Here is a 67,239-nt window from a genome sequence, read left to right as displayed (position 1 = left end):
CCTGCTAGTAGGCTGGCTGAAGGAATTAAAGAGGTATTGTTATCACCAGGAACAGGGAAGTTGGAATTAGTTATGAGTTTTGTTACTCACTTTCTCCAAATACCAATTTTTCCTTTCTCTATTTACACTTCTGAGCTAAGCTAGACTACTGCTCTTTAAAAACAACTGCAGCTTAGCTTTTAAGAAACCTCATATTTTGGGGGCGCCTGGGTGGCTCAGTTGGTTGGGCGACTGCCTTCAGCTCAGGTCATGATCCTGGAGTCGTGGGACTCGGGCTCCCTGCTCAGCAGGGAGTCTGCTTCTCCCTCTGACCCTCCTCCCTCTCATGCCTTCTGTCTCTCGTTCTCTCTCTCTCTCTCAGATAAATAAAAATCTTAAAAAAAAAAAAAAAGAAACATCATATTTTTTAGGATTGTTAAGCTGTCAATTTGTGTAAAATTCCTTTGAGACTCTTAATCCTCTTGGGAGAGGTAAAAATAACAACTTATATGTCAAGTCAACTTATTTTACCTTTTTAAAAATTTTTTTGTAATCTCTACACCCAACACAGGGCTCGAACTAATGACCCAGAGATCAAGAGTCACTGAGCCAGCCAGATGCCCCTTATTTTACTTATTTTTTTAAAGCTTGGATTGTCTGGAATGAAGACAGGAATGATGAAACAACACACATAGGTAAATTCTCTAAAAGTATTTGCTTAACTGAGTTAATGTGCCATCATCCTGATTTTGCAGGCAAGGAAACTATAGGTATAACCATCCTACCTATGCTTGCAGAGTTAATAAGCAAAGATGCTGTGAGACCTGTCAAAGACAATCTCCCTTCACTGTTCAGCCTGCCATTCTGCGGTATAGACCCAACTGAGCTCAGCTGACACATTCCCGAGAGGTGAGGCATAATGCCTGTTGTCAGATTTACCACATCAGCTTTTTTTTTTTAAAGATTTCATTTATTTATTTGACAGATAGAGACACAGTGAGAGAGGGAACACAAGCAGGGGAGTGGGAGGGGGAAGCAGGCTTCCCGCTGAGCAGGGAGCCCGATGAGGGGCTGGATCCCAGGACCCTGGGATCATGACCTGAGCTGAAGGCAGATGCTTAACGACTGAGCCACCCAGGCGCCCCTACCATATCAACTTTTTAAAGACCATGTTTCCTTTAACAAATGTCCTCAGAATCTTTGATAAGAGGTCCTTTGATAAAAGAGGAAATCTAATATGCAAATATGCAAATCTAAGTAACAGGAATCTTCATTTTAGAAACTCCATTAAGCATCAGGTGTTGTAATGTACTAAGTAAGCATCCTTCCAGAAAATAGATCACAATATAATAGATGGCTAAGAAGGTCTGAATGCAAAGCATATGGCCTGCCACCTCCCTTCCAATGCTACCAGATGCCATGTCTTTGTTTCATCACCCAGACTAATCCTAGAAACTGGTTCCTAGGTATACTCAAGAAAGGTGTTTTTGTAATACAGGGAAGTAGCTGCCAAAGACCATCATAGATAAAATTTGAGTGGCAGCAACCAAAGTAGTCTAAATCTTCCAAAGACCTTGGAGTACCCTTAAGAGAGTGAATCATACTGTAACAATAACAGGTTGTCATGCTGTACAAAGAGTAATCAGACATAGTGTCTCCCTTCCAGAAGTTCTAAATCCAGTGTGGAGATATACAATACACCACGGTGCTACAGCAGAAGTAAAGGAGGGAAGGAGTAAGTGTGTGTGGGTGGTGGTGGTGGTGATGTGTATAGAAGAACAAAAAAGGGGCACCTAACCCAGTCTTGGGAATTTGGAGAGAGCTTCCTGAAGTAGGTAAAATCTGAGCTGAATCCTGAAAAATGAATGGCACATACCAGCAAATGTATGTATGATCAAGAATGGGAAAATGAAAATATGGGAACAGATGATTTATCTCTAAAGGGTAATTATGATAAATAGGACAGATAAGTAGTGACAAGGCTCTATTTTTTAAGCTCCTATAGAGTTCACTAGAAACATAGCTATACCCTGGAAATAATATGCATGCTTTGAATATATGTCCCAAAGACCTAAGGTACTTGATGATAAATAAACACATATGGGTAGGAGTGGGTTTGAGGATAGCTCTTGTTATACATCTTTCTGAGATCAGTCTTCTCATCTGTAATAGAACTAACTTTTAAGGGCTTTTGTGAATATAGAACTTTTTATCTTATAAGGGGTCTGTATTGTATAGAAAGAATGCAGATTTAAAGCCATATACACCGAGTTTGAATTTCATTTTGTTATCTGTTGCCTATGTGGTCTTGAACAAAGTACTTCCATTTCCTAGCTGTTTCTCCACTTGCAAAATGACTGTACTAATGTCACAGCATTATGAAGATTCTAGAAGGCAAGGCTGATGTGTAACCAATACACAACCGGTAATACCAGTATTGGTGGTTAAAATAGTGAATTATTTTCATATAAGTTATTCTATAACTACTCCACTGAGCACTTTGAGTGCCCTCCACCCCTCTCCTGGACTCCAAGGACCTCTCCGTGGTCCAGAAATTAGAGGGTTGATGCCTGGCATAGCAAATCTTGGCAAAGGAATCTACAGATATTCTGATTGTAGTGATTATTAAAAAGTTTGAATATCATCCAAAAATGAGGTAATGTAAGTGAAATGCCTGGTACTTAGTGGATATTCAATAGATATTCATCAAATTTATTTAATCTAGGAATTCAATCTATGGGTTTAGTTAGGAAATGGCCCTCTACTTGGTGATATCCATTTATTCAATATATATTTATTAAGGCATATTATTATTGAAGGTCTGGTTGTTTCCATCTAGGTGGAACTCATTCTTTTCTCTGCCACCTCTAAGAAGTAGGAGCACTGATCTAAGGCCAAAAAAAAGGGTGAATTCTTTGGTTTACATCAGGTAGCACTCTAATGCTACCTGATGTAAACTTCTCCTTGGATGACAAATCTAACACCCTGACCACTCGGTTTGAACCAAGTAGAGGGGTTAAATGTTAAAGCATCAAAGTAGCATGGTGTCTTTTATGAAACCTTGGCATGGCCCCATGGGACCGCCTGGTATGGTGACATATAGGTGTTTCAGAAAAACTCCTCCATGTTCATCCTCTTTCTACTCACAGCATTACTCACACTGAACATTCCAGGTCACCAATGTGGGGCAAAGCGGGGAGGGGAGAAGAGAGGGTGGGGTTCCCACACTAAGCATTTCGTGTTGTAAGCCGTTAAATTTTGGGGTTGGTTATGTGGCAATATATAACGAGTACAGGCCCCAAAAGCCAACAAATTATAAATCGTTCTTTAGTCTAGCCTTATTCTTCCTGGAAATAACTCCCTGGAAAACCCTTGGCAGAGATGGGTATATGAGTTTCACTTTTTGATATATTTCCACAGCAGTATTTTCCTTAGTTGCCTAGCATGGTTGGCATAAAGAGCTGGGCAAGATACAAGACAGTAAGTACTCAATCTGTGGTGGTCAGAGTTCTCCAGGGAGACTTAGAAAGTCTCTGCATCTTTCTATATATAGATATACAATGAGATTTTGGATCCAAACTCTTGTGTGGATTCCTTATTCTGGTGAACTCTATCACGGGAGCAAGAAAGACTACTTTTTTTGTCTATGGTCTAAGGCCTTCATTAAAAGCACGTGAATAGCTTCCTAATCCCCTTTTCCACAAACTCCATATCCTGAACATCTTTTAACTCTAATTGCCAGAAGAGAGACAGAAGACACTGAAGAGAACATGCACAAAGGAAAAAAAGGCACATTTGCTTCAATATGGCCTTTTTGTACTCCTACTAGCTCTTAGTATTCTGGACCAACTGTTCTTGTTTTCAGCTGACTTATGTCCCAGCTCCTCCTTCCCAGGGGTGCAGGGGGTTCAATAAACAAGGAAAAAAAGGGATATTGTGAAGGAATGTGAATAAGTTATTAAACATGAGATGTCTCTAGCTGTGATGATCTGAGATATTCCATTCTCTCTTCCATGGTGAGAAGGAAAAGGTAGAAATTATGGAAAGGAAGGAAGTAGGAACTGAAGGGAGAAGGGATAAGAGAGGCAAAGAAAGAGAACATGGTGGGGAGAAGGACAGAAAAAGAGAAGATTGGGAGAATGGGAGGAACTTAGAAATGGGAAAAGAAATGGGAATAAGTAAAAAAAAAAAGAGAGAGAGAAAGAGAGAGGAGGGAGGGAAAGGTAGGATGAGATGGGGAGGAGGCTGGAAATAGTGGGTGGGGGGAAAGGAAAGGAGTAGTAGAGGGGAAAGAGACTGGGGGTAGGCTATATCACCCTCTCCCCCTCCTGTTTGCTATCATTTACCAACCTTCTTGTCACCTTGTCTTCAAGAACTTAGTTCTTTTGTAGTTTCTCTCTTCACTCTAATGCTATCTGATGTAAACTTCTCCTTGGATGACAAATCTAACACCCTGGCCACTCGGTTCCAACCACAGGGCATGCTCTTGCCTCAGCCTTCTACTCCTGCAGTCTCACACAGCTTGGGCCCACTCTGAATCTCAAGAGTATCAGAAACTTACAATTTCTGAAATCTCAATTCGAAATATCCCACTCAGAGCACTGGCATCTGTACTGCCAGTTCACTTGCTCAAATACCCCACTGCAGTCATTCTGCAACATTGATGCTTCTAATACCTTGGCCCCCTTCCTGGCTCTCCTCCACATCCCCACTGTCAGCCCTCATATGCCATCATTTGCTTTCTTTCTTTCTTTTTTTTTTTTTTTTGAAGATTTTATTTATTTATTCATTAGAGACAGAGAGAGAGAGGCAGAGGGAGAAGCAGGCTCCCAAGGAGCAGGGAGCCCGATGCGGGACTCGATCCCAGGACCCTCAGATCATGACCTGAGCTGAAGGCAGACGCTTAACCATCTGAGCCACCCAGGCGCCCCATCATTTGCTTTCTATATGGTTTTGATTCCATATACATCATTGCAAACATTCTCGTGCAAACACCATGCTGGTCCTCTCTCCCTCTGTTGTGCTTGCTTGGCAAAAACCCATCGCTGGATGACCTCAAGAATCTGTCTTCTCTCTGCCTGCACCTGAACAAACACCTTCAAATTTAAAATCCATGATCTCAAATACCAAGTGAGCTCTTAATATTGCTCAGAAGTCCTGATTATTTTTCTTTAGAAAACTTTTCCAATCTTAAAAAATGTGTATTTCATACCTTCTCTCTCCTCAAACATCCTACCTCAAAATCTTTACCCTTAGCTGATGTTGCCTTTTCTTTACTGAGAAAATACAATTTTCAGAAAGGAACTCTTCCTATCTTCAAACTTTCCTGCAACTGTGCCCTTCTTGCAACTCCTATTGCAAATCCATGTCTTTGTCTCTTAAAACCTTGTTTTAAAAACATTTTTAAAGATTTATCTATCCACGAGAGAGAGAAAGAGAGAGAGAGGAAGTGTGTGGGGGGGGGGAGGGGAGAGGGAGAGAGAGAATCTCAAGCAGACTCCCTGCTCAACTCCACCAACCTGAGCCAAAATCAGAGCTTCACCAACTGGGCCACCCAGGTGCTTCTGTCTCTTAAAATCTTTGAAGTCATCTAAGGACCTCCATTTGCCCCTTGAAGCCCATCTGATTGTTCTTCTCAGGGGGTTGCCTGTCTCCCTTTCTATCAAATCATTCCCAGGAGCTTAAATACAAGCTCTAGTACAGCACTGCCCAGTAGAACTTATTGTAGTGGATATGTTCTGTATGAACGCTGTCCAATACAATTGCCACTACCACATGTGACCATTGAGCACTTGAAATGTGGTTAGTGTGACTGAAGAACTTAATTTTTATTTGTATTTAATGAGATTTTTCTCACATGCAGGCAGCAGAGAAATGGAGTTTAAGTTAAAGGGCTTCCCACTGCAATTAGAATATAATCCCAACTCCTTTCCATAACCAAAGGGCCTGAACGACCTGCCTGGGCCTACCTTTCCCACATTCCAGTCTCTGCCTCATTCCCACAGCTCTGGTCTCTCCGTCCTTTTCCAACACAAGCCGTTTCAGGTTTTTTTGCACGCGCTTTTCTTTTTGTGGGACACTCTATTCTAGTCTTTACCTGCTTTTGCTCTTCCCTATCCTTATGTCTGGGCTTAAAGGTCACCTCTTTACAGGCTTTCTCTGACTACCCTCTACAAATCACAACCACCCCATATTCTTCCGCTTTTTTCCTTCAAAGCCTGTGTCGCTTTCTCCCTTCCTTCTTGACTATCTACCTCTTCTTACGTTGGCTTGTTCAGCTCGGCTACCGCCCCATTGGAATTTAAACTCCTCGCGAGCAGACAATAGGTTTCCTCTCGCGTGCGTCGCGTTGCAGACGCCAGCACAAGCCCGCCCACAAGGCGCGCGATGAAGGATCTGCGCACTGGACGAACTACCAGCGGAGGGATGAATGAGCCGGCAGAGGGGCGGGGACGAGAACAGGCGCGGGCCCGCTCGGGGGGCGCTCAAGCGCAGCCCCTGAGGGGGTAGCGGAAGCCCCGCCCCTTCCGGCCGCGGCGCGGACACCTCGGCAGCCACGGCGGCGGGGCCGCGGCGGGCGCCGACTCGGCCCGCCCTCTTCCCCCCCGCCCCGCCCCGCGCCGCCGCCGGCCGGGCCGCTGTCAGCTCTCAGCGTCGGGCCGAGACGCTGTGTATGCTGAGGCGCTGCGGCCGCAGTGTGCTGCACGTCCTGGGCCTTAGCTTCCCGCTACTGACCCGCCGGCCGCTTTTCCTCTGCCCTCACCGCCTCATGAAACCGCTGGTCGTGTTCGTCCTCGGCGGTCCCGGCGCCGGCAAGGGAACCCAGTGCGCCCGCATCGTCGAGGTGAGGCCCGGGCAGCTGGCGCGCTCCCTCGGCTTGACGGGACGCCGGGTCGGCCTGTCCCGCCGTGCCGGGCGGTCCGCGCCTCCCCCGCCCCCCCGGATCCGCGGACTACGAGTCCCGGCGACCATTGCGTCACCGGCGTGGCGGTGGTCGAGGGTCCTGAGGCGCGCGGCCTCTCGGGACTCGTAGTCCACGTCCGCCCGCCTCGGGGGTGCCCAGAATGGAGGGGGACCTCTTGGGGTCGCTTTGTTCCCGCGCCCCTCTTCCCTTAAAATTTGGGGACCAAGTTCGTCTTTAGAGTGATCTGGGAGGGGGATTCAGGAGGATCAGCTTCCGGGGACCCCCGGCGCCCGAGGTCAGAGTGTCGCTGGCTGTGAGGTGGTGGGTGAAGGCAGCAGGAGCATGGGTTCAGGTTAGAGGCAGTGCGCGCTTGCAGCTGTCTGGAGGGGAGACCGGTTTATCCACTCCGCCCCTTCCTGCAAGCCCTCTGTAAACACCAACACCTCCACTAACCTAACCCTGGTCTTAATCCTGGAAAGGAACCCCGGGGGGCAGGGTGTTGCTTAAGGTATTCTGTGATCTGCCCGGAGCACTTTTCTGACCCTGTCAATGGGCAGTACCAGCTCTAAGGCTCAGCCCGGATTCGTGTGGTCGAAAAGCCGAGGAGCAGAGTATGAGTTCAAGCTTCAACCTCTGGTCCCGCTGCCAACTCACGCTTTGTCCATGGCCAAGTCACTTCCTCTCTCCGAGTCTCCGTTGCATTCTAGACCGTAAGAGCTCTGCACCGAGATTTAAACTCAGTGTAGAATACCCCCCCCAGCTCTAAAATTGTGTTACTTTTTTTGTTGTTGCTTCATGACGCGTTAAGATTACCGGTTCAATTCTGTTAATTTTCGAAAGATAGACGTGGTTAGCTGCAGTGACACTGTGAGGAGAAAGGCTTATTGGAGAACCTGGGGAATGAAGTTGAAAGGAAAACAGGATATCTAGAAACAAGAGGCGACCAGTGGTCCTGTAAAACACCCAAACAATACCTGTAAAACTCGTGGACCACAAAAGTTTTGACCCAGAACTTCTAAAATAATGCCCTCCTCTGTTCCAGGACGTGGCTTATATTAGGGTTGGACTTTCATTCCAATCCTGTGTTTGTACAATCCACTCCTGTCCTATATTTTATTTTTTTAAAAATTTTATTTATTTGTTTGACAGAGAGAGCAAGAGCAGGAACACAAGCAGGGGGAGTGGGAGAGGGAGAAGCAGGCTTCCCGCTGACCAGGGAGCCCGATTCCTGTCCTATATTTTATTCTCTAAAGAGCATCCAAAGAAAGTCAAATGGTAACATCTACTTCACTACTGTTTTACAGCTGTATTGATAATTACTGATCATTTTTAGGAATAAAAGTGGAACTAATTCAACCAAAACCCCCGTAAATATTTTTCTTCTTGTTTTTGTTGATTCTTTTAACTTTTTAAGACAAGTGGCAATTGAATGATATCGGTGGTTTTTTTTTAATATCTGAGATGACTCTTACACGTATATAGCATAATAGGGGACAGAGAAAAGATTTCAAAGTCAAACACATATGGGTTCAAACCCTAACTCTGTCGTTTTCTTTTTTTTTTAGGGGCGCCTGGGTGGCTCAGTCGTTAAGCGCCTACCTTCGGCTCAGGTCATGATCCCAGGGTCCTGGGATCGAGCCCTGCATTGGGTTCTCTGCTCAGCGGGAAGCCTGCTTCTCCCTCTCCACTCCCCCTGCTTGTGTTCCCTCTCTTGCTGTGTCTCTCTGTCAAATAAATAAATTTTATTATTTTTTTAATTTTATTTATTTATTTGACAGAGAGCACACAACCAGGCAGAGTAGCAGGTAGGAGGGAGAGGGAGAAACAGGCTCTCCGCTGAGCAAGGAGCCGGATATGGGGCTCAATCCCAGGACCCTGGGACCATGACCTGAACCTAAGGCAGTTGCTTAACCAACTGAGCCACCCAGGTGCCCCAGATTTTTTTTTTTTTTTAAGATTTTATTTATTTGAAAGAGAATGAGAGAGAGAGAGAGAGAGCGAGTACGTGAGAGGGGGGAGGGTCAGAGGGAGAAGTAGACTCCCTGCTGAGCAGGGAGCCTGATGTGGGACTCAATCCTGGGACTCCAGGATCATGACCTGAGCCGAAGGCAGTCGCTTAACCAACTGAGCCACCCAGGCACCCCAGATTTTATTTATTTTTTAAGTAATCTCTACACCCAACCTGGGGCTTGAACTCACAACCCCTTGGTGAAGAGTTGCATGGTCTACTGACTGAGCCAGCCAGGTGCCCCCACTCCCTCCCCCCCATTTACTGTCTTCAGACCCAGGGAAGTTGTTACTTTTAGGTGGCCTTTCTCTGTGAAAAGAGAGAAATAATACCTATCTAGTATGGTATTTTTGAATATTAAATGAGGTAAAATATCTGGCACACACAGATGCAGATAATTTTTTTCTTCCATTTTAGACTTCCTGTTCTTAATTTATGAAGTTGGTTATTTCTACTTTGAAGTAATATTACTTTAAAAATTGGTTTATGACTGGGGCGCCTGGGTGGCTCAGTTGGTTAAGCGACTGCCTTCGGCTCAGGTCATGATCCTGGAGTCCCGGGATCGAGTCCCGCATCGGGCTCCCTGCTCGGCGGGGGGTCTGCTTCTCCCTCTGACCCTCCTCCCTCTCATGCTCTCTGTCTCTCATTCTCTCTGTCTCAAATAAATAAATAAATAAAATCTTAAAAAAAAAATGGTTTATGACTGCTATATTTGAATGCATTTAAATATTTTGTTTCTGAATCATAATGTGGCTTTAAATATCCACACCCAAACTAATAATACTCAAATTACTCCACTGCTTTAAAAATAATCTATACATTCTGTAACTAGTATTTATTCTTTACTCTGTTCAGTAATGGCTAATAATGTTTTAAACCTGTTAATTATCAACTATAAGATTTCCATGATTAAATGTTTCATAATGTATTATTCTTTAATATTTTGGCAGTTATATAAGCTTAAATTGTTTTAAACTGTCATCTTCTTTAATGAAAATCATTGCTCTTGATTCCAGTTGCTGTAAACAATTAAATTGATTTCTACAAATTCCAAATAGCTTATAATTTAGCAATTGCTATCTCCGAGCTGACTAAACAATGGAATGTCCACAACAGTTAAGTCAGAAGTTTTTTTTTTACTCCTCCTGAGTCTTTTGAGATTTTATTTATTTGACAGAGAGAGAGATACAGTGAGAGAGGGAACACAAGCAGGGGGAGTGGGAGAGGGAGAAGCAGACTCCCCGCCAAGCAGGGAACCTGATGCGGGGCTTGATCCCAGGACCCTGGGATCATGACCTGAACTGAAGGCAGATGCTTAACGACTGAGCCACCCAAGCGCCCCTCCTCGTGAGTGTTTTGTATTTTGACTCAATTTTTATTTCATAGGCAAATAGAAACTGAATCCTAAACAATTGTAATTTGGGGGACTAAGTTTTTTTCTGTAGGGAAAAAGTTCTGTAACTCAAGGTTAAATTCCCTATCATGCCGATGCTAATTTAGCTCACAGGGTACCTGAAATATGGCTGAAATAAAATTTGGGGAGGTGGGGAATTACATTGATTTCCAACTCAGGCTGCCAGAAGTACCTATTTGGACCTGGCTATAGAATCTGAGAATATCTGGCCCTCCAGTGTCCTGGGGCATTGCAGTTAGTTATGAGCGTATAACGGGAGGGAAGCTGGTTTGTATGTATATATGTGTTTATTTATGTATTATCTCTTTCTTTTCTCTCTTCCCTCTCTTCCCTCCCTCTCTTCTTTCCTTCCTTCAGGTGAGTTGTACCTCTGCTACTTACTCTCCCAGACCTTGAGGAAGAAAAGGCAAATCTGATACAGTATTTTGAAAGTGTTCTGAACTGGGATGGGAGAATTTGAGGGAGATTTGGGTGTTGACTTCGCCCATTTACTTGTACTGGTCTTCCTCAGTTTTGTTTTATTTTCTAATTGTTTCTACGTCTGTGTCGTCTTGTACTCAATTTGTTTTTGAAAATTAGCAGTTTTCCAAATCAGTGCAATCCTTTCAGAGTTAAGTGCTTAGAGTTATTGTGGAATAACTTGTTACTAAAAAATCGTGGGGATACTCTTTCATTTTTTTAATTTCTAAAATTAAGCTTTATTTATATTGTTTTGGCTCAAGAAAAATAATGGTGCCATAATCTAAATTTTTCTTTCACAATAACCACAATTTTGCATGTGTTAGCTGGAAGGATATTTAAACCTCCCCTCTCTCTTTTTTTTTTTTTAAGATTTTTTATTTATTCATTTGGGACAGAAATACAGAGAGAGAGAGCATGAGCAGGAGAGGGATAGGGAGAAGCAGACTTCTTTTTTTTTTTTTTTTAAAGATTTTATTTATTTATTTGACAGAGAGAGACACAGCGAGAGAGGGAACACAAGCAGGGGGAGTGGGAAAGGGAGAAGCAGGCTTCCTGCAGAGCAGGGAGCCCGATGCGGGTCTTGATCTCAGGACCCTGAGATCATGACCTGAGCCGAAGGCAGTCGCTTAACAGACTGAGCCACCCAGGCGCCCCGAGAAGCAGACTTCTTGCTGAGCTGGGAGCCCACTCCAGGCTGGATCATAGGACCTGGAGATCATGACCTGAGCAGATGGCAGATTCTCAACCATCTGAGCCACCCAGGCGCCCCTTAAACCTCCTCTCTTTTAAAGATTTGCTTACATAAACAAATTATGTTGAAGCTTATCTCAATGCCAGATTGCTTTCTTTAGTACCCCAAAAGCATTCTTGTCATCTTCTGTGTCATAAGTTTCTCCAGGGACTATATGGGTAACTCATACTTTGTATGGTCTTCCTACCTACTATGCTTAGAACTTTTGGGATGGTATTAACTTCAAGCATGTAGAAATCAGAAAATTGATTTTATTTGCCTTAGTGTTTCTAGTGCTGAACATTGTGCCTGGCACATAGTAAAGGCTTAATAAGTATTTTTTGAATCAGTGGTTTTAGAGGACACTAGTTTGTACTAAGTTGTAAAAAAGTTTTAAAAATTTGGTCCCCAGGGGGCGCCCAAGTAGCAGTTAGCTCTCCCAGTTTCAGGACAGAAATGCTTGAATGAGACCTAGCTCTGTCATACTCAGATTTCTTATGTAACACTTCTGCTTACTCTCAGTGAATAAATGGTATGGTTGTGAAAATCTGCTGAGTATTCTAAAATATCCAAGCTCCTGATTATAAATCCCCAAAGCAGATTATGGCTTATAGAAGAAACTTGATAGGAAGATCCACTGAACATTAAGCTTGTTTAAGAATAGGCCTTTCTCTCCTTTTGGTGGGATAGGATAGAGTAAGAGAGGTTTTTTTAATAATAGAAAGTTTAAATTATCTGTAAAAGAGATAGTCCGCAGAATTCTTGACTCTTCTGCAGTACTACCTTTTTATTAAAGGTGGTTGTAACTTAGAATTTTTTTTTTTTTTTTTTTTGGTTAAGAACTTGTAGAAGGGGAGAATATATTGAGATATTACTATCATTACTTTTGAAAACTTCCTTTTTTTTTTTTCCTTTCTGTTTTTAATTACAAAAGTAATACATACTTGGTTGGGAAAAGTAAAATCTCTTCTAATTCTGATGTCACTCATATTGGCTGTCTAGTTTTAACTGCTTCCATGTCTCTTTCTCGATATTCTTAGAAATAAAAATGCCAGTGTATATATATTTTTTTACCTCCAGATGGGATTCTTCTATTTTCTACTGAATGTATCATGGATATCCTTTCAGGTCTTTACATATAGATTTAATTCATTCCTTTTTTTTTTTCTTTAAAGATTTTATTATTAGAGAGCTTGAGCTTGAGAGAGAGCTGGAGCAGGGGGGAGGGGCAGAGGCAGAAGCAGACTCCCCCCTGAGCAGGGAGCCCTAGGCAGGACTCCATCCCAGGACTCTGAGATCATGACTTGAGCCAAGGCAGACGCTTAATGGACTGAGCCACCCAGGCACCTGATTTAATTCATTCTTATTAGTAGCTGTAGAATATTCCATAATATACATGTTCTATAGCATGGTTGTACCATTCCCCTATTGATGGACATTCAGGATAGTCTCCAGGAATTGTTTTGCTATTGCAAACAGTACTTCAGAAAACTTCCTTGTAAATATAACATTGCATATGGATACTGTTTTTGTAAGTAAAGTCCCTAAAAAGGAGGATTGTTGAGTCAACATTTTTTAATTTTAATTGATAATTGTCAGAATACTTTTCAAAAACATTATACTTACTACATTTCTGTCAGCAGTGTATGGTTCTTTATTAGCACGGGATGGTTATCAGTCACTTTAATTTTTGCAAACTTGTAAATCTCCTTTCTAAAATTTTTCTGAGTAAATTCCTCATTTTTTCCAGTAAGTCCACAAAGGTGAAAAGGCATTATTTATTTATTTATTTATTTATTTATTTAGAGATTTTTATTTATTTATTCCTAAGAGACAGAGAGAGAGAGGCAGAGGGAGAAGCAGGTTCCCTACTGAGCAGGGAGCCCAATGCGGGACTCGATCCCAGGACTCTGGGATCATGACCTGAGCCGAAGGCAGACGCTTAACCATCTGAGCCACCCAGGCAGTCAAGGCATAATTTAAAAAATTTCCTTTTACTTGTCATTTATTCAGAAAACAGTTTTTTGTGAGCTAGGCACTGTGATTGTTGCTGAGATGAATAAAGCACAGATCCTGCTGTTGAAAGCTTTTAGTTAGTGTGGAGGCAAGAAAGTTAATTGGTGACTACATAGAGTGGTAAGTTCTATGATACAAATGTACTAAATATACCATTTAGATAAGGGACATTTAAATTTCAGTCCAGTGGGTCAGGGAGGTCTTCCCAGGGTAGGTGATATGTCTGAACTCAGTTTTGAGGGACAGTAGGAAAGAAGCAGCTGGGAGATGTGGGGGAATAGAGCACACTTAAAACAGAGTTACCCTTGAATATGGTGATTGGAGATTTCATTTCTGAGAAAAGCCTAGTGAGAGTAAACCTATATGAGGTTGACCCAGAAAACACTTCCTGAGTGCAGACTGTGCTGTTATCTGTGTATGGGGGTATAGGCTTCTAGGGGCTTTCGATTTAGTAAAGATAGATAATACACTTAATAGAATTTTATGAGAAAAGATAATGAAAAACTTTTGCAAATATTCAAGTTTAACATTCCATTGTTTTCTTTCTTTTTTAAAGATCTTATTTATTTATTTGACAGAGAGAGACACAGAGAGGAAACACAAGCAGGGGGAGTGGGAGAGGAAGAAGCAGGCTTCCCGCCAAGCAGGGAGCCTGATGTGGGATCATGACCTGAGCTGAAGAAGGCTCCCCTAACATTACATTGTTTTAAAACTGTTTATCTTGTAGTTTTGCTTTCTGAACTGTATTGTAATGTCTTCAAGGGTGGGGACTCTGTCTTTTACTCCTCCTACCTGGTGTTTGAAATGCTTGCTCATCTTTAAGATCTTAGCTTACAGAGATTCCCAGACGTCTCAGTTCATGGTGCCCTTAGTGCTCAGTAATTTTTTTCGCAACTAAATAAGTTATATTTGTTAAGTAATTAGATCTGAACAATACTTAGGTATTTTCAAACAACGTGTGATCTTTGTCCATAGCTCCCACACCTCCCAAAACCCTTGGAATTTCCCCAGTGTTGAGAGTTAGAAAAGTGTTTCTTGTTATGTTAATGAGGTGGGAGGGGGTGCTGGTTGACAGGAAAACCAACTGTTGGTTCAGAGGTGTGGAACGTTCAGTCTCACCCCTCCCCCTCACCTCCAGGGAGGGGAGTGAGCCGGATGTTTACTCAATTGCCAATGGCCAATGATTTAATCAATCAAGACTATGTCTTGAAGCTTCCAAAAATGAGGACGGGGTTCAGAGAGCTTCTGGGTTGGTGAAAGATTCAGGGGGAGACACTTGTCTGGAGAAGCATTAAAGCTCTGTGCCCTTGTGCTATGCATATATCTAGCTGTTCCTGAGTTATATCCTCTTTATAGTAAACCAGTGATATAGAAAGTAAAATGTTTCTCAGAGTTTTGTGAGCCATTCTAGCAAATTAATCAAACCCAAAGAGGGGGTCTTGGGGCCCTCTAATTTATAGCCAGTTGGTCAGAAGTACAGGCAATACCTTGGACATGGGACTGGGCTCTGAAGTGGTGATGGTGGGGGGCAGTCTTTTAGAACCAAACCTTTAACCTGTGGAAGCTGACCATATCTCTGGGTAAATAGTGTCAGAATTGAGTTGAATTTTCACACACTCTGCTGGTGTTCTGAGAATTGTGTAAGGGGATCCTGTCCCTCAAGTTGGAATTGGGTCCGGGAACCCCAAAGACTACCCCATTAGACCATAAACTCCATATCGGTGGAGAACCCTGAATTTCTGATTTACTCTCATATTTTTAGTGCCCAGCACAATGTCTGGCATAAATTGATGCTCAGTGAACATTTAAGTAGATTTTTTTTTTTTTAAAGATTTATTTATTTATTTGAGAGAGAGAATGAGAGAGAGCACATGAGAGGGGGGAGGGTCAGAGGGAGAAGCAGACTCCTTGCCGAGCAGGGAGCCCGATGCGGGACTCGATCCCGGGACTCCAGGATCGTGACCTGAGCGGAAGGCAGTCGCTTAACCAACTGAGCCACCCAGGCGCCCCATTTAAATAGATTTTGAAGCCATTCAGATCTGGGTTCCTGCCCCTTGGTGAGTTACTTAAATTTTTGCTTTTTTAGTTTCTTCCACTGAAAATTTGGGATGTTAATTTACTTTTCATGGTGATTATGAGGTTTAACCAAAAATGTCTGGCAGAGTGCCTAATACATGTTATTATTATTTCATATATGTTAGCACCCCCCCCACACACTTTTGCCTACTCTGTGCTTAGCCATAAATAGTCAATGAAGGAAATGCTTTGAGCAGTGTAAGTAGCTATACTTTGGGTACATTTTGGTACAAGTAGCTACATTCTTAGTCATTAGACTGAAGAGAAATTGAACTGAAAGGATATGAATTAATGTCAAAGTGTCATACCTATGTATTGTCTGTTAGGCAATATGTAGAGTTCAGATTCTAGAGTCAGACTGCCTGGGTTTGGTTTTCATCCTAACACCTACTGTGTGTATGACTTGAGCCAAGTCATTTAATCTCTCTGGGCTTAAATTTCTTCATCTGTAAAATGGGAATAATAATATATAGTATCTACCTCATGGGGTGGTGTGCAGATTAAATGAGCTAATATATGTAAAGTTCTTAGAGCGGTGCCAGGCCCGTGGTATATCATACATAAATGTTAGCTGTTTTTATTATTATCATCATCTTTTTATATGTTAATTTTATATGTCCCCCTCCCTCATCTGCTTTCTTTGACTTGATTGAGATGCCTACCCCCATTTACTCCCTCCTACTTTGGTAGCTATACAGTCTGTTTTTAGTGTTTGCCCTAGAAATTTTAAGCATACATGTTATTTAAGTCTAATGTTGATTAATATTTTTACTTCCCCCCAACAATAGAAATACCTTAGGATGCTTAAATACTATAGTGATTTTTTAAATCCCTACAAATGACGTGTTAATGTTTTATAGCAATGATGTAATGTTTGTGTAGAATAACTCACATGTATACCAGTTTGTCTATTCACCATTTGTTTTTGCATCTCAGAATTTCCTTCTTTTTTCCTTAACAAGTTTCTTTAATCTGTATGGGCTTGTGGTTAGGAATTGTTGCTGTTTTCTCTGCATGGTGGGTTCTCTTTTCTAGTAGCCACTAAGAATATCATCCTTTTGGGGTTATGACTTTTTAGCTCTTTGATCTGACCTCCAAACCTATTTAGGCCTCAGTCTTTTCCCTCTTTCCCCAGTCTGTGGGCCATTAAATCCCAGGTTCTAGCCATCAGAAATTTAGGGGTGGGGAAAGACCCTAGGGCAGCCACAACTCTAACATGCACTCACTCTAGATTTGTGCATCCTCAGTTTAGCTAAATCTGAGTTACTCCTTTAATTTTCTGCCAGCTCAGTCATGCATTGAAAAATAATATATATATATGTATGTATGTATACAGGGTGCCTGGCTGGCTTAGTCAGTAGAGCATGAGATTCTTGATCTCGGGGTCATGAGTTTGAGCCCCACATTGGGTGTAGAGATTACTTAAGAGAATAAAGAAAAAATATTATAAAAAGTACTCCATTTGGGGTGCCTGGCTGGCTCAATGGGTGGAGCATGTGGCTCTTGATCTTCGGGTTGTGGGTTCAGGCCCCATGTTGGATATAGAGATTATTTTAGAATGAAATCTTAAAAAATACACACACACACACACACTCACACATATCTAACTACATGGGTTTGCTATGCAGGGAGGAGTTTCTCTGAATGTACATGTATATCCTACCCCCAAGAAAATTAGATGCCTCTACCTAAGTCTTAGCTCAGAGTGCCTCTTCAATATCCGTTCTTTCCCTTATCCTTACTCTCTTTGAAATCTACTTGATGTACACCCTTTGGGTTAAAGTTTCAGTAACAGTAATGGGTTAATCTAAATACCACATTCTAGTTAAGATTCTGATGGGGAGAGGACTTCATTCCCTGAGGACCTCCCAAAGTCATGTAGGAGTACAGTATTTTTTCTAATGGTTGTCCTGAATTGAAATTCAGAGCACTTCAGAGAAGTTCTCTAGTAGTGGGACTTTTAGATCAGGTAAGAGAGAAGGGGTGGGCATGGGTGATAACCGTCTTATTCTTCATGTCATGTTGGCCTAATCATACCGACTCTTGTTAACCTTAAAGCTGATACCAGTTGCCTTTGAAAATGTATTTGCTCTAACATTTCTGTTGCTTTAACCTGGCAAATCAAGAACATTTTTAGACTAAACATGTGATAAGAGCATCTAGAATTTAATAGAGATTTGAGTGGATGTATTGTTTGCCAACAGTTTTATGCTGCCTGGTAAATAAAGCTAACAAAACATTACTTTGGTAAAGGAAAAAACACCAGTTGTTACCTACCATTCTCAGAAACTTTCACTTTGAAGCACTGGGTCCCATGAATTGCTTTCTATGCCTGGTTTCCATGTCTTTTCCAGAAGACCCATAAGTTGGTTTTATTCATCATTAGGTTATATCTTATATCAACAAACAATTAAATATGCTTAACTTGGGGCTATACAAAAGACTGCTTCCCTGCCCCCTGTCTGTTTGGAACTTCTATCATATATTTGTCACTGGTGTGTGCCACTGGAAAGTATTATGTGTTTAATTTAACCCATAAGATTTACCTTTATAATTACGTATGGTTTAGGTAGATAACATGAATTAATATTTTCTTGGTGTCTACAGGGAGTAGAGAGACAGCCCAGAGGCTTTGATTATGTGATTGGGAATTGACTTAATGGCTAACATAGGTTTTTATATAGTGGACAATTTTATTTGCCACTTATTTAGTGATTATGGGGTGAGGCAGGTGGCAAGTGGAAGTGGTAACGTGTCAGAAGCGGTAGTGGTGTCAAAAGGCAAGAAGTGAAGCAGGGATGATCAGAACCTGGCTGAACGGTAGATAGGCCAAATATGCCTGGCTCTTTGCGTGTGGATAAAGTTCTCCTCTCATCCCATGGGATACGACCGAATGATAAAGTGCATCAACTCTGAGTTTCCTTTTTAATTTCTACCAGCAGATTCTGTTATTTAAAGGCAGTAAGTAGCTTGAAGGTGAAAAACTGTCTCTAGGCCTGTCACGTAGGAATTGCCCCAGATGCCCACTGTGGATTAATAGTCAGACTTGGGTTCAAGTGCTGGTTTCCTCTCCACTAACTGGCAGATCGGTTTATCTCAATGTTCCCTTTTGTAAAAGGAGAGGTATAGAAGTAGATGGTCTTGCCAACTCTGAAACAAATCTGTATCCCAGGACTTCAGTATTAGATAGCATGTAATCCAGTGTAGTCACACTCAGAGGCAAATTATCCAGTTGCCATGAATATGTATACCTTCTGTGCCATTCTGTGCTGTATGAATTGTGAGCGTCAAGGAATTGTATTTAATAAATTCCTGTGTATTTCATGTTTACATAGAGCTTTAGGCTGGTAACAAAGAATGTGTAAGGTGGGAAAAGGAATAGCTTTCTGAAATAGAATTGTGTATGTATGTATTTTTTTAATTACAAATATGTAAGAATTGGGGTATTAGGACCAACTTTCTTACAATATAGCATAGAATTAGAAAGCATGTAGACTTTGAAGTTAGATGTTGGTTTGAATCTCAGTCTACCACCTACAGCTGTATTCGCTAACTTTTCTGATTCTGTATCTTTATTTGTAAAGTGATGATAATGCCAATCTCACTGGGTTGTTAGGAAGATGAAATGAGGTGATGCTTCTACAGTGTTCAGCACAGTACATGATACTGAGTGTATAGGTGGTAACATTTATTACTTTAGAAAAGATCTGTAGGAAAGAGATCAAAAGTAATTTGGATAAAAGTAGTTTTGGGAAGCACTATATTCTCATTGTTGGCTGTAACATAAAGTGATTGCTCGTACTGATCAGTTTATAAATTTTAGAAAATCTGGTACAGTATTTAGAGTCTATGGAATATGAAAGATCTTTGTACTTGGAGAAAATATTTGGAGTTAGCTTACATTTAAAAATCCTAGAAAGGGTGAGTGGATTTAAGGAAGTTTATAGCATAAATGCTATTTATATTCAAAATAGATTATTAGATGCCAAATGGAGCTAATGACCTAATGATGGGTTAAGTGTCATAAGCTAATACTATATATATATATATATATATATACTTTAAATGTCCTGTTATTAAAGATGTGCATATTTCTTATTTTGATTACTTTTTTATTATGCAAGTAGTATAGACACATTATTCAAAATTCAGAAAATAAAGATACATAAAAATAAGAATACAGGGGCTCGTGGGTGGCTCAGTCAGTTAAACATCTGCCTTTGGCTCAAGTCATGATCTCAGGGTCCTGGGATCAAGCCCCACATTGGGCTCCTCACTCAGAGGGCAGTCTGCTTGTCCCTCTCCCTCTGCCCCTACCCCCGCTCATGCTTTCTCTTCTCTCTCTCAAATAAATAAAATCTTTAAAAAAAAGGGGGGGGGCACCTGTGTGGCTCAGTCTGTTAAGCATCTGCCTTCGGCTCAGGTCATGATCTCAGGGTCCTGGGATCAAGCCCCACATTGGGTTCCCTGCTCGGCAGGAAGCCTGCTTTTCCCTCTCCCACTCCCCCTGCTTGTGTTCCCTCTCTACTGTCTCTGTCTGTCAAAAAATAAATAAAATCTTTAAAAAAAAAAAAAAGTATAAAAATTACCAGTGATCTTACCATCCAGAGAAAGCTACCATCAATCACTATTTTTGGGCATATTCTTCCAGACATTTTTTTTTTTTTTTTTTTTAGTAGGCTCATGCTATCTGGAAGCCTGCTTTTTCACTTATAATATCATAAACATATTACTGTGTTAATAAATATACTTTTATCATATAATCTATATAACAATATACAGTATAGATTAGATATGTTATATAATTGCCTATTTTGGAAATTTTGTTGTTCGTGATTTTTCAGAAATTGTATTTTTTTTTAAAGATTTTTATTTCAGAGAGAGAGAGGAGGGAGAGCGTGCACGCATGAGCAGGGGGAGGGGAAGGGGCAGAGGGAGAAGCAGACTCCCTGCTGAGCAGGGAGCCCAGTGCAGGGCTTGATTCCAGGACCCCGGGATCATGACCTGAGCTGAAGGCAGACGCCTAACCAACTGAGCCACCCAGGCGCCCCTGTATTCTGTTTTTTTTTTTTAAATAACTTCATTGAAATATAATTTCCATACCAAACGATTCACCCATTTGAAGTGTATAATTCAGTGGTTTTGGTATATTGCATTGTTAATTTTTTTAAATTGTGGTAAAATACAACTAAGATTTCTCATTTTAAGTGTACAGTTGAGCAGCATTAATCACATTCATCACATACATTGTGCAGCTGTCACCACTTTTCTAAAACTTCTTTGATACACAAACAGAAACTGTGCCATATAGAGATAAGTTCCCATTCCTCCCTTTTCCCAGTCCCTGTTAACCTCTGATCTACTTTCTCCCTTTATGAATTTGCCTATCTTGGGTTCTTCATACAAGTGGAATCACAATATTTGTCTTGTTGTATCTAGCTTATTTCGCTTAGCATACTGTTTTCAAGGTTCATACACATTAGCATGTGTCAGAACTTTCTTCCTTTTTATGGCTAATGTTTCATAGTATGAATATCATATTTTGTTTATCCATTTATCGGTTGTGGGACAGGGCTGCTTCCACCTTTTGGCTATTGTGAATAATGCTGCAGTGAACATTGGCATACAAGCATCTGTTTGAGTCTCTGTTTTGAATTCTTTTGGGTATATAGCTGGGAATATAATTGCTGGGTCATATGATGAGTTTCTCAACTTGTTGAGGAACTGCCAAACTGTTTTCCACAGTGGCTGTTAAGATTTTACTTTCCCATCAGTGTGTGAGGGTTCCAATTTCTTCACATCCTTACCAACACTTAATTATTTTTGGTTTAATTATAACCATCCTAGTAATGTGAAGTGGGATCTCATTGTGGTTTTGATCTGTATTTCCCTAATGACTAGCATGAGCATCTTTCCTGGACTTGTCGGTCATTTGTGTATCTTTGGAGAAATGTCTATTCAAGTCTTTGACCCATTTATTAATTGAGTTGTCTTTTTGTTGTTCAGTTATAGGAGTTCTTTATTCTAGATATTAAGAAGACTTTGTCAGATAGATGATATGCAAACATTTTATGTTTAACCTTTTGAGGAACTGCTTGACTTTCTCAAAGTGGCTGCACCATTTTACATTCCTACCTACCGGGTGTAAGGGTTCCAATTTCTTGACGTACTGGCCAACACTTCTTATTTGTTTTTTTCATTCGTTTGTTTGTTTGTTTTAAAGATTTTATTTATTTGTCAGAGAGAGAGCACAAGCAGGGGGAGCAGCAGGCAGGAGGAGAGGGAGAAGTAGGCTCCCTGCTGAGCAAGGAACCCCGATGTGGGACTCGATCCCAGACCCTGGGATCATGACCTGAGCTGAAGGCAGACGCTTAACCGACTGAACCACCCAGGCGTCCCTGTTTTGTTTTTTTAATAGCTATCCCAGTGGGTGTGAAGTGGTATCTTACTGTGGTTTTGATTTGCATTTCCCTAGTGACTAATGATGTTGAGGAACTTTCCCATATTTACCAGGCATTTGTTTTGTTTTGTTTTATCTTTTTTTAAAATATTTTATTTATTTATTTGACAGAGAGAGACATAGTGAGAGAGTGAACACAGCAGGGGGAGTGGGAGAGGGAGAAGCAGGCTTCCCGCCGAGCGGGGAGCCCGATGCGGGGCTCGATCCCAGGACCCTGGGATCATGACCTGAGCCGAAGGCAGACGCTTAATGACTAAGCCACCCAGGCGCTCCTTGGAAGACTTTTGTATATCTGCTTTGGAGAAATGTCTGTTTGGATCCCTTGTCCTTTTTTTCTTTCTTTTTAAAATTGCATTTTAAAAATTGTCTTTGTTCATTATTTTAATTGGGTTATCTTTTTATTATTGAGTTATAAAGTTGTTTACGTATTTTAGATACAAGTCCCTTATCCAGATAGATACATGATTTGCAAATATTTTCTCCCATCCTGTGGGTTGTCTTTTCATTTTCTTGGTAGTATCCTTGGAAGCACAGTAGTTCTTAATTTTGATGAGGCCTTACATCTTGCACTTAGAACATACGGTATGCTTTCTATTGCCTATGATGCAGAGATTAAAAGACTGATAAGTAAGTTTAAAAAAGGACAGCTGGTAAGTGTATGTCTTGTACTTGGGACTGAGAGTAGGGGGTGAATGAGAGCGGGGGTAGTGGTGGATGCAAAGGAAGAGTGGGTGTAACAGATTCTTACTACTTTCTTGACTGATTCTAGGGTGTAATTGAGTCCAAGTTAAGTCAGACTAGTGGGGTGGGCGAGAGAAGTTGCCCATTTGGCAGAATGGTTTCTAGCATTCTTCCTGTTGGGTAGTTATGGCAGGAAAGAAAATTTGCCGTAAAATTTCCCATATGTTTACCACTTTTTCCCTTATAGGAAGAAATTAGTCTCTCATCAAGAACTGGGAGTCCCTTATATTCTGCTCTACATTATAAAAATGGGTACAGTTATCTGTGGCCAACATTGAATTCCAGGCTGGGCTAGGATTTGATGGCTGTGCCATCAAAAAAGTGTATTCTTAGACTGACTTTGATTGGTTGATTGTTGATGCACAATGTTACATAATTTCAGGTGTACATAGTGATTCAGCATCTCTATAGGTTATGCTGTGTCACAATAAGTGTAGTTACCATCTGTCACTGTACAATGCTATTACAGTATTATTGACTACATTCCCTATACTATATCTTCTATTCTCATAACTTATTCATTCCATAACTGGAAGCTTGTATCTCCCACTTCCCCTCACCCATTTGCCCATCTCCCTTCCCTCTGGTAACCATCAGTTTATTCTCTGTATTTGTAGATTTGATCCTGCTTTTTGTTTATTCATTTGTTTTTCTGACTTTAATTGTAGATTCAGCAAAATGTAATGAAACTACACTTTATATCCCAAATTTTAAAAACATGTACTATCTTTAAAAGCCAAATAAATAATAGTTTTGGGATGCCTGGGTGGCTTAGTCGGTTAAGCGTCTGCCTTCAGCTCTGGTGGTGATCCCAGGGTCCTGGGATGGAGTCCCGAATTGGCCTCCTTGCTCCACGGGGAGCCTGCTTCTCCCTCTGCCTGCAGCTCCCCCTTCTTGTGCTCTCTCTCTGGCACATAAATAAATAAATAAAATCTTTGAAAAAAAATAATGGTTTTGCTCACACTTTCTTCTATTAGCACAGGTTGGTGGACTAAAATGAAGATGATTCTTTGTTAAAGTTAAGCAAGATTAATTATGTCTAAAAAATCAGTTGAGAGAGGTTGCTTGGCACAATAAAGTTCTGAAATTGCTCCAAAGGGTTATTCTGGAGACTAGAAGTAGTATGAGTATATTGTCTTTGCCATGAAGCTGTCATTTCCAGAACAACTTGCTTATAATTTTGAACTCTAGTGCCTAGAGTAGGGCTTCTTTGGAATCGGTTTCCTTTTAAACCTTTGCTGCTGTGCCTTTTGGATTCTCTCAACTGAGTGTTGTCTCTAAATTTCCATCTGCTTCTAAGCTATAAAACTGAACTGTTTTCTGTCTCCTTCTGTAACTCTTGACTTCATGCCCACGCAGTATGTTTTTGTGTTGCTATATTATACTTTTGTTTCTCTTTTGTTTAAGGAATGGATCACTTTACAGAAAAATTTTTATTCAAACATTTGAATTAGTTTTTGCTACTCTCTACAATGATTTAGTTTTAAATTTTAAATAAATATTTGATTGTACAGGTCCTCTTTCCCTTTTTTCTTGAAATTACATTTTCTTTTAAAGATTTTTTATTTATTTATTTGACAGACAGAAAGAGCACAAGCAGGCGGAGTAGCAGGTAGAGGGAGAGGGAGAAGCAGGCTTCTCGCTGAGCAGGGAGCCTGATGCAGGGCCTGATCCCAGGACTCTGGGATCCTGACCTGAGCCGAAGGCAGTTGCTTAACCAACTGAGCCACCGAGGCGTGCCAAATTACATGTTTTTTTATATAGGGATTTTATCCTTCGTGTGAGGCTTTTTGAATTTCATTTTGCTGTTTTCTTAGAATTTTATATATACATATATATGTACTTTTTTTTTAAGATTTTTATTTCTAAGTAATCTCTACACCCAATTTGGGGCTTGAACTTATAACCCTTAGATCAGGAGTTACATGCTCCACTGACTGAGCCAGCCAGACGCCCCAAGGATTTTATTTTTTTAATTTTTATTTATTTATTTTATTTTATTTTTATTATTATGTTAATCACCATACATTATATCATTAGTTTTTGATGTAGTGTTCCATGATTCATTGTTTGCGTATAACACCCAGTGCTCCATGCAGTATGTGCCCTCTTTAATACCCATCACCAGGCTAACCCATCCCCCCACCCCCCTCCCCTCTTGTTTCTCATAGTCCATAGTCTCTCATGGTCTAAGGATTTTATAGTAATAAAACATTTAAATCATTAATTTTTCTTTGTGGTATTTGCCATTTAGAGATGTGTAGGTAGTATATATGCTTTATGTAAAAGCATATATATTAAATTAAAACTTTAAAAAGCTTATATGTATATGTGTACATTATAAAAGATTCAAACATTTTGAAAGTGCATAAAGTAAAAATGAAAGTTCTCCTTAATCAACCTCAGAGTACTCCTTATGTAATCACTTAAAAAATTTTTTGTGTGTGTTTCTGGTCTTTTTTTAATGTAGGCTCCACACCCAACCTGGGGCTCCAGCTCATGACACTGAGACTAAGAGTAGCGTGCTCTACTGACTGAGCCAGCCACGCACCCCTCTGGTCCTTTTTTTGATGTATCTCTACACAGATATAATGCATGCACACCTATGTGCACACACCTTGCTTGTTGTTTTGTGACTTGCATATTTTTGCTTAACAGTGTATCTTGGATAGCTTTCCATATAGATAGCTCTGCTTCATTCGTAATACATACAGTGATCTATTTAACCTCTTGTACATTGGTGAACATTTTGATTTTGTTTACAAATGATGCTGTGAACATTCATGTACAGAATGTCTTTTTTTTTTTTTTTTAAGATTTTATTTATTTGACAGAGCACAAACGGGGAGTAGCAGGCAGAGGGAGAGGGAGAAGCAGGCTCCCCGCTGAGCAAGGAGCCCGATGTGGGACTCTATCCCAGGCCCTGGAACCATGACCTGAACAGAAGGCAGATGCTGGGGGCGCCTGGGTGGCTCAGTCGTTAAGCGTCTGCCTTCGGCTCAGGTCAGGATCCCGGGGTCCTGGGATCGAGCCCTGCATGGGGCTCCCTGCTTGGCAGGAAGCCTGCTTCTCCCTCTCCCACTCCCCCTGCTTGTGTTCCCTCTCTCGCTGTGTCTCTCTCTGTCAAATAAATAAAATGTTTAAAAAAAAAAAGGCAGATGCTTAACGGGTTGAGCCACCCAGGCCTCCCTGTACAGAATGTCTTCATGCGCATGTGCAACTCTTTCAGTAGCAACAGCTCCTAGAGACGGAAGTACTGAGCCAGAGGGTGTGTAAACTTAAATTCTGATAGATTCTGCTACATTGCCCTCTAAAAAGGCTGAACCAGTTCACATTCTTACAAAGTATGAGGATGCTGTTTTTTCCCCACCCCACCCTCCATTCTTGCCATAGCCAGATAGAGCAGTCTTTTTATTTTAACCAATCTGATGGGTGGAAAATGGAATCACATTGGTTTGTTTTTGTTTTTAAGATTTTATTTATTTATTTGACAGAGACACAGTGAGAGAGGGACCACAAGCAGGGGGAGTGGGAGAGGGAGAAGCAGACTTCCCGCGAAGCAGGGAGCCTGGTGCGGGGCTCGATCCTAGGACCCCGGGATCATGACCTGAGCTGAAGGCAGACGCTTAACTGAGCCACCTAGGTGCCCCGGAATCACATTGTTTTAATTTGCATTTTCATGATTACCAGTGAATTAAGCATCTCTTCTTTTCTTTTCTGTGAATTGTTTATTCTTATTGTTTGCCCATTTCTGTATTGAGGTTTTTTTCTTTGTTAGTATGATCTCTTTATGTACAGTATGTATTATTACCCCTTTCACCTTTGTATGGTGAAAACATTTTCTTCTAGGCTCTTGCTTGTTATTTGATTATATTTATATCTTTCTTTGTTCCAAAGTTTTTATTATTTATTTGGTCAGACATAAGTCTCAGCTGACTTGGTTCTTGTTTTAGAATGCCTTTTTTATATCTCAAGATTATTTTTCTCTAGTACTGTCATAGGGTTTTTTCCTTGTGTTGTTTTAGTTTTCATATAGTATGATGCAGGATTCTGATTTAATTTTTTCCCAGATGAGTAGGTAGTTGCACAAGTATCATTTATTAAATAGTTAATCTTTTCCTCATTGATTTTTATTTCATTAAAAAAATTTTTTTAATATTTTATTTATCTGACAGACACAGCAAGAGAGGGAACACAAGCAGGGGGAGTGGGAGAGGGAGAAGTGGGCTTCCCACCAAGTAGGGAGCCTGATGCAGGGCTCAATCCCAAGACCCTGAGATCATGACCAGAGCTGAAGGCAGATGCTTAACGACTGAGCCACCCAGTCGCCCTTAAGTTTTTTTTGTTTTTTTTTTTAAGATTTTATTTATTCGAGAGAGAGAGCAAGAGTGAGCACAAGTGGGGGGTAGGCAGAAGGAGAGGGAGAAGCAGACTCTCAGTTGAGCAGGGAGCCCAACGTGGGGCTCAATCCCAGGACTCTGAGATCAAGACCCAAGCAGAAGGCAGATGCTTAACTGACTGAGCCACCCAGGTGCCACTTCATTTAAGTTTTCTTTAACTTTTTTTTTTTTTTTAAGTACTCTCTGTGCCCAACGTGGGGCTCAAACTCAGGACCCCGAGATCAAGAGTTGTATGCTCTACTGACTGAGCCAGCCAGCCACTCCCCTTATTGGTTTTTAGATGCTAAGTCTATCGTTTCTTTTTAAAGATTTTACTTATTTATTTAAGAGACAGAGCACGAGAGCAGGGTGAGGGGCAGAGGAAGGAGCATACTCTCTGCTGAGCAGGGAGCCTGATGTGGGGCTGGATCCCTGGGACTCTGGGATCACTACCTGAGCTGAAGGCAGCTGCTTAACCAGCTGAGCCACCCAGGCACCCCAAGTCTATCATTTATTGAAATCCCATTTACACCTGGGTCGGTTTTGGGACTGTTGAGTCTCATTGTTCTGTTTGCGTATTTTTATACTAGTGTTATACTGTTTTAATTACTATAGTTTTATAATATGCTACCTGGTAGGACAAGTTTCCACTTGTTGTTATTAAAATTATTTTCAGGTTTGGCCATTCTGCTCACAGTTACTGTCTGATAAACTTGAGAATCAGTTCATTCTGTTTCATTAAAAAAATTAATTCCAGTTGAATTTTGATTGAGGTTGCAATAAATTCATAGATTAATTTGTGGAATTTTAAAATATTTACAGTATTGCGTCTTTCTGTTCAGGAACACAGAAGCACAGAATGCCTTCTTTTTACTTATTTATTTTTTTTAAATATTTATTTTTTTAAGTAAACTCTTTGCCCAGTGTGGGACTTGAACTCATGACCCTGACAGTGAGAGTCACACGCCCTTCCAGTTGAGCCAGCCAGATGCCCCAAATCCTTTCTTTTTGTGATAATGGTTTTAAGGGTTTTTAATTTCTTTATATGATTTTTATACATTAGTTTTAGGTTTAATCCTAAATTTAAGTTTTTATTGCTGTTTTGAATAGGATCTTTTAAAATGTATATTTTCTAATTATTGCTAGTTGATTGGAAAGCTATTGATCTGTTTGTTTATAAGCAAGATAAATTCCTGTTCTCATAAATTTTTTTTTTTTTAAAGATTTTATTTATTTATTTGACAGAGAGAGACACAGCGAGAGAGGGAATACAAGCAGGGGGAGTGGGAGAGGGAGAAGCAGGCTTCCCGTGGAGCAGGGAGCCTGATGTGGGGCTCGATCCCAGGATCCTGGGATCATGACCCGAGCCAAAGGCAGACGCTTAACGACTGAGCCACCCAGGCGCCCCAAAAGACTAGCAGTTTTTTGTTTTTTAAAGATTTTATTTATTTATTTGAGAGAGAGAATGAGAGAGAGCAAGCACATGAGAGGGGGGAAGGTCAGAGGGAGAAGCAGACTCCCTGCCGAGCAGGGAGCCCGATGCGGGACTCGATCCAGGGACTCCAGGATCATGACCTGAGCCGAAGGCAGTTGCTTAACCAACTGAGCCACCCAGGCGCCCCATGTTCTCATAAATTTTTTAATGTACTCAAATATATCTCTGCTGCCAATTTTTGGAGCCTCTGTTTGAGGCTATTTGCATAGTGGATTGGATTGTCATTTATCATACTATACTTGTTCTGTAGTTATTCGTTGACTTTGCTCCTTTCTTGTGTACATTTGTATGCTGTTGAGCCTGTTTGGTAGTTCTTTTCCTTAATTAGTATGTAATTTGTAGTTTAGCCGCTGATTATTTTGGACTTTGCTCCAGGAATAATCTGAATGTGTTTGTCTAACTTCTCCCTGACGTGAATGCTCTCATAGTAGGTCTTAAATCTAGCAATGTAGACCATGTATTTAGGAGTATGTTCTTAAGGAGATGCCTCTAGTTGTAATAGCTAATAACAATACTTTGCTGTAGCTGATAGTGTAGTGTAGATATTATTTCTGATAGTATAGATATTGTGTTTTAGAAATGAAGAAGCTGAGATCTAAGAAAGGTTACATAATTTTCCAGTGTCACACAGGGTTGTGACAGAGTTTAGTCTTAAAACTAATCCCTTAACTTTCAGGTCAGTGTTCCAAGGATGTGACTTCATGCAAAGTTCTTATGTCCTTGTGGTTCTTGCTGAATACTTTGTTTCTCTAAGTGCATTTCTCCATTAGTTTGATAATTTTGCAGATGCTCAAATGCTGTTTGTATATATTATTGAATTCAGAGTTTGGTATCCTTTGCACATTTTACTCAAGAGTGGATTTGTAAATCCAAATAAATTCTAGCCCTTAAGGAGAACCTGAGCTGTTAAAATGTTGTTATTTTGTGATGAGGCTTTTTACAAATTGCATTCTCAAATAGTTATATCTCTTAGGGTGACTTTATTACTTTCGGTATTCCGTAGGTAATGATATTCTGATTTTAATGTTATTCACTTTTTAAAAATAATATATACAATTAGGCTTGCTTAATATTTTAAAAGCCTCTCTTTTCTAATGTGAAATAGAGGCAAGGGCTTCATATGAATGGTTTGATATATGTCCTCCAAGTGTTTTCACAGGAAATGACTTAACTGAACTCTAGGTTCTTATGCCACCTGCAACAATATTTGGGTTGTAGTGGTATGAGTGTATAGCTTGTAGACCCTACAGTGACTGTATGAATTGATCATTCAGTTAACAAGATCAGAGAATGTTTTCTAAGATTAACAAGACTTCTGTGCCTGTTCATTAGTGTTGAAAGTTTTCAAATTATTGCTTCTGAGCTCCTGGAATCCCAGGAGGTTTCTGGGCCTGGTCTTCATCTTTGACCATTTTCCATCTCCTTGTAATGTAGGGAATACAGATTGATTAAGAATGGGTGAGATGAATTAAAAGAGAAGTACTGGAAATGACCAACTGGAATGAAATTGGAGTGTGAAAATTCCAGTTCACAGGCTGTAGGGGCCATTCGGTATGTAAATCAGGTACCCAAATCCTCAGTTATCTGAGAGCCTTTTGCAAACTGTTAGAGGGATATGCAGGCTTACACAGGTGGGGAAACAGTGTTGGGTGGCTTCTAACTCACCCTTGCTTTAAGTTTTATATATTGTTCTGTCTTCTTGCCACCCGCTCTGAAGAATCAACTTCTTCCCCAAGCAGACGGTGCTGGTAAAGACTGAATTCCTTAGGAAAAGTTGTTCAAGTATGAAGAATTACCTTATTAGTTAATAGTAGGGCTCCGGTCACTTTATATATGCAGGTCACTATTACATCCTATTTACCTTCCCTGAATCAGCACATGACCTGGCACTTCCTAGACACTCAGTAAATATTTATGGATTTAAAGTAAGTTCCAGGGGCGCCTGGGTGGCTCAGTCGTTAAGCCGTCTGCCTTCAGCTCAGGTCATGATTCCAGGGTCCTGGGGTCGAGCCCCACATTGGGCTCCCTGCTCAGTGGGAAACCTGCTTCTCCCTCTGCTTGTGTTCCCTCTCTCGCTGTGTCTCTCTCTGTCAAATAAATAAATAAAAATGTTTTTAAAAAAAATAGAGTAAGTTCCAAGGATTGCCTGAATTAAAGTTTTCTTATATGAAGAGCAGAACATCGAGGAAAATGAATAGTGCTATAATTGTGTGCAGCTGAATGGATTATATCCCTCCTCTTTTCAGAATATAAGCTTTTAAAATATCACTCTTTAATTAGAAAAAGAAGTATGCTTCATGTTAATTTAAAATCTGTCTGTTAAAGCTTTTTGTTTAAGAAAAGATTTAGCTCAGTTTATAACTTCCATAGTTTATAGTTAATATGTAGATTAGCAATTAAATAGGCGTATGAAATACAATGAATACATTTGGAAATACAGTGAGGGCACACTAAAAATGAGATTGTAAATCCTCTAGCAACTTAAGTCAACTATTACACTCAGCTTTTCTCACACTGGATAGTCTTTTTTTTTTCTTTTAATGCTAACCTTTCTTTAATGGTGATTATAGGGAAGACCCTTTTTCAAACCCTCTGTGGGTGAAACTGGAAGGAACCTTAAACATTTGACCAGTTTTAAGCATCTGGGCACTGTGTCGGTTTTTACATTCAAAGTAATGTAAGTTCCCCAAGACTGGCAGATTCTGTTCTTGGAAGATCCTTATCAATTTAGAGTAATTGGAAAAAGTTCTATTGGAAAGCCTTTGAAATGAATGATAGGCATACATAAAATGTTGCTGGGAGGCTGTAGGCTCTAAAGCTGTTGTTTGCAACAAGCACCAGACTGGTGAGTATGGATGGCTTTGGATAGTCCTTGCAGCATTTCTAGGTGTTTTGCTGAAGGTGCATTGTTGATAGTACATAACCAAAATTAAGATTTTAAGGTTCACTAATATTCTAGGGAATGCAAAATACACTTAGCCTTAAATGCTTCATAGATGTGTCCACTATTTAAAGGACACCCAATAATTTTAACACACACAGTTGCATTAAAAATATATTTATATCTAATATATCTATGTGCCCTTTCTTGTGAGGCTGAGAAGCAGTCCCGTGGTACTTTCTTTTTTTTTTTTTTTTTAAAGATTTTATTTATTTATTTGACAGAGACAGTGAGAGAGGGAACACAAGCGGGGAGAGTTGGAGAGGGAGAAGCAGGCCTCCCGCTGAGCAGGGAGCCCGATGCGGGGCTCCATCCCAGGACCCCGGGATCATGACCTGAGCCAAAGGCAGACGCTTAACCGACTGAGCCACCCAGGTGCCCCCGTGGTACTTTCTTTCTTTTTTTTTTTTTTTAAAGATTTTATTTATTTATTTGACAGAGAGAGACACAGTGAGAGCAGGATCACAAGCAGGGGGAGAGGGAGAAACAGGCTTCCCGCGGAGCAGGGAGCCCAATGCGGGGCTCAATCCCAGGACCCTGGGATCATGACCTGAGCCAAAGGCAGAGGCTTAACGACTGAGCCACCCAGGCGCCCCCCCCGTGGTACTTTCTAATTGCCACACTAACTGGAGGAGGTGTCTGGCATCTGGATCTCTTCTTGCCTCCAAGGACTTGTCATTTATGCATCATTTTTACCCTTTTTTTTTTTTTTTAAAGATTTTATTTATTTATTTGAGAGAGACCACGAACTGGGGCAGGGGGGTACAGGGGGGGAGGCAGAGAGGGAGGGAAAAGCAGGCTCCCTGCAGAGCAGGGACCCCTATGTGGGGCTTAATCCCAGAGCCCTGGGATCATGACCTCAGCCCAAGGCAGACACTTAACCTTAATTGACTGAGCCAGCCCAGGCACCCCACATCAGTTTTATCTTGAACTCTTTTTTGTTGTTGTGGTTTTGTTTTTGATCGTTTTTATTGTTGTTTTTGTTCACATAGAACCACGTTACCCAAATTAAGAAAGAAGGATGATTGCTAAGAAGTGAAAGAAGTCCGTCAAGATGATTGGAGATTTGATATCATAAAGTTGTCAGCATTCACTTAGTAAAATAGAGTGCCATTCTGTCCTTATTGAGAACATGGTGCTTTTTTTTTTCTCCCTCCAAATCTTAGTATGTGGTTTATGAAAATTTATTGAGTTGTTTTTTTCGGTTTCTTAAAGGAGAAAATGAAAGTAAAAAGTTTAGACCATTACTCTAAATGAATTGAATTTATATGTTTGTCACTAGAAAACTATTTTTATTTTTTTAGTTGAATAGTAGCTTGTAATTGTATTTATTGTATTTTATAGTATTTATAACCTGCTGTGGTTTTGAATGTTATTCTTAAGACTGCAGTTAGTGACCCACTAGGTTTTAATTGCTAGGAAATTTCAGAGAATGTGAAAAAGTTTTGGTTAAGCCTAGGAAATAGCCATTCTTGCTTTCCTCAAAACTGGCATCCCTGACTACTTAATGACAACAGAATGCTTTAAAAACATGCTCCTTAAAGTCTAGCTGTTATTAAAATACCATAATAGCTAGTGTGTAAGTGATAGTTGCTTTTTTGTTGTAGAAACTCTGTGGTAAAAGGAAAGCTTCAGCAAAATCCTAAAGAAAAATATAGTATAAAAAAGCAGTAAATAGAGGATTTCTAAAAATGGAATGTGGATGAGAAATAGGAAGACACATGTATAGATCTGACATGGTTATATTTATTTAGATTCCTTGTTTCCTTAGACTTTGCAGATAAGGTTGTTTTCTCTCTTTTTGACAAACTATGTGTAATTGTTTTTTAAAATATCATTTGTATACCTCTACAGTTTACGCCTGGTTTCTCTTTTTAAAAAGTAATATGCCAAAACCCATTTTAATGCAATATAAAGCTTGCAAATTTGAGTACACCAGTGTCAGGAAATCAACACCTATGTACTGATTTCTAGATTAGTAGCTGGACTTCTAAATGTATGTTGTTCATGCAGCAGAGGCAGTCCCTACAGAGCAGTCTGCGTAGTTGGGTGTTTCACTAAGCATTTGCCATTGTTTAGTACTGTTTGTCTCTGCATTTATTCAATATTACCATATGCTATAATCTCTAGACCAGATGAGAATATCCAGCAAGCATAAACTTCCAAGTAGGAAACAAAGTAAGCTGTAGAAAATGGAGCTGCTATAAAATTTTATAGACACTAGTTGCAGAATGCTTTTTGAAAATTATAATAGTGAGTGGGAACGTGGGTCACGCCTCATTTTTTATAGTCTTTTCTACACCCATCTTTCAGAAGTTTCCTTATGCTTGGTGATCAAAGTAGCATTTAGAAATGGTGTGGTGTGGAAATAATTTTAGAATAACAGTTTAAATAATTAAACATTTTGTATTTCCATTTTCTGTAAACCATGGGAGGGTTTTTTTTTTTTTTTTTTAAGCCTATTACAACGACAAAATACACTTTTGATTATTCTAATGGAATGGGCTGTATGACTAAGAGACACGAGTGACACTGTGGTTTTGTTTCTTCTCATCCAATGTTATGCCCAATTTTAGTCAGCAAATAAACTGTTTAGAGTTTGTTTTCCTTTGCTGACTGCCTTGCCGCTTGCTTGCTTACTTTAGTCAGTGAGAACAAGCTAGCCAACAATGTTTAGAATCAAAAAGGGGGTAAAGAGGGCGCCTGGGTGGCTCAGTCGGTTAAGCGACTGCCTTCGGCTCAGGTCATGATCCTGGAGTCCCGGGATCGAGTCCCGCATCGGGCTCCCTGCTCGGCGGGGAGTCTGCTTCTCCCTCTGACCCTCCTCCCTCTCATGCTCTCTCTATCTCATTCTCTCTGTCTCAAATAAATAAAAATAAAATCTTAAAAAAAAAAAAAAAGGGGGTAAAGAATGTATGGCTTCTGCAATCCAAAAAAAGAAGTCTCACCATAATCTGTGTAATTGAGAGCTTTCATGAACTGTGCGATTGAAACATTCTACTTTAAAATGGGAGTGGGAATGTGGGCTTCATCAAATCTTAATATTGAAATTAATAAATTTAAGACATTAAATTTTTATTATGCACTTAACTATGGATGAGATAAAAACCCATTTAGGGAGTCTTAAGAATTTGGGGTGAGATGATTGTTGTAACTGAAAATTGAATATAGTTCTGAGTGCTCTGATATTTGAAAGTAAAAACTTTTTTTTAATATAAAGTGTTCTTTTTATTTACTTATTTAAAAAATCTCTTTAAAGATTTTTATTTGAGAGAGAAACAGTGAGATCGAGCAAGTGGTGGGAGGTACAGAGGGAGAGAGACAAGCAGGCTCTGCGCTGAGCATGGAACCAACTTGGGGCTCAATCTCATGACCCTGAGATCATGACCAGAGCCGAAATCAAGAGTCCTCGGCTTAACTGATTGAGCCACCCAGGCGCCCCAAAAACGTTTTCTTTCTTTTTTTTTTTTTTTTAAAGATTTCGTTTATTTGACAGAGACACAACGAGAAAAATAACACAAGCAGGGGGAGTGGGAGAGGGAGAAGCAGGCTTCCCGCGGAGCAGGGAGCCCAATGCGGGGCTCGATCCCAGGACCCTGGGATCATGACCTGAGCCAAAGGCAGACGCTTAACACCTGAGCCACCCAGGTGCCACCCCAAAACGTTTTTAAAAATAGATTTTATAGTTCTTTTGATTTAATAACAGGGAATGTGTATGTTCATGTGGCGGAAGAAGCTTTTCATTATTCAGAATTGTTTCTTAGATCTGCATTGTTTTTTCATTCCAGTCATGGGGAAATGGCAGAACAACACTATAGCATCTCATATGACTTAGTTCAACTATTACCCTATACCCTGACCTAATGCATCATTTGTAGTCCTACATAATAATGATCATCGCAATCATAATAATACTATTCTACTGACCTTTCATAGGCTTTTCATACCTGTTATTTCACTTAAGCCTCTTGATTGGTCTTTCCATAGAAACCATTAAAGTGAGTACACATGCAGGTCTGTGCATGTATATGTGTGTGTGTGTATGTATATATAGAATATAAAAATGGCATATATATACATATAAAAATGCTTCTAGATTATTTAAGATAAGTATCTTCATAATGGCAAGAAGGTAATTGATGACTTTTATCTCATACTATGCGTCAGGCTCTTGGTAGGCAGTTTATGTACGTTATCTCATTCAGTCATCACCACTAACTTATAAAATAGGTATCTGTATTCCCATTTTACAGATGAGACCTCTAGTTGCAACTAGAGAAGGAGGAGATGGACTTTTAAGAATGGTAAGGAAGGTACTGGTCTAGGTAGAGAGACTGTGGTACTTGAAGACACTGTTTGATTATGTGACCACTTTCAAGGGTGGTCAGGAAAGTTAATTTTGTGGAGGAGGTAGGACTTGTGCTATTTACCAAGAAAGGGAACAGACCAGAAAAACAGGGTTAGTGTAAATGCTGATGAATTCAGTTTAGATGTGCTGAGTTTAAGGAAGGGAAGCATTTTGTAGAAGGTGGGTATAGCCAGCAGTGGTGAGTTTTTGTTTTTTTGTTTTTTTTTTTTGCCTTGAATTATATAGGTTTTTGTTAGGCATTTCTTTGGACATTATTAATGACATTTAAACTTTGTGTTTCTGAAGGATTACAATGAAATGTTAATGCTTGAATAGTTACATAAATTTTGGGATGATTTCTTGGTGTGTGAACATTATAGCTACCATGCCCTACCAGGTTAAGAATGTTTTTTAAGCAAACTTGATTGTATGAAATCTCTTAAAATTTGTTTATTAGTTTAATATACAAGCAAATCTTATTTATTGTAGAAAAGTTAGACTATAGAAATTAACATGAAGGAAAAAAATTGATAGTCCTACCACTGGGTTGAATGTGTTCTTTTTTTTTTTTTTTTTGAGAACAAGAGAGAGGGAGAGAGAGAGCGAGCGCGTGCGTGTGCGCACGTGTGAGCCAGGGGAGGAGCAGAGGGAGAGGGACAAGTAGATGCCACACTGAATGCAGAGGGAGAGGGACAAGCAGACGCCACACTGAGTGCAGAGCACTGAGACGTGAGGCTCGATCCGAAATCATGACCTGAGCCGAAATCAAGAGCCGGATGCTCAACCGACTGAGCCACCCAGGCATCCCTGGGTTGAATGTATTCTGATTTTTTCCCCTATGTGTTGTTTCTTTCAGAAATATGGTTACACACACCTTTCTGCAGGAGAACTTCTTCGTGATGAAAGGAAGAACCCAGATTCACAGTATGGTGAACTCATTGAAAAGTACATTAAAGATGGAAAGATTGTGCCAGTTGAGATAACCATCAGTTTGTTAAAGAGGGTAAGGAGTGTGAATGCCAACCAGTTTAAACCAGCAAGGAAATAAAAAACTAAATCTGCCTTTCCTTTGAGTAATGAAAAAAAAAATGAGAGTACTAAATTTCTTTTTTTTTTATTTGAGAGAGAGAGAATGAGAGACAGAGAGCATGAGAGGGAGGAGGGTCAGAGGGAGAAGCAGACTCCCCGCTGAGCAGGGAGCCCGATGCGGGACTCGATCCAGGGACTCCAGGATCATGACCTGAGCCGAAGGCAGTCGCTTAACCAACTGAGCCACCCAGGCACCCGAGAGTACTAAATTTCTTTCTTGTGGTAGGTGGTCATGCTGTTTGAGAATGGTAGTACTGGTCATTCTCCTTTCACTTGGGAAGAAATTGGACAGTAGCAAGCATTCTCTGCCTTGATCTAGGATCAGCTAGCTCAGCTTCACAACCATGTGTGTGTCCTTGATCCTTCCCCAACATGCAGTGTCTCACTTCCATTTCTGTTTCTTCTTCCTTTTCTCCTTCCCCTCCTCCTCTTCTTCCCGCCTCCTTTCCCTTCTCTGTTTCCTTGTAAGCCTTCTTTCTTCCCTCCCTCCTTTCCTTCCTTCCTTCCCTTTCTTCCTTTTTCAACCATGACCCTCCTGTTGCCGTTTTCTCAATTTTGTTGTCCTTTTGTGGTGAATGTGTCACCATCTTCAGTATGAAATACGGAGATTAACAGCTATCAAAATATGTCCCATCTTAAAAACAGGTATCTTGCATTTATGTGGCATCTCTCCATTATAGATTCCCAAGACGAATTATTAACAGGTATTTTCACATATAAGAAACAATGAAAGAGAAATGCAAGAGCGAGAACAGCAAGAAATAGTTGAAACCCAGTGGAAGAGAGATATATGAGCACTTGGATGAAACCACAGAAACTTGAGGAGGAGGAGGAGTGACTCATTTACACACATTCTTACCTTTTGTTTCAGAGATGGGAGTAATGTGCTTCTATTCCAGAATATATCCTCTCTCCCTATTCTCTCTCTTTTTTTTTAAGATTTTATTTATTTGACAGGGAAAGAGACAGCCAGAGAGGGAACACAAGCAGGGGGGAACAGGAGAGGGAGAAGCAGGCTTCCCGCTGAGCAGGGAGCCTGATGTGGGGCTTGATCCCAGGACCCTGGGATCATGACCTGAGCCAAGGGCAGACGCTTAAGGACTGAGCCACCCAGGCACCCCCTCTCTCCCTCTTCTCTAGATTTAATGCCCTTTCTCCACTTTATCACTAAACATTGTGTAAAAGTGGTCTACAGTTTTCACTTTCTACTCTTCAACGCTTTGTAGTGAGGTTCTACTTCCATCTTCATTGAAACTGTTCTTGCTGTTGTTACCAGTGATCTTCCTTCTAAAATCTAGGGGATATTTTTAGTCATTTTTCTTTTTTTTTTTTTTTAAAGATTTTATTATTTATTTATTTATTTGACAGAGAGAGAATGAGAGAGAGAGCACATGAGAGGGGGGAGGGTCAGAGGGAGAAGCAGACTCCCCGCCGAGCAGGGAGCCCGATGCGGGACTCGATCCCGGGACTCCAGGATCATGACCTGAGCCGAAGGCAGTCGCTTAACCGACTGAGCCACCCAGGCGCCCTTTAGTCATTTTTCTTATAGCATTTAACTCTATCCACTGTCTTTTCAAAACTTCTTTGTTCTCTGTGACACCATTTTTCTTGATTCTTTCCTGCTTCAACAGCTGTTGTTTCTTACGTCTCCTTGCAAGTTTCCTAAACCATGATGTTCTCCAGGTTTTATCCATGGTTCTCCTCTTGTTTTTTGTATTTCATGCTGGATGCTTTTAGCCATGCCAAGGCTTTCATTATACTAACAAATGCTAAAATCTATAGCTCTAACACACACCTTTTTTCTGAACTTCAGACCTACATTTCTAATTACTAGACATCCATCTGAATATTTGACAAGTGTCTCAGCGTATCAATGTATCATCTAAAGTGTGATCACCCTTTATCTCCTGTCCTGGTTAATGGTTCCACCATCTGTGCCCAAGCCAGAAATCTGGGGACCATCCTGTATTTTTCACCTCTTTCTCACTTTCCCAGATCAATTCAGTGAGCAGATCTTCCAGTTATCTTTCTCTTAACCCTCTTTGACTTAGTGTTTTTTCTCTATTACCACTGTCACCTTAATTCAGATCCTCTTTTCCTTACCTGGAGCCTCTTTATGAGTCTTTTTGCCTTTAATCCATGCTTGTCCCCTTCTAATTCACCCTTCATGGTGCTGTCAGGGTGATTTTTTTTTTTGAGGGGGGAGAGGGGAGAGAGAATCTCAAGCAGGCTCCACACCCAGTGCGGAGCCCATCATGGGGCTTGATCTCACAAACCTGAGATCACGACCTGAGCCAAAATTAAGAGTCAACGCTCAACAGACTGAGGAACCCAGGCACCCCAGTCAGTGTGATTTTTTTCCAGAAGGTGATGATAAGCATATTCTGCTTAAAATTCCTTAGTGGTCCTCGGTTGCTTCCAGAATAAAAACCAGTTCCTTAGTGTGGCATAATAAGCTCTTCTTTAATCTTGCCCCTACCTACTTTCTAGTCATATCTCCCACCTAATATTCAGCTGCCTCAGCTTACTTGAGATTCATCAAAGCTATTATGCTTGCTCATTTCTGAGCCTTTATATATTCAGTTTACACTGTCTGGAGTACCTTGATCCCCGTCTGCTTGCCACTTCATTATTTAGGACTCAGTTCCACTGCCACCTCTCGTAAAGCTCTCTCAGGCTGTCTTTCAGGTAGTTTGTGCTTTATTTCTTTGTTTTATCATAGCATCCTTTCATATGTCCTCCTAGAACTTAGCACATTTCTTTACACATATTTATTACCTGCTGAACCATGAGCCCCCCAAGAGCCATGTCACTGCCCATGTTCCCTGGTAATAGGCCTTCAGTAAATGTATGTTGAGTGAGTAGAATATTGATGCACCTCTTCAGATATCTTCCTCTACCATAATTGGGGTAGAAATGCTATAGGACGGGACCAAAAACATTCTGTGAAAGTTTTGTATTATTGGAGAATATTGGAGAAGCAAATGCTGGGACAAAGCCAATCCTCAGATGAAGGAATTAGAGGGCCTGACAGCCCTTGTTCTTCTTGAGGAATAAGGAGATAGTTTGAGTACTGAGGGGACTGGCTGTTGGTTAGCTTTGGAATAGAGGCTTCTCCAGAGTTGGTCATTGTCACGCATCAGTGCATACCCCATGGTGGCTGGCAGTGGTGAGGATTTGGAGACTAGAGATCTGCATCTCCCATTCACATATTTCAACATTCTGGCCTCAGACTTTGGGGGAGGATGGTGAAGCGTGCTACTCTTGCTGTCTTCCTTGACTGAATTCTTTTCCTCTGCTACCTGTGTTATGGGGTAGCTAGTGGCAGTTAAAGTTTAATTAGCTTCAGTCAAAAATGTATTAACTTTTATGCTAATAATTAATGCTAACAATATCTTTACATTTGTCCAAAGCTTTGTGCAATTGGACTTGAATTGTGGAGAATCTGAATACCTGCAGAAGCAGCATACTTCTTCCTACAGCAAAATGACTTGGGAGTGGGGAGGGGAAGGCAAGATAGGGTCTCTAGTGGCTGGAGCAAAGGTACTAGTTAATGCTTATTTCTTTTTCTTTTTGCTGTTCATAACTTTGTGAATGTATATGTGAAAGTAATAAATGCTTACTGTAGAAAACTTAGAAACTGCAGAAAAAAATTTTATGTGTGTCTGTGTATAAATTGGGAAGGGGTACATACCTGTAACTCCACCAACTTGCTACATTGGATCATTTCATTTAAGTCTTTTTTTTTTTTTCTTTCTATGCACCCTCCACTCTTTACTAATGATGTAGGGAATAATAATAACAAAACAAACACTCATATCTCCACCACCCTGCTTGAATAATTGCATTTTTGTTGGAGGGGAGGGGGTTGGGGGGATGAGGTAACTGGGTAATGGACATTAAGGAGGGCATGTGATGTAATGAACACTGGGTGTTATGTAAGACTGATGAATCACTGAACTCTACCTCTGAAACTAATAATATACTATATGTTAATTAATTGAAATTTAAGTAAAAATAAAATAGTGTTAAAAAAAAGGACTTCTCTACCCTTTCACCCCATTTTTCAACTAATCTTTTTGCTGCCAATTTAAAATGAATAGAATTCTGTGCCTCTTTATATTTTAATTTCTTGTGTTGTCAGTCAGCATTTTGTAGTCATTTATTAATACCTACCTTATGAGCTTTTTTTTTTTTACATTTCTGCTTATGCTTCATTGTTTCAAATACCCCCTCAAATGGACATCATTCCTGAGTCAAACCTTTTCTTACACCCTCACCCCATAAACCTTGTAAAACTAGTCACTCCTTCAGTTAGGCTACTTTTGTACCTAGCATATGCTTTTATTAAACATGTTAACACTGAAAAAAAAGAAAAAGAGAAATTGCATTTTGTTGATGTCCTGTTGAACCTAAATCTTCTTTTCTTTTAGGAAATGGATCAGACAATGGCTGCCAATGCTCAGAAGAATAAATTCTTGATTGATGGGTTTCCAAGAAATCAAGACAACCTTCAAGGTTGGAACAAGACCATGGATGGGAAGGCAGATGTGTCTTTCGTTCTGTTTTTTGACTGTAATAATGAGGTAATGAAGACCTTCATCTGCTCACATGGGCTTTAACCAATTGATGGTCAACTATTAGAGAAAGACAAAGTGACTTTTTACTTATATTTACATTTTATATTGGCAGCAGTTTTACTTTGAACTAATAAATTGGATGGATGGAACAGCACTGTCTTGCTGTTGGACTACTAAAAACTATTTGGCATCAGCAACGTAGTGGACCTAAAATTTGCTTTATTTTCAAGATAACAAGTATTTGCTTTGTTTTTAAGTAAGAATTGACTTGTACAATAATGTTAGGTAATGAAGCTGCGCTGTTACCTCTTAGGTATGCACTCTTACCAGAGAGTATTGCCTTAGGATGTTAGGGAAACATTTTGGGGAAGTTGGGAAAACTTTCTATTTTAAAGAAACATATAGGATAGCTTGATTTGGGGGGAAAAAAAAGATAGCTTGATTTTTATCTTCTAAGAGTAAAATACCTTTCTTCTTGAAAAAAGCAGGAAAGCGTTCTTTTTCTTCCTGGTACTTCTAATAACATACCCAGACATACCTTTGAATAACTAAATGAATTTCTCAGGATCATTTAATTAAAAGACCTGACTGTTTGACAGCTGTAATATAACTTCATTAAATTAATGCCAACAGCCTGAAAGAATAAGAATCTAAAGTACTGCCTTGAAGGAAGTTGGCTATTCTTGGGTTGAATTGCAAATGTGCCTCTGGTGGAGAGACTTGCTGCAGCTTTGAGTTGTTTTAAAATCTAACTCTCTTTTTCCAACCCCCAAAAATATGTTTTCACTTATTCTTCAAAGTGAACTTTAGAATGTTACCGCAGCTTTATAACTAAGGAATGTTTATTCACGATTAACAAGGGATACTTTATTCAAATGCAAATTTGTTGATTCTTAAATATTTGGATATTTATGGAATTATCAAAAAGTAAGCAAATGGAACAAAGTTTGAGGCATGTAATTCATACCTAATAAGTTAATAATATGTCCTAGATGGAAGCATACACACACAGATCTTCTTTTTATTGCGGTTTTAAAAAAAGTACACAGGAAAAACTGAGTCATGAATGAATTCTTATTATGCTCTGTACTTATTTAACCTAGTTTATATAAATTGAACCACATGTTTAAATTTAAAAGGACTTTGCATGTTGATTAATGAATTAGACAAATTAGTTTTAATGTAGGGGGTTTTTTGTAATCTCTTCAAACTTTGTTCTCCTTTCAGGTTAAAAGAATGGCAAACATGAATAGCAAATTCACATTTTTTTTTTGTAATAACTTTTTATTTATTTCTCTTTTTAGATCTGTATTGAACGATGCCTTGAGAGGGGAAAAAGTAGTGGTAGAAGTGATGACAACAGAGAGAGCTTGGAGAAGAGGTACTCTGCAGATTTTACACATCGCCACCTTAGGCTCAGTTTGGAATTTGAGGAACAGATTAAATACCTGCCTCAGTTTGCCCAGAAAAAGAAAATGGCATGCTTAAATATGTAAAATATCTGGTCTAAGAAGATGGTAAGGGAGTCGGTTGGGTCAGATCTGGGTTGTGCTCCGAGCAATCCTATAACATGGGGGAGAATGGGTGGATACTTAGAACCTTACATTATTTGCTGCTTTTGCAGAATTCAGACCTATCTTCAGTCAACAAAGCCAATTATTGACTTATATGAAGAAATGGGGAAAGTCAAGAAAATAGATGCCTCTAAGTCTGTTGACGAAGTGAGTATCCCTAGCTTGCCTTAAAAGAAAAGTCAAGTAAAAATGTGATTTCATGGGGCAAGGGGGTAGGTAGGCAGGAGAAAAAGAGATCTGACAGATTAGTTTGCTTTTCAAGACCCTGGAGACTAAATGAAAAATGAGATTTTTTTCTCTTTTTTGAATAGCGTCTAAAATAGATTTTACAACTTCAGACTTGTTCTTCACAAGAAGTGGGTGGTTTATTAATTCCAAACCTCTTCTCAAGCACTGGAAAATTGGCATTTTGAGAACTGTGATTTGGACCACGTTCATTTTTTAAAATCTCTAATGTAATGGCGAGTCCTTTTAGCTCAAGGGCCCCAGGCTGCTTCTGTCTCTTCATCACAGAGCACAGAGCTCCAGGGGCTCAGGGCTTCCAAACCCAGCCCTTCTCTCTGCCTCTGAAAATCCATGAGCTTTCAGTGCCCAGCAGCTCTTTCTAGTGTCTCTCAGTCCAGCTCCTCTTGCCCTGATTCCCTGAGTCTTCCTTTCTGGACTTTCCTTGTTTATCACATAGTTCTATTGGTTTTTTATCCATTACTCCTTCCCCTAGAGGTGAGGTGATATATCAGGGAACTTAGTGCTTTAGAACCAGAACTAGAAAAATAAGCCACTTCAGTTTACATTTTATCCAGTAATTGCTACTGATCAAGAAATTTGTTTTGTCCTGAAAACACTAATAAAATTGAATGCACTTGTTCACAATTTTATATGTGTTTATGATATTACATACTACTGTCTAAAGTAAGATAGATGAAACCAAGGAATTACAATATATATTTTAATGATACATCTTGAAAATTAATAGAAAATTGACTTTTTAACAGGAACTTAAGCCATATAGTGTTTTAATAATGCCTTCTTTTTAAATTACTATTATTTTTGTCCTTTACAGGTTTTTGATCAAGTTATGAAGATTTTTGACAAAGAAGGCTAACTCTAAACCTGAAAGCATCCTCAGAATCATGCTTGAATATTGCTTTGATAGCTGCTATTACAACCCCTTTTTAAGGCAATTTTAATCTTTCAAAATTACATCTCAGTTAATGGCTGGAAAGTATGTAGTAAGACAAATTAAATTTTTTATCTTAGATTTTTTTGGTTATAGGAGTAGACAGTGAATTCGGGTCTGACTTCATCTTAGCTATGGTGCTCACAAAACAAAGAAGGATATCAGCTTAGTTCTTTGTTTTTACTAAAAAAATATATCCCTTTTATAGTTTGTGCCTTCTGTGAGCAAAACTTTTTAGTATGTCTGTATATCCCTTTAATAATTACAACATGTTAGGATTAGGGATTCCCCACTTCCTTGTTTTCTTGCAGGTTTTAAATTTCCAACCTGTTAAGTGAATTTGTGGACCAAATTCCAAAGGAACTTATTGTGTAGTCGGTTCTTGCAAAATGTGTTTGGTAAACGAACTCATAAAATGAATTCCTAGAAGTGTTTTAGTATTTATCAAATAATTGACCATTTCCTGTAGAAAGATAAGAAAACTTAGGCTTTGTTTTATTACAACTTATACAAAGTTGTGTGACAGGGCATCTTCTTTGCTTCCAGGGATTGGGATGGGGGTCACTGGGGGTTCAGAGCCTGGCAGAATTGTCAGCTTTATTCTGACATAAATCTGAGGGTAAGGGGCAGGGACCACATCTAATGACCTGTGTTCCTGTCCTCTATTATGTAGTGTTCTTAGTGATTAAACTGATCTTAACAGAATTCCTAGCAGTGGAACCTTGAAATGCATGTATGAGGTTTATGGTCAATGATTTGGTTAGCATTTTAGTAACACTTCATTCAAAGTGTTTTTGTTTGTTTTCTAGACTAAATGTAGGGTTCGTATGAAGTAAAAACATCTAATGGTTAATTTCCCATTTGTGTTATATTTTCTTGAATACTTTTTTTCAGTTATTTGTTTAAGGAGATTTAAAAATCATTGCACTTTGGTCAGAAAAATAATAAATATATCTTATAAATGTTTGATTTCCTTCCTGGCTACTTTTATTTAGTATATTCTTTTTTGGCATCATGTTGAAGCATTGAAAGGTACAGAATAAAAGAAAAGGCTAAAGAGTCCCAAGGAATTTTCCCTTAAATCCATTCTTCCTTTAAAAAATCTCTGAGAAATTGATTTTCTCCTTCTCTTATCTTTTCTGCCATTACTAATGCAGAGTGACTTCCAAGGTTCTTAATGTGAGATTTATTAAAATGTTTCTCATTTTTAGCATGTATGCGATTTGGTATACAAGCTTAAATCAGGTAAGGAATTTTGTCTTTGTGTAATTAGACTTTATATTTACAGTCATTGGGAATAGGAGCACCTGGCTGGCCAAGTGGTAGAGTATGCAGTTCTTTATTTCATGGTCTTGAGTTCAAACCCCACATTGAACATAGTTTACTTTAAAAAAAAAAAGAAGAGGGGCGCCTGGGTGGCTCAGTTGTTAAGCGTCTGCCGTCGGCTCAGGTCATGATCCCAGGTCCAGGGATCGAGCCCTGCATCAGGCTCCCTGCTTGGCGGGAAGCCCGCTTCTCCCTCTTCCACTCCCCCTGCTTGTGTTCCCTCTCTCGCTGTGTCTCTCTCTGTCAAATAAATAAATAAAATCTTAAAAAAAAAAAGTATGAAGTCATTGGGAATAGTGAGTGCAATTTATGAATGTTCTTACATTGTAATAGGTTCGTTTATTTCTATGTGTATTATGAAATTCACTTCTTAATGATACATTTTTCAACAAACTTGCCATTAAGAAACAAAGTATCTGTAAGTACTGTAACATATTAGCCACCAAAATTTGTATTGAGATTATTTTGGTTTCTTGGAAGAGATTGTAATGAATTCTTATCTAGTGATTTAGTCCAGCCAGTACAGAGGGACTTTCCTGGTGGTTTAATCAAACAACTGCAGTATGAAACAAGAGTAAAGACTAAGGTTTTTAGAGCATTCCTACTTAAATAAGTGAAAAAATTCATCAGATAGGGGAATCTAAAGATTTGTATTGATATCGGGAAAGCAAATTTAAGGTTTTTAAGAAGACTGCTGAGACTAGGTGCTTTGCTTCCTTTCATCACACATCCTTCTGTGGCATTTGAGAACAGAAACCAAGAAACAATAATAACTAAATTATGAGCCTTTGCTTATTGTTTGCTTTTGAGTAGAAAAACATGTTGGCAATATTGAGTTTAGGATTTGACTGAGATACATCTGACTTCATTACTTTAGTTATTCCATTTGTTAAAGATACAGTAACCAAGAAGTTTTTGACTTTCTTGAAAGACCCCAGTGGAAGCCTTGCCTTTTTTTTTTTTTTAATTAATTAGCCTTATTTCCATTCAGTGATGTTGGATGTGTATGACTCATTTGGTAAATAATTCTAATAAATTTTGTGCTATGGCCTTTGCTTTTTCAGATTTTTGTTCTTTGGAGCATATTGAAAGACCGAGAAGTATCATGTATTTAACATGTGGGTTTAAGGCAAAATCATAGTTCAGGATCCAGGAGAATTTTCTGCTCTGTGTATTATGTTTGCATATTTGAATTAAGTAGAAAGCATGACTTTATCCCATTGCTTTAAGAAGTAATTTGGATTGAAGCACGAGTATAGCATACTTTATTACCTACCTGCAGCATCAATTGCTTGTCTCTTTCAGGGGGAGATTGGCAGCCAGCAACATCTCAGGATGCAGGGTTTCGGGGGCTTGTGGCTTTGCCACGTAATCTGAGTGGTTGCCTGACACTCAGTGGTCTCTGGAGATAATAGTGGCTGAAAGTATTGGCCAGAGTAGGTCAGAACTTTTTCCGTGGAGGTTTGGTCCTTCATCTTCAAACACGTACTAATTGCACTAGCCATGGTGCTGCTGTAAACATACTCTCTGCCTGATAGAAGTTTTCTACCTAAAACTAACATCCTGATGTGGGTAGACCTTCAGATGTCTTCTTTTGGCTAATAATCATTATGACATAACTTATTTCCCTTCTCCCTAGCCTACCTGCATGCTTCAGCTAAATTAAATGTGCCTTAATTCTAAGCATTTCTTTTTTCTAATGAAAGCAAGGAAGCTCATTTATTGTGTACTAAGGAAAAAGGTAAAAAATGGTCCTAATCACCTATCCCTTTATTTCCTCACCCCTGACTCCAGTGTAAGTAGTCTCTGGATCCAGGTATGCTTTCCTTTGAATGGGTGTGATTATTGTGATTGTGGTGTTAATTCTGGGTCTCAGTTATGTTCTGCAGGTCACCAGCTTTCCTGTCCTGGGGAGAGCCAAAGGATGAAGTTGAATTTCTGGTTGTCACCGTATACCTTTGGTCAGCTATACCAGCTCCAGGCTATCACCAGGGCTCAGATTTTTATGGGGTCCCTGCTGTCCCTGCTCATCAGAGCAGAACCTGGTTTTCTTGAGTCCATCTTCTTTAAAGAGGCTTTTCTTTCATGATTTTGTCCTCCTAAGACCGAGGCATAAGAGAAGATGGTTTAATTATTTTGTCCTATTTAGGGGGAGACAGGGGTCATAAATCAACATTTCTCTAAGTGAGGTTCTTTCAGCCACAGAAAATTGTTTTTTATTTAGGATACATTTTGAAGTTACTTTATGCAGCTTCCTAACATTGGCCTTTGATGCCCTAACCGACCACAGGAAAAGCATCTGCACATCTGCAGAGGTACGTTACCACACCTCAACCCTAACGTAGATAATCCAAACCAACTTTAAAAAGTGTCTTCTACACAGTGGAATCGAGCAGTTAAGCAGCCTTCTGCATAGACAGCAGATGCATTCTCTTTTGGTTGAGGAACCACATTTAAAAAAAGAAAGTAAAATTCAAAAAATATGTATGTGAGCTTTGGAAATATTCTCATTCTACCCTTTAGGAGGCTTCCTGGACGAAATATACTCTCAGTAGCTGCTTCTATGAAATTAAGGGGGGAAAAGTGATACAGTGGACTCCAGATGGACTTCCAAGAAAACCCCTGAATTGGCTCAGATTCCTTGCCAGTCTGTAAACCCTTGCAGCCCTCTAAAGGCTCTAGGTGGAAGTGGCCCTCCCACAAGCACCTGGCTCCAAAGGCTTCCAGAACCAGAGGGAAAAGACACTGAATTGGTTCAGCAGTTAGTTCTTGGAAGCACGAAGCTGTTGGGCATGGCTCACTGTAGGTTGTTCGTTAGTTTTATAGAGAAACATTTTCACAAGTGGCTCCACAGCCGCCGTCAGAATTTGGCCCGAGTTCTCTGTGATTGCTCAAGGCTGCATCACAATAGCCTTGTCACAATGGAAACCTGTCTTCTTTTTAATCACCAGGTAGCGCACAACAGGCGCTACCATTATCCTATCCTGACCTGGGAGAGTGGTTCCAATAGACGCATTGTTTACGTGTTTGGGGGGGAAAATGCTGAGGTTTAATGTTCAACTTTCATGTGGGGTCAAAACACTCCTATCCAATGGCCATTTTAAAAACAGCTGCATCAAAATCCCCCTGGTGTCAGGTTCTGTGTCAGAGTGTCTGTGTCCTATGCAGCCTCAAACATGACGGAGCAGAGACCGTTCCTCTGTTTGGGGCCTTTACTGAGGCCTGGTAAGTGCTCTTCAGCGGCGGGAGGCGTGCTCCGTGCTCCTGGCCTTGAGGCTGCTGCTGCGTGCTAATGCAAGATTCAGAGATGGAGGGGAGGGAATGGGCTGAGGGCGGGGGGGGGGGGGGGGGGGGGGAGTGAAGCCATTTGTGTAGAGAAGCAGGAGCTGGTTCAGCCCAGTTCTTCATCCACGGCGGCCCTTGTAGGAGACTTCTTCCGCCCATAATCACTCCTACCAACACCATTTCTTCATCTGCCCACAGTTTGCATGATCGTAGGCCACATTCCCACTACTCTTCAGGAGAATTTTGTTGATGAAAGTGGGTTTCAAGAATGTGACTCCCTTGACACCGTCTGTCTTCATTTATCCTTAACTTACGGTTTGAGTAATTCTAATGGATATTTGTGAGTTCAGCTTGTGTATGTGACTTGAAGTAGCTGTTTAATTTACAGTCATCAGCTAAATCATTGTTTCATATGACAATACACAGACTGGTCATTTGCTGGAATAACCGCTAGATTCATACAGGAGGCATTATTACAGTTTGTAATCACATTAATGCAAGGATCTGCCATCTTAATTGAGCTAACTGATCATGTTAACCAGCTACATTTCAGAGATGCTAGCCCTTGACTGAGATCAGAGAGTTTGTTACAGGAAATCTACATTTTCCTTAGGCACCGTGTCTGTCATCAGACCAAGAAACGGCAAGAGCACTAAATGATGATGTTACAAAAAGTTGGTTGGCCATTCATTCAAAATATGTTTGAGACAAATTAATTAGGAATACCACAATCAGTAATACAGTCCCTGCCCTCAAGCTCACCAGTTAAGCTCAAGTCTAGTGGTTTCTTACCTGTATTGTGCTTTTGTATGGTGCTTTAATGCAAGCACACTTTTAGCCCTGTGATCTCATTTTGCTTTCCAAATTATGTAGGTTGGGATGGCAATTTTCCTGTTTCATGGATGATTAAACTGCAGCCCAAGGAATCCAAATCAATTACCCAACAATCTTTATAGCTAAATAGTTGTGAGTCTTGAATTGGAACCCCAGACCTCTGGGTCTTACCAGATCTGCCTCCTGTCTTTCTGGTAGCCCATGCCTCCTCATCACTAGCCTATTACCCTCGTTTATTTTCCCTATTGCACAGATCTGCTGTTTGTGAGGTTACTTTGTTTACTTATCAATGACCCCCTTTGCTAGATTCTAAGTGTCAGGAGAGCAAAAATGTCTGTTTTCGTCTCTGTTTCCCAATGGCTGTACATAGTAGGCACTCAATAAATATTTCTTGAAAAAATAAACTGAAAAGGAAAATTATTTTTGGCTATAGCCATAGCTACAAGTTACATCACTGAACTTTGGATCCTACTTGGGTCTACCAACAATTTCTTTATGTTTTGTGTGTGTTTTTTTTTTTTTAAAGAGGAAGAGGGGGGAGGGGCAGAGGGAGAGAGAGAATCTTAAGCAGGCCTCATGCCTGGCATAGAGCCCGTCGCGGGGCTCAGTCTCACCACCCTGAGACCATGACCTGAGCCGAAATGAAGAGTTGGAGGCTTAACCAGCTGAGCCACCCAGGGGCCTCTCCTTAGGATTCCATTTTCATTCCTCCTGGAGACTGGATGCTGATAAGAGGAATTTTTGACTTCATCAGCCTCCCTCTGTTTGTAGCACACAACTCAGAGAAGACTTAAAGTGTGACTGACTATCTTGGAAGGAAAACCAGGAGAGAGAGACAGGGACCAGAAAACAATGTTTTGGTGAAAAATCTAACCACCCACGCATAGTTCAGTCTAGTTGATTTTTGACCTATTGTACCTTTGTTTTAATGTTCCTGTGTTATGACTTAGAAAATTTCTGCTTTATGAAGACTTTGACAGTTTCTGGTTCATGCTCCAGATCTGAAACTGCTTAGTATAAATTTCTACTGGAAGCCTGGTAAGACTATGGTATATCCTCAGCATTTTCACTGCCTGTGTTTACTGGACTGGGAGAGAAGAGGAGAGGCTTTCTGCCTATTTTCTCCTCTATGGGTGTGCATCATAGTTCTTGATGCATGGAGTCTTTGGGAAAGAAATTTTAGAGATCTTAGCTGTATTTCTGTATTCTCTTACTGACCTGGCACAGAGTAGATTCTTTTTTTTTTTTTTTTTAAGATTTTATTTATTTATTTGAGAGAGAGAGAATGAGAGACAGAGAGCACGAGAGGGAAGAGGGCAGAGGGAGAAGCAGACCCCCCGCCGAGCAGGGAGCCCGATGCGGGACTCGATCCCAGGACTCCAGGATCATGACCTGAGCTGAAGGCAGTCGCTTAACCAACTGAGCCACCCAGGCGCCCACAGAGTAGATTCTTAATACGTTTTATTCTTAATACATTCTCTTGGATATTGAAGGACGTGTCTTCCTCAAAGCCCTTCACATAGGGACGCCTGGGTGGCTCGGTTAAGCATCTGCCTTCAGCTCAGGTCATAATCCCAGGGTCCTGGGATCGAGTCCCACATTGGGCTCCTTGCTCTGCAGGGAATCTAATCTGCTTCTCCCTCTGCCTGCCACTCCCCCTGCTTGTGCTCTCTCTCTCTGACAAATAAAATATTAAAAAAAAAAAAAAAGCCCTCCAGATAGTAGAGGAACTAGGCCTAGAACCCAGCTTTCCTTTCTTCCAGCACACATTCCTTAATTAACCCCAACATGATTTTATCCACTGTCATTCCTAACAACAACTTGGAAAGGGGAAAGGCAAAGTCGTATCTTGTGATGCTCCAGAGTCACTCATTTAGTAGGATTTCATTTGATGTGCAGAACATCTGTTGAATGTCCTTTAAACCTTTTTTTTTAAACTGGTGCCACTCCCAGAAATTCTAATTTCATTTTAAAGACTCCCCAGGTGAATCTAAATCAGTGGTTCTCAAACTTTCAAGTGCATCAGAATCATTTGGAGGGCTTGTTAAACCCAATTTGTGGGGCCCACCCCAGAGCTTCTGGTTCTGTAGATCTGGGTATGGTCCAAGAATTTGCATTTCTTATAAAAGTTCCAGGTGATACTGATACTTTGAGAATCACCGTACTAAATAGTGACCGGAGCTGATATTGGAAACTCCCAGTCTTGCATCTTTGTGGGCAAGGGACCAAGCAAGTCTTCTTGGTCTTTATATCCACAGTGCCTAACATAGAGTAGATACTTAGTGCTGGATAGATGACAAATTGATAACAACCCTAATGAGAGCTCACAAGTCAAACAGTTGCCTAGTCTGCCATTCCTGAAGCTCCTGGGTTGGTCAGGGGGAGGAGAGGAAAAAGGACTAGGAGAAGATCACAAATATTCTCTCCCTAAAAAAGTTGTCAGGTGGGTACTAACTTGACAATGTAGGTGGCTCAGCTCACCAGCTGCCACTGTCTTAAAAGGTGAGGAGAGCCCTGGGGGCTGCTCTCACTGTCCAGACTTCTGAAGGGAGATGTTGTAGATGTGTTCAATGTGGGCTTGAGGGCACAGATAAGACCATGGAAGCAACTAAAGGAGTCCTTTTAAATTTAGAGCCGCGCAGGGGTGCCTGGCTGGCTCAGTCAGTTAATCTGCTTTCGGCTCAGGTCAGGATCCCAGGGTCCTGGGATAGAGTTCCGTGTCAGGCTCCTCGCTCAGTGGGGAGCCTGCTTCTCCCTCTTCCTCTGCCTGCCGCTCCCCCTGCTTGTGCTCTCTCTGTCAAATAAATAAACACAATCTTAGGGGGAAAAAAAAAAAAAAAGCTGGCCAGCAGTGAACTAGGATAACTGAGGATGTGAGTTCCCCATCACTGGAGGTGTGCAAGCAAGCCTGGATGCCTACTCAGCAGGATGTTTTAGAATCTTCCAGCCCTTAGGTTCTATGGCTTGTGGACCATCCTGTTCAAGTTGTAGCTATCTAAGTCTGAGGTCCACCTGGAACCCCAGCCACATTCTCTGGGCCCTCTTGAAACCCAGGACACAGAAGAGCTCCCTGTCCATAGAACCAGGGAGGAAAGGCTGAGGAACATCATGGAAGCCTGTGCCTTCCCATAGGAACCCAAACACTGAGAAATTTCCTTAAGCGTCTGTTTTCTGCCTCCCGGGACCCCTCCCCAGTGTCTGGGTTAGGTACCCAACAAAGTTCTTTGGGGATAATGCTGCTGGTGGTGAGGAGGTGCCTGCTTCTCATCAGAGGAGAGGAACAGCACTAGCAAAAGCATGGCAGGATGAGTGAGGGGTGGGGGAGATGCACCCAGCTGGACAGGGTGGGCGTCCGTGTACCAAACAATGGGAGACAGGAACATGCAAAGACAAGGGGGGGAAATGTAATGGACAAACTGTAAAGGCAGGTAAAAGAATGTGGACTTGTGTCTGTTTAGTCAAGTCCAGACCAGGCTAACTACTAGGCTGGATGAGGCAGTTTGACAAAGGCTTCTCAGATTTTGGAGGCTGCTCTACTCCTCACCCCCTCCTCTTTTTCTCCTCTTTTTCCTCCTTGCTGTAGCTGTCCCTTGAGTTCTATTCTGAACCCTTAATGGTTTTTTCCATCTCACTAGGGACAGTTTGCAAACCCTCCCTGGCTTGGCCTGGGTTAGGGCTGGGCCGGCAGCCCGCCTGCCTGAGCCGGGGAGAGGAGGCGCCTCCTAGCAATAAGCAACCCACAGAACTGTGTCTGTTATTTAAGAAAAGTTTCTGGGTTTTCGGCTAATTGCAAAAATACATAATGGATGCTTTTCGCATCTGCTAGTTATTCTGGAACAGGCCTTCATCCAAGAGCGAACTTTAAACAAACAATAAGATTATGGAGCTTAACTATTTCAATGTGTAACAGAAAAGAAAGCCAAGGCCCAAAAAGTTACATTAACACACATCCACGCAGACACAAGCATGGTACCAACGGATACACATACATACAAACATACAGATGCACCTTCTGGTTCCAGTGCTCACAATGCCCCATCCCTGGCCCCAGTACACATACTCTGAGACACACAAATACACATGCCTAAATTCATGTACACGTGTACACCTACCCAGCTGGGCAACACAGCACACAGACCACAACCCCAGACACAGCTGCATTCACACAGATCATTTTCACTGCAACAAGTGGTCTCTTGTGTGAGCAAGAGGGAAGTGAAACAGCTGGGTACTGGCTGAGCCTCATTGGAATCAGGTGTGGTTATTCAGTGTGGCCACCAAGGGGCGCCCGTCATCCATCGTGCATCCACCTTCCGCGGGTTCCGCCAGCCTGTCGATTGTTTCTGGGCCCACAAGCCTGCACCTCCCTGTTCCGGCTCCCTGCACAGAGCTGGGAGGCACCTTACTTCCAGCCCCAACCTCCTGGGATCCACTGTACGCATTCCCCCCTTTTCCCTCTCCCAAACCACTGAAACAGCCACAACCCCTCCTCCCGCCTCCCTCCTAGCTGAACAAACATACTTCAGAGCCCCCTGCTCAGTCCTGAGACTTCTTGGGAACTTGATCTGTCAGGTCTTAATCATAATGTGGCCTCTACCAAAAGCTTCTCCCCCCGGGAGCAGCTGTCCAAATCTCATCTCTTTTTCAGAGCCTGAGATAGCATCTCCCAGGGCAGGATTACCAAAGTTAACAATCCATGTTAAAATAATTGAGTGAGTTAATGCCCAACTCAACAACTTCCCCATCAGCTCTAGCTGGAGAGATCTTCCACACCCAGCTCCTGCCTCCCGGCTTCCCCCCCGCCTCCCCCCGCCCCGGGGGTCTATGGAATAAATCCTGGCTTCAAAACATAAGCTAGGGTAGAAGGACCTAGTGTGTCATAAAGTCAGTCTTTTTCAGCATCCCTGACAGGTAGCTACCCTAGCAACAGATTGCTCATCCCTCCCTAAGCAGTTGTCCTCACTGGGTGGCTCCGACTTCTAGGAAGTTTCTCTATGTTCCGTCTCCATAAACATTCCCAGAGCTCCTTCTTCACGACAGGGGCTGTGGCAGGCCTGGATTTCTGCCCTTCCACGAGCTAATAGTCTGGAGAGGGCATTTAACCAGTATAGCATGAGACCTGCTTTCATGCAGCAAGTACAAAGTGCAGGGGAGGGTGTGAACTTCCAGAGGAGTGAGGCAGGGAGTCAGGGAGTCAGAGGGAGTAAGAGCTGAACAAAGAAAGTGAATAAAATGATAGTTACAATTCTGTTTATTGACTGCTTACTGTGTTTGTGACTGCTAACCATCATAGAGGAACAATTCTAATCCAGGTCAGCCTGCCTGCAATCTGACAGTTTAACCACTAGGCCAAAACATCTCCTATAACAAATAAAATAGGAGTTTGGGGGCAGACATGCCAGATGTATTAGTTTTCTATTTCTGTGTAACGAATCATCACAAACTTGGCAACTTTAAACAACACCCACGTGTTACTTTACAGTTGTTCCGAAGTCTGGGTTCTCTGCTCACAATATCACAAAGCTGAAATCAAGAAACCAGCTGGGCCGGGCTCTCATCTGGAGGCTCTGGAGAGATTCTACTTCCAAGCTTACCAAACTCTTGGCAGAATCCAATTCCTCGCGGTTGTAAGACTGAAGTGCCTGTTTACTTGCTGACTATTGGTCATGGGGCACTCTTGGCACTAGGCGCTGGGCTCAGTTCCCTTCCACTTGCCCCTTCCAAGATAGAATGCATATAGATGCATCCAAAATTTTAGAAACTAAGAAATTTTTTTGTGTAATTGTGTTAGTATCAGTCACTGCAGAGCTAGTAGTTACTAGATGACATTTTATTTATTTATTTTTTAAGACTTTACTTATTTGAGAGAGAGAGAGCACGAGCAGGGGGAGCAGCAGAGGTAGAAGGAGACACAGACTCCTTGCTGAGTAGGGAGCCCGATGCGGGGTTCCATCCCAGGCCCCTGGGACCATGACCCGGGCTGAAGGCAGATGCCCAACCGACTGAGCCCCCCAGGCACCCCTAGAAGGCATTTTATTTCTTACACTACTTTTCTTTTCCTCTTTTCCTTACTGCCTTTATCTCTCCCTCATGTTTATCCAGTCTCTCATTCAGCCTCCCTCTCTTCCCAGAGACCTCCTTTCAAGGCCCCCTACTCTCCCACTCCAGTCTCCTCTGCGAGTGTCTCCACCTGCCGGACACCTGTCAGCCTGACTTCCCCTCACAGCTTCTGCACTGGGGGGGGGGGGGGGGGGGGGTCGGCGGCTAGTCTTTTCTGGAACTTAGTCTTTTTTCTTCCATGGCTCATTTCCATGTTTGGAGAAAACCCTCCCAGTAATCACCTAAGGAAGGGTGCATAGGACATAAATATTCTGACTCCTGATATGGCTCCACATGTCTGTACTCTAGCCCAGTAATTGACAGTTCAGCCTTTATAGAGCTCTAGATTGAAAACTCTGCTCTGCCAGCATTTGGAAGCATTTCTCTGTTGACTGCTAGCATCCCATGTTGCTGCTGAGAATTCTGAAGCCATTCTCATTCTCATTCCTTTGCGACCTTTTTTCTTTTCATTTTTCTCCCCTCTGAAAGCTTTTAGATCTTCTCTTTAATCCCTGTGTTAAAAAATGTCAGGATATTGTTCCTGAGTGTGGGTCACTTTGTCATTCATTTGGGGGGCACATAGCGAACTCTTTTAATATGAACTTTGTTTATGGGAAATTTTCTTATGTGACTTTTAAATAATTCCTCTTCTCCACTGGTATCTATTTGTGCTAGAATTCCCATTTGTTGGATTTTTAACTTCTTGGATTGATCCTTTATGTTGCTTATATTTTCTGTCATATTTTCTTTTTTTTTTCAAGTTTATTTACTTTTCTTAGTAATCTCTACAGCCAATGTGGTGCTCAAACTCACAACGCCGAGATCAAGAGTTGCGTGCTCTTCGGACTGAGCTAGCCAGGAGCCCCATTCTTTCCTGTTTTCTACCTCCTCATCTTTTTATTTCACTTTCTGAAAAATTTCTTGAGCTTGAAAACATTCTATTCCTATTATATAGATTTATATTATATATAAGTTATATATAATTTATTTACATAATATATAAATTAATTACATAATTAATATATGCCTATAATATAAAAATATTTATATACCTAATATATACATATAATATAAATATATATATTTTTTTCCAAGAGCTGTTTGGTTCTTTTTCTTTATACCATCCAGTTTTTATTTTAGGGATATGATACCTCCTTGAATCTCTGTGAGGTTATTAATAGAGTGTAAACTTTTTTTTCATTCTTCTCTGTTCCTTGCATCATTTCCATTTCCTCTGAGGTCATTTTATTTGTCTTACGTTCAGTTTGGAGGCTTTCCTCAAATGTGTGGTAATCTTTGGCTGTCCATTCATGTTTAAGAATGAAGAACTCAGCAGCTTACTGATCAGCTGGCATGCCTTAGTGGATGAGGTGGTCAGTCAGTTGCTACAGCAGAGGATTTCCTCCCCCCATTCCCACCCCAAGGCCAGTACATGAGGGTCCTTCTTCTGGGGACATTAGATTTCTCCAGAAACTGCCTGCTCCCACCTAAAGAGCAGACTCTGACCTCTTGGTGCTCTGTGCCCAGGTGTGGGGAGGCCCTGTCCAGGGTACAGATTTTCATTTCATCTGCTGATTTGAGCTCTGTGTCTTGCTGGTTCTGTCAAGGATGCCTGCCTCTTTTCCTTGACTGTGTCTTCTCTGCATGCTCTGTGCTAAGGCTTTCTGTGCCCTGCTGCATCAGTTACCACTCTTCCATCTGCTTTCTGTTGTCCTGAAATTTGTTGTAGCGTCTCCCCTACTGGTGGTACCTCACCCATTATTTTTATTATTGTGGGCTTACATCCTCTTTATTTCTTAACAGTCATTTTAGAGGGCTCTCAAGGGAAAGGGAAATAAGATGAGCCATCAGGGTATCATCCCCAGTGACATGTCAGCCCTGGCTCTTTCTTCTATCCCTCATATTACCACACTGGCCCAATTGTGAGGTCCTCAAAAGCGTGCCTCAGGACTCCTGTGCTTGCTCCCTTATCCCTGAGCTTCAGGCACCTCTTCTTCACCTTTCGATGCTCTTTCCTCCACAGGAAAGGACTGTAGACTTCTTCACTCCAAGTGTGCATGTCAGGTGAGAGCTTCTGGGAACATAGTACCTATTGCTTCACGCCTCACAAATAAAGAGTGAATGGTGGTATTTCAGTTCTATGGCTTGATTTGGGAAAGCTATGTCTCAGGCTTGAGCACCATTCTTACACGTCTTGAGCCCTAAAATGATCTCATGTTACTCACTGGTGATAATAGCACAAGAGTGAATCTCTCAAAGAGCTGAGACAGGCCAACTGTGCTGGAGAGAAGTTGTTACTCCATACTGTACCTTCTGTCTCCAGGCCTGGACATGCAGCTTGTGATCACTGAGGGGCCGCTGCTGTCCCTGACCTATAAGGGCTATGAAGCCTGGTGGCCTGGAGGTGGCTCTGCATCAAGGGCCTCCAGTGGACAGACTACTTGGCCGGGATGTTATCCCTTACACTGGGACACAGGACTCCCTGAATCTTGGAGGGCTCCACCTAGAGGATCCCCTGCAGACAGGATCTGACCAACCATCCTGGTTTGCCCTGTAGTGAAGAGCTTCTCAGGATGTGAGATTTTCAATGCTAAAACTGGAAAGTCCTGGGCAAACTAGGGCAAACTGGTCACCCTACCTGCAGAGGACTGTTCCCCATCCCAACCTCAGGTTTCCATAGAGGAAGAGTTGGGGGGCCTCATAGACTGCTCTTAGCTATTGTTTGGGGTCCCAAAATAGGCTCTTCTCCTTAGCTCCCAACTTATAGGCCACTCCCACCTCTTCCCCATCACTGAGCTGTACAGGACAGTCCAGCTTCTCCCAGGGCCCCTCAGCTCTGCTTTTGGCCCCAGAGATGGAAGAGGCACATCCAGAGGCAGCTATGTCTCCCACAAAATGCTTTCCTGACACTTCCCCCTCAGTGGTCTCAGTGACAACATCGGGAACCACACAAAACCAACTGGGTTGCTTTTCTGCCTCTCAATTAATAATCTGATAAAATAGTCATGATAAAATGACATTTAAAAATCACTATGCGTCAGGTCTCATGCTAAGCTCTTACTATGTGTCATCTCACTGAATTCTCAGAAGGGCCTTAGAGGCAAATATTATTATTATGCCTCTTTTATAAATGAGGAAATTGAAGCTCAGAGAGGCTGAGTTGCTCAGAGTCACACAGCTAGTAGTAATTGCAGAAATAGAACTCAAATCTAGGCGTATTTGATACCATAGTGTAAGAACTTGAGATGGTCTTGAAATGTCCAGTTTAAGTCCCACCTTCTCCAAGAAGTCTTCCCTGATCAGATTTGCCTCCTGCTCCAAATTTGGACAGAAAATCCAACTCACAATGGCTTAAACTTTTAGGACATTATTTGTTTACTTGAGAAGTCCAGAAAGGGTAGTCCCAGGACCAGTGCGTGGCTTATAGATAAAAAGGACCATGGCTCTTTCCAGCTTACCACATCATGGTCTTCAGGGTGTGGATGTGGTAGATTGCATTTCCCAAAGATGACAGAACAATATCTCCCACACCACTTGGTCTTCTGCAATGTCACTTTGCCATTCCCTCTCCTAGAGAGAGAGTCTAATTCTCTTCCTCTTCAATCTGAGCTGGCCTTAGTAATTAGCTTAACCAATAGCATGTGGTGGAAATGACATTTTGAACTTTCAAGGTTACATCATAAGCCTTGTAGCATCTGTCTGGGCCTCTTAAAATGATTAGTGCTTGAACACTTGCCCTTGGAAAACAGCAGTCATGCTGTGGGACACCCAAGCCATATGGAGAATCCCTATGCAGGTGTCCTGGTCAGGGGCTCTAGCTGAGCTCCCATGGGGTATCTAGCATCAACTGCCAGCTATGTGAGTGAGCCATCCATGACATCCAGCCCCATTGAGCCTTTAGAAGATTGCTGTCCCCAACTCTATCAGATTGCAACCACATAAGAGACCTCAAGTAAGAACCATCTAGTTGAGTCTGGTCAACATACAGAATGGTGACAGATGATAAATTGTTCCTTTAAGATACTGAATTTTGACAGTATGGAGGTTCTTCAAAAAGCTGAAAATAGAGCTACCATATGATCCAGCAATTGCACTACTGGGTATTTACCCCAAAGATACAAATGTAGGGATCCGAAGTGGTACGTGCACCCCAATGTTTATAGCAGCAATGTCCACAATAGCCAAACTGTGGAAAGAGCCAAGATGTCCACTGACAGATGAATGGATAAAGAAGATGTGGTATATCTATACAATGGAATATTATGCAGCCATCAAAAGGAATGAGATCTTGCCATTTACAACGACATGGATGGAACTGGAGAGTGTTATGCTGAGCGAAATAAGTCAATCAGAGAAAGACATGTATCATATAATCTCCCTGATATGAGGAATTCTTAATCTCAGGAAACAAAGTGAGGGTTGCTGGAGTGGTGGGGGGTGGGAGGGATGGGGCGGCTGGGTGAAAGACATTGGGGAGGGTATGTGCTATGGTGAGCGCTGTGAATTGTGCAAGACTGAATCACAGAACTGTATCTCTGAAACAAATAATACATTATATGTTAAGAAAAAAAGAAGAAGAAGAAGAAGAAGGAGATAGCAGGAGGGGAAGAATGAAGGGGGGGGAATCAGAGGGGGAGATGAACCATGAGAGACGATGGACTCTGAAAAACAAACTGAGGGTTCTGGAGGGGAGGGGGGTGGGAGGATGGGTGAGCCTGGTGATGGGTAGTAAAGAGGGCAAGTTCTGCATGGAGCACTGGGTGTTACACGCAAATAATGAATCATGGAACACTACATCAAATACTAATGATGTAATGTATGGTGATTAACATAACATAATAATAAAAAAAGATACTGAATTTTGGGGGGTGATTTATTATATAGCAATAGATGACTGCAGGAGTTGGCTTTCTTCTAGTTTGTTGCCTCAAGTTATAAGATGGTTGCCTCACCCCAAGGAGCACTAGAAAACACCAAAGGTAAAACAGAAGTGAGGGAGTTAAGTATGGAGCAAAGGCTTTCTTCTAGAAGAGGAAGAGAATCTACCCAGAAGTCCCCCCGAAAAATCTCCCACATATCTCATTGGCCAGAACTGGGTCACGTAGCCTCTCCTAACCACAAGACAGGCTTTGCACAGTCTCTTTAGCGGGAGGTAGGCAAAGGCAAAGGAGGATGGGAATGACCGTTGGGTGGACACCAACAGTGTCTGCCATATTGTTGACACTAGCGGTTGTTCAAGGAGAAAGAAGAATCAGGTGGAAAAAATGACCCCATGTTAAGGAAGGAGCCAGCTTTGCTTCTGGAAGGAGCAGACCCCTTTAGATGGCAAGTATGGCGTAATGGTTAGTCTCTCTCCGGACGGCAGAACCTGACTCTCTTGCTTGCTGGTGGTGCGGTAGTGGTGGATTGGTTCCCCATTCTGTGCCTCGGTTTCCTCATCTACACAATGAAAGGAGCCCCTCCAACTCCTTCAGGCTCGGAGAAACCAGGGCAGAAGGGAGGTGCCAGATGCTTCCTGTGTGTGGAGGCCATGCGCTGCCCAAGTCAAGCTCCGCAGAGCCTGCCTCTAGCCACAGATGTTGGGATTTGCCAAACAAGCCCTAATCACTTAATGAGAAACGAAAATGGTGCCTGGCTCCTCCACTTAATTGCCCCTTTGAAAACAACACACGGGAGATTTATAGTAATCACCATAATTGCCTCATAAAAACCCGAGAATTTAAAGACTGACATGCCTCATTTCTGGGAGGAATTAGAGGCAAAAATTAAGGCAAGGAATTCCTGGCCCGCCTTGGCCTTGGCTCTCTAGAATCCGGGCCTCTGCCCACAGAGAGCCTGCCACTCCGGACAGCCCCCTGGCCCCAGCCAAATACCACTCCAAACGCTCAGCCGCCAGCATCACCGCAGGCTGGCTCCCAGCCCTCCTCTGTCACTGTACCACCCAAGGCAGGTACCAATCATAGCAAGAAGGCTCAACAGCCCTGGGGGTCAGATGAGGTCCAGGAGGAGGAGACAGGAACCTTGCTTCACCCACTTGCGCCATCTGAGCTAGAGGACAGGAGCTGAGGGACACACAGGCTGTCCCTAGCCCATGGAGGGCCACAGCCCACAGTTCTGAGGCCACCAGCGCTTGAGTCGCACCCTTCCCCTGACAAGGTATTATGACCTCCCAGGACATTTACTAAGATCGCCGGCCAGCTCGGCTCAGTGGACATTCGTTCTCTTTCACGTCTTCCTAACTAGACTCAGAAGCACTGAGTGTCAAGGTCAGAAGATTCCTTCAGGTTTGCCTCTCCAGCTTCTCCCCTCCACAGCAATTCTTTCCTTCCTTCCTTCTCACTCCCCTCTGCTCATTCATTCGAAAACACCTATTAAATCCCTAATGTGCGTCGAAACTATCAATTCTTACCACAATAGCCAGAGTGGTCCTTTTAAAGCCTAAGTCAGATCAACATACTTGTCCATCACTCTCCAGTGGCTTCCCAACTCAGAGGAAGGGGAAGCCCTTATGGTACCCTGTGCGTTCCCCTGCCCTGCCCCTTGGCACACTCTGCTCCAGTCTTGCTGGCTTTCTTGCTGTTGTCCCTGGAAAATGCCAGGGACCCTCCCACTTCCGCACTTCTGTACTTGCTGTTCCCACTGTCAAGAATGCCCTTCCCTCACATATCCAAACGGCTCCCTCCCTTATCTCCTTCTAGGCCCTTCCTGCCCTCCCTACATACAATCACACCCCCACTCTTTCTATCACCCCTCCCCCCACTTTATTTCTGTCTAGCATGCTTAATACCTTCGAAGACCTAACACACTATAAGACTTACTGGTCTTCTGTCTATGACTGGAGGTAAGCTCCAAAAGGCAGGGATTTTTATCATTTTTTTTTCCCACTAGTGAATACCTAACACCTAGCACAGTGGCTCTCACAGAGTGGGTGCTCAATAGATATTTGTTGAGTGAGTCAACAAATGGGGTTAGAGCAGTGACAAAGATAAAGCCCCTACTGTTGGGGGACTTAGAGTCCAATGGCAGAGGCAGACATTAGACACAGAGTCACCTGCGGGACTAACTGCTGGAGGGAAAGGGGCAGTCGTGACAAGGGTGATCTGACTGTCGTCTAGGAGGCCAGCCTGCGGAGAGCTGTTTGTGAAAGAGGGGGGCTGACAAGTAGGGGCTGAAGGTCTGGGGCCATGAAGCTTCGGGAGCAAAGGGTGCTGCTTCTACACCCTCTAAAGACAATGGGACTCCCTGATGAGAAGACGACCATCTGTCAGTGGGGTTCAAGTCCCCGCCGGGTCACTTCCCAGCCATCCAGTGCAGGGCAAGCCACCTCAGTGCCTGGGGACTTGTTTCCTTGCCTATAGGACGGAGAAGGGATGACCAGCTGCCAGGCTTGTTGGGAGGAACAGATGAAATACGTAGCAGAGCTGGAGCCCGTAGGTACACAGAAAGTGCTCACTCATTTCCAGCTCATTTCTTCTTCGCCAAACCTTTTAACAGCTGGTCTCTTCATCTGGCTGTGCCCATCTCTCTCCTGCCCCCTTGTGAGCCTTAGGGTGCATCTAATTAGCCTCGATGTAAAACTACAGGTTAACAGAGATGAACCAGATCTTTCGGGAGCACCATCTGACAGAAGATTAGACCAATCTCTACTGTGCCCCAGGCCCTCCTGGGCTCCAGGCCAAACTGGGTTGGCTTTGGAGCTATTGACTCTATAGTCCGTCAGCCTCTGGGCCCGATGCCTGTGACCCACAGGACCACGTGACTAGAATGAAGAGTGGGGGCCGGGGGTGGCCGACACAGCTGGGCCTGTAACGCTGCCAACCGCTTTGCTCTCGGGGGCCCTCCTTGACTCACGACCTGGAGCGCTCCCTACACGTAGCCACACACACCCGTACCTGGGCCGTACGCTGCGCACCCACACGCAGCGCCCCACGCCACAGCTCCCTGCCCCCTCCAACCTTGCTCTCTCTCCTGATTGCTAAGTCGGGAACGGAGGCTGGCAAGGAGGCAGCAGACACATCACTTCTCCCCGCGCTTAGTGTGGACAACGGGTAGGGACAGGTGTTTAGCAAATTGTCCCCACTGTGGGCCAGCCCCAGCACTGGGCTAAGAGAAGCCGTGAATCCCATCTGAGTTGCTGGCCTCAGGTCTCACATTCCAGTGGGGACAACAGATGCACAGGCCAGTCTAACATAAGCTACACAGTAGAGGAATCCACAGAAAAAGAGTCTGGATTTCACTTTGGGGGGTGGGGGCGAGTGACAGGAAAGGCTGTCAGGATAAGGTCGCCTTTGAGCTGCACTGAGAGTGGATGAAGGGTAGACTAGGCCAGGCAACCGCACAGTGAGGCAAAGGCACAGTGAGGGGCGGGGCAGGGAATGAGGAGCTGTCCGCCGTCAAGCTAGATAGAGCCCCGGGGGACATCATTGCTGTCACCGCAGTGATTTGGTTTGTAACCAGGCCTGAGAAACCCTCCCAGCGCTTAATCTTCCCAATCCCTCCCTACACCCGCCCAACACCTTGGATGGTTTTGGATGGCTCCTCCCCAGGAGAGCAGGCTCCTCCCCAGGACCAGAAGACCACCAGCTTTCTTGTTTGCTACTTTACCTCCCTGCTTGGTCACACATTCCACTCCTTCAGATCAGCCTCCCTTGCATCATCTCAAGCGTCCCCTCCGAAGCATTCCACCTCGTCTCTCCCTGCTTACACGAATCTCATCCTTCGAGGACAGAGGAGTCCTGCTTGTTCCGGGGACACCCTCCTGACCACTCCAGCCCCCAATGGCCTCCTCATCAGACCACCTAAAATGACTGAAGTAACCCCGTGCTTTCATGGAATGATTCCCTTTCCAGTAAATGTTTCGCTACATGCTATATTCGGATGCTATTTTTACAACAAGAAATCCAACTTGAGTCAGTTTAAACAAAGAAAAGGGGAAGTGATTACAAGGGACTTGGAATCTCAAGCAACCTAACGCAGGAAAGGACTTTACCCAGCTCAGCGATCCAGGGCGTACGTATCTCTCTGCTTCTGGCTCTTCCCAGGCTGGCCTTCTCTGCCCTCTACCAGAGGAGGGGCAACATGACTGCTCACAGCACCTGACAGGTCCAGCCATCTCCAAATCCCAAGAGAAGGTGATTGGCCCAACTGAAGTAGGTGCCCCACTCTGGCCCACTCGGCTTTGGGAAGGAGAATGGGGTCACATGGTACTAACAAGGCTGCTAGGCTACTCCTACTTCCCCATAGTCATGGGGATCGGGGGCTGGGCTGTTCTGACAGAAGGGACATTGTCATGAGCAGAGCAGATAGCCCAAAGATGTCGATTACATATCTATAATGTAACATGACTAAATGCTCATGACTATCCTACTCACCTACTCTGTGACTTCACGCAAGTCCTTTCCCTCTTGGGCTGCGGTTTTCACTGGACACAGAGGAGGGGGGACTAAGTGTTCTGTTGGACTCCTTAACTCTCTGGGACTTTGGGCCAACTACTTACCCTCTCTGAACCTCTTCTTTCTCACCTGGGAGTAAAATGGGAGTGACGCTACCCACCTCACAGAGTTCTCATAAGATAGCATGCCTGAGAATGCCGAACATGGGCTGGGTCCTGAGATGCTCCAGAAATGCTCTTGACGCTAGGAGATTTATTTATTTATTTATTTATTAGATTTATTTATTTGAGAGAGAGAATGAGAGAGAGCAAGCACATGAGAGGGGGGAGGGGCAGAGGGAGAAGCAGACTCCCTGCCGAGCAGGGAGCCCGATGCGGGACTCGATCCAGGGACTCCAGGATCATGACCTGAGCCGAAGGCAGTCGCTTAACCAACTGAGCCACCCAGGCGCCCCGACGCTAGTACATTTAAATTGGGGTAGCCTCCCAGCTTACAGTGATATCCCCGCCGCCCCCCATGGTCATGGCTGTGCTACCCCATGTGTTTGGGGGAATTGTTTCTCCTCTAGCTGGGATCTGCCCCCCTCCGACAGATATTTGTCAAGGGGAGAGCGTGTCCCAAATTGGATCCCTCGGAGGGCTTCTCTGGGGCTACCCCCCTCAACTGCAGCTCTTTTGTCTCTGTTTACAGAACTGTAAGGACGGGACTATAAAGCTGCCAACACCCAGGTCCCCAACCTCATGGAGGAAGTGGTCTTTGAAATTGAAGCCAGCATGAAGAGGATGTTCAAGTACTTGGTTCCCAGACATCGCCAAATCCTGTTTCATCTTTACCATAAGTTATGAGCCAGTGCATCCTCCTCATTTCTCTTAAGTTGGTTTGAGTTGGTGGTTCTGTCGCTTGCAAGCAACAACTCCAGATAATACTGCTCCTCCCTGCGTAAACCTCAGAATCCTGACCTATAAAATGCTGGGGTTGCAGCCTGCCCCTTCATTTCTGATGCTCTATTACTGCATCCATCAATTTCTTCATTTCATCTGTTAGTCTGTTAGTCAGCAACTGCGTGGCATCTGTTCTGTCCCTGGCCCTCTGTTGGATGCTGGGGGTCTCGCTAGGGGAATAACTCACACCACCAGTTCCCGAGACTTACAGAGTCGGGAGGGGCCCCGAACAAGCATTTCATACTGAGCGTGGTAATGGCTGTGTCGGAGGGAAGCACAGGAGCTGTAGGGAAGTCAGAGAAGGAGCCCAGGGCTATTTGAAATGCTTCCTGGAGGAGGTGGCCTGAGCTGAGTCTTTCAGATGGGGGTGGGAGCAGAGAGAGGCAGAAGGGCATTCCAGGCAGAAGCAGCTAACTCTGTAAGAGCCCAAAGGAGAATGAGGGAAAGTGGCAGCCTGGGGCTGGAGGGAAGGGACACAAGGGATGAATTTATTTGTATTTTCCACCCACGTAACTTCTGCGGGGAGAAAAAAAACAATAACAAGACCTCCATTTTTTAAGCTGGGAAAATCCCTAGGGTGGAGTCTTTGAACGGGGAGGAAAGAAGTGACTCCTGGCCACAGTAAAGCACTGGAGCAAATGATCCTTTCCCTCGCAGGCCGCCCCACTGGCCCTTGGTCCCCCAGGGAAGCCATGCTTGCAGTTGCATCCAGAGGCTGGTCCTGAGGCTGTTGGACCTGTCTAAAAATAGGAAGGCAGGGAGCCTAACGCCAAGCAGACGGCAGAAGAGCAGGCCTGGGAGGAGCGCAAACATCCCCCCTCCTAGGAATCATACTCATTACATTCTGAGCAAAGGCGGTTCACAATGCATCCTGGAGAAAATATGCAGTTATTGCCCCCAAACATGCCAAAGCTCGACTAATGACTGCACGCCTGCTCCAAAAGCATAAACTATTCCAGATGCTACTTCTTGCCTCTGTGAGAGCCCTT

General features: G+C 42.1%; 1 protein-coding gene across 2 annotated transcripts; it reads left to right on the top strand.

Moving 5' to 3' along the window:
• Positions 1-6,505: 6,505 nt before the first annotated feature.
• Positions 6,506-45,339, top strand: CMPK1 (cytidine/uridine monophosphate kinase 1). 2 transcript variants are annotated; one of them, XM_045897741.3, is made up of 6 exons: positions 6,516-6,823; positions 36,810-36,956; positions 41,476-41,628; positions 42,927-43,003; positions 43,247-43,343; positions 44,257-45,339. In XM_045897741.3, exons 1-6 carry the CDS (start codon positions 6,653-6,655, stop codon positions 44,296-44,298), a joined length of 687 nt encoding a protein of 228 aa, XP_045753697.1. In that variant the 5' UTR covers positions 6,516-6,652; the 3' UTR covers positions 44,299-45,339. The 2 variants fall into 2 exon arrangements, with proteins under 2 accessions (XP_064445250.1, XP_045753697.1); XM_064589180.1 differs by lacking the exon at positions 36,810-36,956 and having other exon boundaries at positions 6,506-6,823.
• The last annotated feature ends 21,900 nt before the right edge of the window (positions 45,340-67,239 follow it).

Source organism: Mirounga angustirostris, unplaced genomic scaffold (assembly GCF_029215605.1).
Source record: "Mirounga angustirostris isolate CCGP_5_RB_7025 unplaced genomic scaffold, mMirAng1.0.hap1 SCAF_4, whole genome shotgun sequence".
Classification (NCBI taxonomy): domain Eukaryota; kingdom Metazoa; phylum Chordata; class Mammalia; order Carnivora; family Phocidae; genus Mirounga; species Mirounga angustirostris.
The sequence above is the reverse complement of the archived record's forward strand: the minus strand, read 5'-3'. Positions and strand labels throughout refer to the sequence as shown.

What these genes read in the sequence shown, in the direction of transcription:
- CMPK1 (XM_045897741.3), top strand. Translation starts at nt 6,653, where the DNA reads ATGCTGAGGCGCTGCGGCCGCAGTGTGCTGCACGTCCTGGGCCTTAGC. An exon ending in AGTGCGCCCGCATCGTCGAG is followed by an intron (nt 6,824 to 36,809) that starts GTGAGGCCCGGG and finishes TGTTTCTTTCAG; the next exon opens with AAATATGGTTACACACACCT. An exon ending in TTTTTGACTGTAATAATGAG is followed by an intron (nt 41,629 to 42,926) that starts GTAATGAAGACC and finishes TTCTCTTTTTAG; the next exon opens with ATCTGTATTGAACGATGCCT.